This window comes from Dermacentor silvarum, chromosome 3, assembly GCF_013339745.2.
Source record: "Dermacentor silvarum isolate Dsil-2018 chromosome 3, BIME_Dsil_1.4, whole genome shotgun sequence".
NCBI classification, from domain to species: Eukaryota; Metazoa; Arthropoda; class Arachnida; order Ixodida; family Ixodidae; genus Dermacentor; species Dermacentor silvarum.
In genome coordinates this window covers 78,836,516-78,908,604 of record NC_051156.1, presented here as the reverse complement: position 1 = coordinate 78,908,604, position 72,089 = coordinate 78,836,516, and the positions used below count along the sequence as shown (strand labels likewise).

The 72,089-nt window shown below is 45.9% G+C and overlaps 1 protein-coding gene and 1 long non-coding RNA gene across 4 annotated transcripts in view; one reads left to right on the top strand and one right to left on the bottom strand.

Moving 5' to 3' along the window:
• The first annotated feature begins 20,318 nt into the window (after positions 1–20,318).
• LOC119445532 (monocarboxylate transporter 7-like) lies at positions 20,319–58,693 on the top strand. Of its 3 annotated transcripts, none has more exons than XM_037709799.2 (5): positions 20,319–20,453; positions 43,794–44,082; positions 49,449–49,592; positions 50,422–51,885; positions 57,654–58,693. In XM_037709799.2, the coding sequence occupies exons 1-5, from the start codon at positions 20,439–20,441 to the stop codon at positions 57,812–57,814; spliced, it is 2,073 nt and encodes a 690-aa protein (XP_037565727.2). In that variant the 5' UTR covers positions 20,319–20,438; the 3' UTR covers positions 57,815–58,693. The 3 variants fall into 3 exon arrangements, with proteins under 3 accessions (XP_037565727.2, XP_049519332.1, XP_049519333.1); XM_049663375.1 differs by lacking the exon at positions 20,319–20,453 and adding an exon at positions 36,263–36,337; XM_049663376.1 differs by lacking the exons at positions 20,319–20,453; positions 50,422–51,885 and adding an exon at positions 36,280–36,337.
• A 12,095-nt stretch (positions 58,694–70,788) lies between these two features.
• The window catches only part of LOC125944498 (uncharacterized), a 4,198-nt gene continuing 2,897 nt past the window's right edge, over positions 70,789–72,089 (bottom strand). The window contains exon 3 of the long non-coding RNA XR_007466240.1: positions 70,789–70,854. This is a non-coding gene — a long non-coding RNA (uncharacterized LOC125944498). The remainder of the gene's footprint in view (positions 70,855–72,089) is intronic.

Here is a 72,089-nt window from a genome sequence, read left to right as displayed (position 1 = left end):
CGATGTGGTCAGAGGCTGACCGTCCTCCATGTCCTCTTGGAGTGCCGGGAAGCCGAAACAGAGAGAAGGAAACACTTTCCTCTTGCATACCGCTACCATATCCCTCTCCATCCCAGTATGTTTCTTGGCAAAGAACCACTTTTTAATACCAAAGCAGTCCTAGGTTTTTTGAATGACGTGGTACTACATGTGATTAGCCCTAGATATTCGTAGCACATCCTCCCACCAGAGGATGCTGTTGCGATAGTGCTCAGTATAGCGCATGCCTCCAGGCCTTTATGTTCAAGGGCTCTGTTGAGGCAATAGTGCTTCATGCCAATTTTCGCATCAGACTTACTTTGCAAATAGTAACATTTATTTGCAATGCATATTTCATGCTCATAGCACACGCCATCAGTCATTTCCATAATCTTATTACCTGTAGATTTTATGCACTTTACAGCGACTATTTTTAGGCCCCCTTACAGCCACGTCATATCCACCACTCGTAATTCATCGCATCAATTCAAACTCATTAACACTGGCCTGGCGCTCTTTGGCCATTATTGGCCCTTGCGCCATTAAACCCCATATATCATCATCATCACCATCCGGTACACTGCGGCAGGGTACAACGACAATACATGCGAGTGCTTGGGGCGGCAAACGAACAAACTCGGCACAAGAGAGCTGACTCTGTACTGCGTCAGGAACGTCGGATTAAGCGGGGAAGTCAAGTTCAACGACACCGGCGGAGCAGTCAATTACAGCGGAGTGGTCAGTCAAGAAATCGAGTCCAAGGATTACGTCATGAGGGCAGTGGCGAAGAACATGAAACAACACGGACGCGTGGCGGCCAGCGACGGTCACGCGTGCGGTGCACATTCCAAGCACGGCCGGAGTTCCGCCGTCAGCGACACGCACAACGCGGGACTCTGGAGGTGTTAGAACTTTGTGTAAGCGTTCACGGAGATCAGAGCTCATGATACAAATATGTGCACCGGTTCGATAAGGGCAGTAACGGGTAGGCCATCCACTTATACGGGAAGTTGGTTCTCGTGTGTGGTCCCATGCAGCGTCACCTCCGGGATCTGCATTGCTCACTTTTCCTGGGAACAGCGGCCAGAGGGGTGCGGCGATGAATAGCGGCGGGGCAGAGGTGACCGGGAACGACGATCGTGCGGGGAAGCTGAACGGCTGGAGCTACGGGTTGGTGCAGGAGCGTCTCGGAGCGGTGAGTTGTTACGAGCGGAAAACTACAGGGGCAGATTGTAGTCGCGGCGAACGTCAAAAAATGATCGAGGGGAGGAAGGTTGGCGATACCGGCAGTGACGGGAAATATGTCCAACGCCGTGGCAATAAAAACATGTGGGCTTATCGTCCTTGGTTGTCCACTGGGCCGGATCAAGATACCGGCGCAACGTTGCTGTATTACTGTAAGACGTAAGAACAGAACTGACGCGAGGGTGAGGAAGAGAGGCAACAGGCTGAAGTCCTAAGTTAGCCAGCTCTTCCCTCAGGACGGCTTAGATTAAAGAAACTGTCGGTCCGGAATTGACGGAAGGGAGTGCGAAATAGCAAGGTGGTGACGCCGCCTCAATTTCACGACGCACGCGGACAAGGCTATCGGTGGTCGTGGTAGGTTGCTGATTGGGCGGCTCAACGTCCGCTCAGGACGATATAGCGGCCGTGTTTGGAAGCCGCATGAATTGTTGGGCGATGCGGCGACTCTTCAGTGCTTCAAAATGCCGGCATTCCTTGATGATGTCTCCAACGGTCGAGCAGTCCTTAAAGACAAGCAAGTTGAGAGCATCATCAGAAACGCCTTTCAGGACTTGACTTACTTTGTGCGCCTCGGTCATGGTGGCATCAACTCGGCGGCAAAGGGCGATAACGTCAAGGATGTACGACAAGTAAGACTCCGTGGGAGATTGGGCGCGACCGGAGAGATCTTTCGAAGCGGCGCTCTGGCGGCCAATTGGTTTGCCAAATAGGTCACGAAGCTTCTGCTTACATAGATCCCGGCTGGTCAGCTCTGTTTTGTGAGTGTTAAACCAGAAGTGCGCTGTCCCACTGAGGTAGAAACCGACATTGGCGAGTGTCACTGTCGGGTCCCGCCGATTGTTCGTTGCGACGCGCTCGTAATTCCTAAGCCAGTCATCGGCGACGTTGTCGGTGCCGCAACAAGAGCTAGGGTCGCGCGGTTGGATCAAGATCACTGGCTGGGGTGCCGGTGTTGCGGTTGACGCAATATCCCTGCCTGTTGACATGGTGGAACTTGCCAGGACACGTCCGCTGCAGAGTTTCATCTTGAGTAGTACCCAGGACATCCACCAAAATGCCACGGGGAACGGTATAAATGAAAATATTGCTGCATGCATATTGTGTGTTTCTTCTGGACGATGCGCGCGGGCGCCTAGACGAAGACGACGAACTGCTCTGGGCTCTCGAGCTATCGGCTGATCTGGCCAGCGCTGCAGCTATCCTTTGTAAATATACTTGTAAATAGTCTCCAGTACTTAATCCTTTGTTCGCGTAACAATATATTTACAAGTTATTTACAGCGAGCTGTAGCACTGCCAAGATGGCGAAAAAGCAATCTTTTCAATCGTCGTCTTTAACTTAACCCCAGTGGTCAACGTCACCTTTGTCCCATTGCGCGCACTCTCGTGGCAATATTACCCTGCTTATCATTCAGTGCATAAATCTAGCCTTATCCTATGCCAAGTTTTCTTCCAACTCATTTCATGCTGCGTCCATATTTTACTGCTTCCTCAATCTGTTCCACGTTTAAATTATGGATATACCATACTTTCTTCTTGTTCAGTTTCGACAGGTCATCTAATCTCTCGAGTTTGACACTTTCATGTTTTGATGTTTCTTTATTAGGTCCTTTGTTACTTGGGAGAGCTTACCTATTGGTTGCCTTTATGCCTTACCTCCCACTTCAATTGCTGCTTCCGAGATCAACCTATTTACGGTTTGATTCATTACCTCTATGTTGTCTTCATCTTCTTGTTCGAAAGCTGCATATTTATTTGCGAGCACCAGCCTGAATTGGTCTGCTATTACCCTTACTGCGTCTAGGTTGGCCTTTTTCTTCGTGACTAATTTTATTATTTCTCTCTTCAAATTGAGAGAAATCCTACACCTCACTATAACCTATGGTCACTGCACTTTACCCTACCTAGCACTTCTACATCCTGCACTATGCTGGGACTGGCAGAGATTATGAAATCTATTTAATTCCTTCTTTCTCCAATAGGGCTTTTCCAGGTCCACTCCCTGTTGCTGCGCTTCCTGAAGAAGGTATTCATTATTCGAAGCGTATTTCTTTCCGCGAATCCCACCGTCATTTCTCCTCTAGTGTTCCCAAAATCGATGCCGTAGTTGCTAACTGTTTGCTCATCAGCCTGCCTTTTCCCCACTTTTGCATTGAAGTCGCCCATGACTACAGTACACCGAGTTTGCACCTTTCTCATTGCTATTTCAACATTTTCACCAAACAGTTCTATTTCTTCATCCTCGTGACTAGAGGTTGGGGCGTAGGCTTGCATTACCTTCATTTTGTACCTCCTATTCAGCTTGATTACGATGACTGCTGCCCTCTCATTAATGCTGTAGAATTCATCAGTTTTGCCCGTTATGTCCTTACGGACTACAAATGCCAATCCGAATTGTCTCTTACCTGGAAGACCTCTGTAGCAAAGGACGTGGCCGTTAGTCAGTACTCACCAGTTCTTCTAACCTGACTACTAAGGCCAATAATATCCCAAGCAATACCTGATAATTCTTCCAATAGCCCTGCTAAGCTAGCCTCACTCGATAGGGTGCGCATGTTGAAAGTTGCCAGGTTCACTTTCCAGTGGCGGCCTGTCCGTACCCACATATTCTTAGCACCCTCTGCCGCGTCGCAGGTCTGACCGCCGCCTTGGTCAGCTGCTCCGCAGCCGTTGGGGACTGAGGGCCATGGGTTAATTGTAGGAGTCATGAGGGAGGTAGTGGCCGAATACTGCACGAGGGAGGCCAATTCGATACTGTTCTGGTGAGGGAGTGACTTTGTTGAAGCTTAGCCTTCCTAATCTGGTTGCACCTGGACTAGTATAGACCCACTAGCTCTTGATGATATGTATATTTTTTGTCGGCGTCAGGTGCCGCTCCATGCCTGAAAATGTAGTGGACAGGAGGAGGATTCGAACTTACGACCTTCAGATTAGAGGCCCGGTGTTCTACCTCTGCTCCACGCCACCACCCTCTCCTATTTAATTCCTATATCTGTGAGTTTTTCTGGCACTAATCAGTCAAGCAATGTGGAGATATGGGGCCCGGGTACAGCTCATATTATGTACTGTAGACGTACTCGAAAGGTAATATTTCCTAAGGCTCCACTGCTTCGCTTTGCATCTGAGCGCGGATTTGCAGCTATCTTCAGTGTATTCTTCGCTAGCCGGGTAGATGTCCATGTTGTCGCTGGCAGTATCAAACAGTCTACTTTTGAGCTTCGGCGATGGTACCGCTAAAATCTGTCAACATAGGATTAAATGCGGGAGTGTAATTACGTTACTGAATTACATTAAGTCATCTTAATTACATTGCTCAATTACTGCCAGCGGGGGAACGAAGTGCTGCAGCTAGACGCGGAAAAGTTGGAAAAACTGCAGTAAATTGGAACGCAACATTCTACTAACGACAGGCCTGGATGCAAGATGGCGCGCACTGACGGTACGGACATGTGGCGCCTCACCGCATGCAGATGGCGCACCGATTTAGTTTGTCAGATTTTGCGTTGATCCGCGCACTTGTGCCGAATCGCCTACATCGAGTGTATATGTTCAGAAATCAAGTTTGACAATGGCGTGTTTTGCGTATGCTATCTTGGCAAGGAACAAGAAGATACCTTTCTTACTCATTGCAGAGATCCGTGGGCCATGCCAGCTTCGTGTATGACTGCATGCGAAAATTGAGCAAGACGTTGTTCATAGCATATCCGGTAAGTTTCCCGATATTCTGGTTCTAGATTGGCATCATTATGCGTTTGCATAGAATTTGTTGAGCAGGAATATGCTGGCGTTATGACAGCACCTATAAATCTGGCACTCGTGTTTACAAGAAATCACACCCTTCAGAAAAGCCGCATAGCGCTATCAAAGCGCATACTGATGCGTTGTGTCAATCACTACGAAGTGGCGAGCTCTATTCCTGTGTGTGGTGGCCCTTGCTTCGACGTTATTACCACTGACCCGACCTGGGAACACAGTTTGAATACGCCCTCTCCGTTGCTTTCAAGGCCCTCCTAGGCGCCCGCCACATACATAACGCCGTCTACGACCCTTTTGGAAACGGCACGGACGAGAGCCTTCATCGCTGTGTCAAGGCCGTGCTTTCCGCACATGAGCCGAGAAAACGCTTGAATGCCCATTTCCCGATGATTCTCCATAACAGTCGCTACGCCCTAAAAGCGGACCTCAGCTGCTCAGCAGCTGAACTTGTGTACGGCGTTGGCTCGCGGTTTGTCAGGCCAGATTTTCTTTCTATCTTCATCAGATTGCTCAAGAGAGCGTGAAGATTTCTACCCTGATCTTCGGCGCAGTTTTTCTCCACTCCGCCCCGTTCTGCGACGGTGCCAAAACCCTCCCCAGGTTGTCATCAGCCAGGCCATCGCAATATGCGCATGTTTTTGTATGGTGTGACAACGACCTTAGATATCAACGAAAGACACGATGTAGTCGCAGCTGACAAAGTCAAACTGGCGTAGAGCTTGCCAACCTCGCCTAGGCGGCCATACGGACGCTGCTGAGCAGCGCCGCTCGAGAGAACAAATTAAAAACTCGCCAGGCAGCGCGGTCACGTTGGTGTGTTGCGTACGGGCTGCACTGGCTGCGAGGTTGTCTCTTCCTGCGGTTCAGGCCTGCGGTCGAGCGCCACAACAGGCTTGAAAACACGAAGGGCCGACACCCACCCGTGAAATTATACTTATTTCCGGGCAGGGGGATACAAGTGTGCACCACAGCCTGCTGTTGGCAGAGTCAAATAAGTCGCGCTTGTTGACATTCGCATGCCAATTTATTTAACGTTTTCGCGTGTCCAAGTTTTATCTGTCTCACGCAGTGAGTCGAGTGCGCTCTCGCATGTAACTGGAGTCCATTAATAAACACACTGGGGCTCGTAGCCTCCGCTGGATGTCACCGCTTAGCGTATGCAGGAACATAACGCCAATGTTAAGGGCATAGAAAGACAACAGGAATGCAGTCAATGAGGATACGCACGCAATGGACAAATGGACAGAACGTCCCCGCACCGATGTATGCGGACGACATGGTGCTACTAGCGGACAATGCAAGAGATGTACACGCCCTGGGCAATATCTGTGGCAAATCTAGGTCTTAAATTTAGCACAGCGAATTTGGTAATGATGATCTTTAATGAAGACACGAGTAACTACGTGGTGTCGATTTAACAGCAAGTCATACCAATAGTCAAACAATATAAATACCTCGGCGTATACATAAACGACGGAAAGACCTACTCAAGCGCCCACCAACATAATCTGAGAATAAAGCGGTAAGGGGAATGCAGAAATAATAAACCATAGGACACTATGGGGCCATAATAAATATGAGGGAGTGCGTGGATTCTGGAAAGGTGTAATTGTGCCAGCGCTGACGTTCCCTAATGTCATTCTGTGCCTAAAATCGAATATGTTGTCGGGGTTGGAAGTTAACCGAAGATCAGTGCGCCGGTTGGCTTTGGGACCCCGCGGTAAAACCACAAATAAGGCAGTTCAAGGGGACATGGGTTGGGCGTCGTTTGAAGTCTGAGAAATGTAGATGAAAATCAGTTTTGAAGAATGACTCAGAAACAAGAATCAAAATAAATGGATGGATAAAGTGTACAACGATCTCTATCTGATAGGCGTGTACACAGAATGGAGAAAGAGGCTAGGAAAGTCCGCGCCCAAGTGAAGGCTAATTGAAAGTGTATATAGACAACCAGGAGTAATCATAAAGACAGAGAAACACGGACAGCGAATTGCTTGCAAAGAATGGAAACGGAAAGGACCAAGGATATATACAAGAATGACAAAAAAGAAATTAGAAGGGAAAGTTTGTTACGAGAGCACGAAGGGAAGTGCCTAGATATTTGAGGCTCGTGCTGGTTGCCAAAGGACAAAAACAAACCGGAGCAAATATTTGCAGTGAGATGATGCATGTGTACGCTGCAGCAAAAAACAGGAGACCACTCGGCACATCCTTATGGAATGCGAAGGGATTCGTCTAGTGAGACCAGCACGTAACGTTTAAGTTCCAGAAGCGCTGGGACACAAAAGTAGACGGACGTACCAACCGCTCAGCAGTCAAGATAAGCAAGAGACGTTTAGAGTACTGGTGGCAAAAAGAATTGCGTAGCTTGCACTGGACGCACAATGCTAAAGAGACATCGCAGCTGATGGGTACCAATACAAGAATTCTAGAAGGAAAAGCACTGATAGCATATCTGAGTAACTCAGGCAAGATAGGTAACGATTTGTCCCTGCCCCGTCTCAAAGGGGATGCCAATAAATTATCATCATCAGGAGCCGCACTTTCGCTCAGATGCAGCGAGTGGGGGGATTTGATGCGATATCACTGTATGTAAAAATGAAAATGAAGAACGAGGCAAACGATTCGTCAAAGAATAAAAAAGCCTGAAGAATCTCGCGTCGTAAGCCGCCTTACAAGTACCAAGGGAGACGATTTTATCATCGTGTCGCGCGTCACAGCGATTATGACGTCCCTGAGGTGTGGAAACTATTCTATATTTATACCCCTGTCTAATTGGGAAGATTGGAGTGCGGTAGAATCCAATCTGAATCGGGCGCTGCTACACAGGTCCGTTTTATCACAATTTTGCACAATCTGTATCCAGATCGCGATCTTAGGCTGTCGTATGCGCCATAATGCTGAGTTAGCTCCACCAGCTCGATCGGAATTGCTGGACGGTGCAACAGCTACCATTCGTGACCACAGCCGAAATAAATGTATCCATATCGGGCATCCATATGTTTGATCAAGATCGAAAGTGTCCGTGTTGGAGCGGTATCAAAGAACGAACGAGAGCCAAAGCGATTCAAACCGCCGCTGCCCTCCTCCCGGAACCCACCTTGCTTAGTCATGATGTGAGGCAGCACGGTCCGCATTCTTTTGACAAATGGGCTGCCTTTTCATACGCCGGTGCGAAAGCACTTAACTGCGTGCAGCTTGCTACTACAGAAATGTCACCGATCAAACGGGCGCTGTTAAACACTAGACAGCACAACACCAGTAGAACGCGCAAATCAGCCGACGCTCAATGCGTCGTTCAAATCACGTCGAAGTTGAGCTGCAGCGATAATCTCGTCCTCACGAGTAAACTGGCGTGACTGAGCTGCAAGGCGAAGCAACAACGCTGCCGCGTATAACAAGCATTAACTAAAACAGCAAGCTTTCTCGTTCTGACTTGATTTTTCGGACGGCGGTTATCCATACCTCCCTGCGTTCTTTTTCATACCATTTACTCGGCAAATTGTTTACTTGACAAGCGGCTGCAGGCACCTGGCCTTTTTGTCACAGTTGTGGGCAATTTACCACGCAACAATGCTGGGCTCTTTGGCTACCCGACCGCCGAACCATCGCGGAAGAACCAAGGTCGATCCACATAGGTCGCGAAGCTTCGGGCGAAAAGCGGTTCAGAACCAATTTTCACCGAGATCAGCAAGGGTGGTTATGGGAGCAGCGATTGAAGCGCGACTATGTTTGGAGGGAATAAACACTGGGAAAGAAAAAACCGTTTTTAATTTAAAGCGAGACGCAGTTAGATTCATTCAACTAAAATAAAATTCCTAATCCATTTTATATACGCATGGCGAGAATAGAAGATACCACTCTGTTTTACTTGATCATTATCAATAATTACATTGTTTCACCGCCCATCGTGAGAGCGCCCATCGATAGCGGCGGGCGTTGACGCCACTATCAGTTGCAATGCAATGCAGCTCTTGGAGTGCGTGGAAAGGCGCGCTCGTAGAGTTCACTTGTTACAATACGCCCCCCTCACATGTTGTGTTGTTTTGCATGTCGACGTTTGTCTGAATTAGGTGACGCGGGTAGTTTTATTGTTTCTTAACCTCTGCAGTCAAAAGTAGTGAGTTTGCGGCCGTCAGATACTTGGCCGCCAGATGTATTTACCTTGGAACAACAACGACGCGTATATCAATTTGGCCAAGATCTTGGGCATCGCGAGCGCCTCACAACGCCTGGCGACCTGATGCATGGTGACACCGCTGTCCGCTAGGGGAAGGAGTGGCGCTAGCGTCTGTCTGCAAACTTGAAGTTGGGAGCCCTATATTGCTGGTGTACAGGCCGCTGCTAATACAGGAATGCTCGTACAGCGCCGAATGTCATGCAGTGATAATGAAATACATGTGCAATTGAAAGACGGCGCGTCGCGACGCCTTTGAATTCGGGTGCCGACAAGGGAATAGCTATTAAAACGTATCGAACAGTTTTGGTTTCTCTGAATATAATTGCTGTTGTGAATAAAATTTCACTTGCCTTTTTTTTCTTATGAAGGATTTCGGGCAGAAGTACAACATCGATCCACTGAAAGGCTTGGATTTAATGCAGGTAAGTTGCGACATATAGAGAACATCGCTCCCCGAGTGCCAAGAAAAGATGCCAGTACGCATAGATATCTGCTATTAGTTGTTCTGATTTTGAATTCACTTGGTTCCTGCCGTGTGGATTACGAAATTGGGTCGTGTATAAAACGAATACGTGATATCCACGGAAGAATGGATAAAACAAAATTATTTCTGGATACCTTTGGAAGTATTTTCACGCCATTTCAAATCATCACGTTCGTCTGCTCAATCTAACTTGTGTAACAGCGCGAAAAATAACAAGGAAGGGACGACGATAGAGATAGAGTGAAAAGAGCGCTGACTTCCAACTGTTTATTCTATTGACGATGCTAGGCATATGTACACATACATCAGCATACATACATCAGCAGGAAAGGAAGATCAAGGAAATAAGGAAAGAAACATCAGTCAGCATGAATGGCACAAGGTGATATCAACATGGACCCAATCACCAACCATCTGAAAACCGTAGTTCCTCCTTAGTCAGTGTTAGTGATGGCATGCTCACACATCTTTCCCCCGCACGAGCAATCTTAACCGCCTCAATTATCTCTCTGACGCACTGATCTTTGTGTCGAGATACAATCCCGCTTTTCTTGAACTTAGGCTTGCATGGCTTGGTACGACGACGCGTGGTCTTATCACCACATTTACGGCAGTGTAATCCAAGCTGGCCCTGATTACCGTCACTTACATTCTTGCTGTGCTCTCTTAGTCTGGTGTTTATGCATCTTCCAGTCTGTCCAATGTATTCGCGTCCGCAAGCCAACGGCACGCGATATACGACACCCTCGTCACAAGAGACAAAACGATCATGGTGTTGAATCTTGCATGTTTTCTTCTCTTTAATATTGCACGGGTTTGTTTTCTTGCAAAGGATTGAAAGTTTTAGCGGAGCTGAAAACACATCAACGCCTACGCGTTTTCCAATCTTCTTTAGATTGTGGGAAGTTTGGTGGATGTATGGAATAACAGCTATTTTCCTGCGCATGTCCGAACCTGCCACATCTTTCTTCTCAGATTGCCGAACTGCTCTCATTTTTTGTAACAGGCCCTCAGCCACGGAGACCACCAGGGGTTCCGGGTATCCCGCGTCAGACAGCCGTCTATTTTGAAGTGCTAGGCTTTCTTGGAGCATATGTTCACAAGACTTTGTTAGAGCATTAGTAAAGCAGTACTTAACAATGCTACGCTTCACGAGCTTTGAGTGAGCAGATACAGCCGGCAATAAAGCTTTTTTTGCCCTCGGTTCATAACACCAACATACGTGATCCTTAAAAAACTTTAGTCGTAGCTCTAAAAACCTAATCGAATTCTTCTCAGGCAGTTCATGAGTCAAAATTAAGGGGGTTAAGTTTCGCTTGAAAATGTAAAGCACGTTTCCAACTGAGTCGTAAAAATCCGCATTAGCGTTGTCAATGATGATAGAAAGTCGTCCACAAATCTAAAAACTTTGATCACACTAGTGCCATCGAGACATGTGTTGATCTTCCTGTCGTGCATAGCTAAAACAGGTCGCTGAGGACAGGGGCTATACATGACCCAATGCAAATTCCGCGTTTTTTGAGGTAAATACCTTTGTCCCAAGTGGCAAAGGTAGATCTCAGATACACCTCAACCAATTCCAAAAACCTCCATGAACTGCCTGAGAAGAATTCGATTAGGTTATATAGGATATATATATATATATATATATATATATATATATATATATATATATATAATTAACTTAGTAACCGAAGTTAGGCCGAGCCGGATTCACTCGAAATCAGAATCAATAGCAGTCATGCGCAGCAGAGCTTCTACTAGGACTCAGAAAAAAAAGAGGCTGCAGTTTTGCCGGAAAGGCGACGCAGTATTCATGATAGCGAAGCTTAAGACAATTACACGAAAAAGATTCTTCCCGTATAAATCCGTGTAAGAGCCGCACCCCCAACTTGAAAGCAAATATCTTTATTTTTAAATCCAACCGAGAAGCAATCGCGTTCAGCGCAATTCCGATCGCGCAGCACTGCGAATTTTCCCGCGCAGCGTACTTTCGCGCGTCGCAACTTAGGCTATGCGACTTGCAACACTTGGGGCGCGGGAAAACAGCCTAAGAAGGAAGACAGCGCTCATGAAGTTCGCAGCCATCCCTGCTCGCCCTTGATCGTTGCACCCCTTAATGATTACCAACAATTGGATACATATGGGCCGCGTAAGCGTCAACCGCACACAGTAATTCGGAGCTGCGGCAGGGCTAGTTGAGAAGATGCGTGCTCTCCTCCCTATGGGCGCATTTGATAACGTGACCTCCAACTAACCCGTGGGACGCGGGTTGACCGCGTGGGAAGATGACGTCGAACAAGCCGCCATCCTTTTCGGCTCAGTGTTACGGGGTTTTTTTTTTCGCACCCACAGTGTATGGGTTGCTCACTCATATGACTTTTGGACTTTATACGAAATGTCACGGTGACGACGACAGCAAAAGTTTGCCTGGGGTGTCGACACAATTGCTGTCGCAATAAAATGAGAAATAGAAAACAGGCGTCAAGCCCGCTTCTACCGCGGCTGCGGACGTTGCAATGTGCACCGGCTACAAACACAGCATGAGCACCAAAGACAAAACCAATAGGGGCACCTCGCTTATCGGTACTTCGCCAGAGCCCCTCTGACGCTGAAAAGGAAGCGTTCCGCCGTATAAGCACCAGCGGAACCATAACACCAGGCGTGCGAGGAGACAGCGCACGCGAAGGGACCAGCCATCTCGGATGGCCGAAGCTTGAACTCGGCGCAGATTAACTCCAAAATGAAGCGCGTGACCCACATATATGTATGGCAGAGGAAGGAAAAGTAGAAGTTGAGGACCCGAGTGCTCTAGCCGCTAGGCGAAAGAAGACTCCACACCGCTATCAAGAAGGTTTCTCAGCTCACATGTTTCCATCAGCGAGTGACATGTACCGCCGCAGGTTCTATGAAGTACTTGACACAGTGCTGTCTTCGTTAAACAACAGGTATCCACCTGATATATGGCAGCATAAGTCCCACATTGAGAAGCTTTCCATAGGGAAGGAAGACGAAGCATATATAACATAGTTCTACGGTGACGACCTTGAACCAGGACGCCTGATTTTGTACAGAGATATGCTGATTGACATTTTAGGCCAGCAAATGTCGGCATCATTGCGCACATTTGGGGACGCCGTGCACATGTTTACGGGGGGCAAGGGCAAACACCTGAGAAAGCTTTTGCCTGAAATGGCCAAGCTAAAAAAAATGCGTTGGCTATACCGGTCTCGTCGACCACATCCAAGAGCTCCTTGTCTTGCCTTCGGTGACTGAAAATGTACTTGCGGTCGGCGACTGGACAAATCCGTTTGAACCATCTGGCAATTTTTCACGCCCACAAAGAACTCTTCCGCAAAATCAATTTGATTAAGATTGCCGACGACTTCATCTCCAAATCAAATGCCCGAACGAACACTTTTTCAATGATGGGGAAATCATCGCATCAGACAACGAACTGATGAGAGAGAAAGGCACCAACTTACCAGTCAAAGCAAACCACCTGACTTAGAATTCTAACGCAAAAAGTTATACAAAGGAACGAAAATGTGGTCCATAACACCGCAAGCAGAGTGAGGGTATTTGGGTAAGAAAAGATGCGTGGTTGCACTATTTGTAAAACTCCCTAGTCAATCTGTGCATTTTCCTTATTAATTTTTATTCGTCGTATGCTGAATTTGCCTCTCAATAACACAATCCACGTTGTTCCTATATTTGCTATCGAGTCCTTTCGCGCTTTTGAGATATCGCTGTCTTATTTATTTATTTGTTAATATGTTTATTTATTTGGGCACCTGATAATTTTAACTGAATAATCCTTTGTTCTGCCTCCGGAAAATAAACGAAACAAGTGGCACAGGCATGCTTTGACATGTAATGAAACTATGGCGTTATGAAATCACATTATACTTATGCTATTAATATAGTCATAAGTGGTGTTCAGAAATTCTTACATATCGTTTAATATTTATAAATGTTATGTCTTAACTTCTCAATAAGTGACCTTTCGTGAGGGAAAGTTTTCTTGATTGCATTTTTTGTATTACATCTTTTACAAGGCGTTACGTTGCTTGTCATAGATGTGTACTTGTGCGACTGAAGATGCACAAAACACGTGTATCCCCCAAACGTGTTTAACTGAAGCGCATTGTCGCATGGCTCAACCAAGAGACGGCGCTCTCTTGGCGGTGCGAGGGGACTCAGGCTGTAAAACTGAATTGTTTCCTACTCTGAGGTCTTGCAAACACTCATATAAGCTCGTCACTGCAGTGAACAATCTTTCGAGGTCACACGGAGTTTCCAGTGTAACTGTTAATCAAGGGTATATATATATATATATATATATATATATATATATGCATACCTGTGTGGGGTTCGGAAAGCTGGTCTGGCCGCAGCCCCCCCCCCCCCCCCCCCGGAGAAATGAAAACTTTGGCCTATGCGGCTACCGACGGTAGAAGACCGGCTCGCCTGTGCGCGCATCGCAGTCGACGGCGCCACTAATATCAGCGTATTTTTCTTCTTTGTGTACAATTATGGCGAAGAGCGATAACAATGTTAAGAAAATATTGCGGCTCGTGAGCGTCGATAATACATTTCGAAGCGCCGTCCGTTTTAGCTTTGAAGGGAACTGGAAAAGGCCTAGCGACGATATCGGCGCCGTCGAGCGATCAGCGGTGGTGAGGCTGCCGCACAAATGAGCCCAGGTCTCATCCTCTCTACGTACGGCAAGGAAATGTCGCCGCCCGGGAGAAAAACTGCTGTCGAACGGCGGCCCGCGAATGACAAACGGCGTGCGGCGAGTTACCGTGCCGGTAACGTGGACGGGCCTTAGCCGCGACTCAGCGCTTCTCTGCTACCCGCTGTTGCTTCTGTGCCGGCCCGTGCTTATGCGAAGCGTGCCGCTATGGACCCTTTGTTACGCACATCTGCTGACATCGTGATGATGCAGGGGATATCGGAAAGGTGGGGAGCGGAGGACGGCATTTCTTTTTTTGGCGCGCCCGCGGCGCGTATAGCGCTGTAGCGTTTGGTATCGTTGATCCTGACGGAATTCTGAACTCGATGCACGTGTTTACTTGAAATGTTCAAAAAATATATGAGGTGGTTTAGGGGCCCTTTAAATCACGAGCACTTTAAATCACATATGGAATAGTGAACTGAGTGTACCAAAATTGTTTTAGTAAAGCAGTTTCTAATAACAGAGCGTTCAAGTTTGGAAGCATTAGTATTCTTAAAATATCACTGCCACTGCCAATGAATAGGTCGTAGGCAATATTATTTAGAATGGAACGCAGAAGTGAATTCACCCTCTGTTACCAACGCACCGTACAGTGGCCATTACCAGTGATACAACATCTAGGCACACTACGCTAGAGCGTGTACAATGCATTTTCGGACGGGAAAAGGCATAAAATATCTAGTGTTATATAGCCACAAGATACGGCACAAAGTCTTTGACACACAAATGAAAGGTGCGAGTTCCAAGAATGATTACTGTCAAAGATCAGGTCGAGCTATTTAGCTGATTGCGCAAAATTAACTGGTTCACAGTTGCACTGAAAACTGTCAGAAGTACGTAAGTAAAGAGGGAAACCCAATTCAACTCGTTTTAATGAGTTATGAAAGCACATAATCTGCGTTTTAGACGTATTAGCATTCCTGAGGTTAGATTTTAAGCATTCCATGGCTTTTATAGCGGCCTTCTGTAATACTGTAAGTACATCTATGTATTTGGTTGCGCGTGAAACAATAACAGTGTCGTCTGCTTATTTGAAAAGTGAAAGGGCCATATTTATAGGAAGATAATTAACGTACAAGTTAAATAACAAAGTACTCAATATAGAACCTTGCCGGACACCACATTTAATTACCGTAAAATTGCTATGAAAAGCTGGAATCGACACAGTGACGTCTATCATGAAAACATTTACTAAGCAATTGCAAAAATGAACCGCCACATCCTAGAGCTCAAGGTTATCACGCAAAAGAATGTCGCAGATGCTATCAAATGACTTCCTTACCTTAAGAAAAAGTGAGCACACGATTTTGTTATAAAAAGCTGAATTTAGCATATAGAAGAATTCTTCAAGAATGACTGTTGTTCCTCTGCCTTTTATGAAGATGCACTGGCAAGGTGAAAGTATGCTGCGAATATTTAGAACAATTTGCCATAGTAAGTAGTAAATGCTTTCCGAAAATTTGGCCAATGCATGGCAGGATTGAGATTGGTCTATAATTCGTCATAACGTTTCTGGTGCCTTCCTTATAGAAAGGTATAACTTTAGCCGTTTTCATTGAAGTTGGTATTATACCCCTAGAGATTATACTGTTCAAAATATCTAGGAGGACATTATCGATTCAAAGTTTCCGCACAAGTCTGAAACCATGATGCCATTATGGCCGGCAGATTTGCTCCGCTTACGAATAAGAAGAATAAACCTTAGATCACTTTCGCTTACATCATGGAGGAAAGCAGATTCCATCATACTGGGAGGCATAGGACAGCCGGAAGGTGGAGTCTGACACAACCTTCCAGACTTGACCAGACACAAGAGAAAACAGGTTGTTAAAATTGTTTGCTATCTTCGGTCCATCTTTACGAAAATGTTAGTTAAAATGGCTATCATTATAAATAGCAGCATTAGTTCCAGAATTAGTTCCACGTACTAGTTGACTCATAGCCCCTATGAGTGGTCTGATTATGAGAAAGAAATATACAGAAGAATAAAATTGGGTTGGAGTGCATACGGCAGGCATTACCAAATCCTGACTGGGAGCTTACCACTGACGTTGAAAAGAAAAGTGTACAATCATTGCATTCTACCGGTGCTAACATATGGAGCAGAAACTTGGAGGTTAACAAAGAAGCTCGATAACAAGTTAAAGACCGCACAAAGAGCGATGGAATGAAAAATATTAAGCCTAACGTTAAGAGACAGGAAGAGAGCGGTGTGGATCAGAGATCAAGCGGGGATAGCCGATATTCTAATTGACATTAAGAGAAGAAAATGGAGCTGGGCAGACCATGCTTAATGCTTAGGATGGATAACCGTAGTGGACAATAAAAGTTACAGAATGCATACCAAGAGGAGGGAAGCGCAGTCGATCGAGGATAGCAGAAATCTAGGTGGGGTGATAAAGTGAGGAAATTTGAAGGTGGAAATTGGAATCAACTAGCGCAAGACAGGAGTAATTGGAGATCGCAGGGGGAGCCCTTAAAAATAGGCTGATCATGATAGAAACGTACTCAGAGCTGTGCCACTGCACTGTTCCCAAGAATGCCGCGCATGTGACATGAGACACTGATACGACTGTCTTCGTGTTTTCCTTTGTTTGCAGAACTGCACTGGTAATAAGCTGCCCAGAGACGGCCGTTACGTGTTACAAGCACTTGCCTACTTCAAGTATTTCATGAGTGGATGAAGATTTATGAAACCTGTAAACCAGGATTGGGAAGTTCTAGGAAGCACTTGCAATAAAGTTCAGAAAACTGTGTAGCAAATTGATGTTGACAGCCATTTGAAGTGAAAACGCCGGTGAACCGAGACTTCCCGTCGACTTCCAGTCTGGACGTTTTGTGACACGACATCCCGTTTGTCTCGACTCACGGTATTGATATTCATACGTTTACGGTATTCAATGTCCAGCTTTTCTGGACATCAGTGTTTAGTTCGCGTGGGTGCCACCACGTGGCGTGTTGCCCTTAAACTTTTCGAGTGAAGCGCCAAGGGAACGGATGTGCCGCGGGGAGAAGCCTTCGCAGCACAGCAGGAGCAGCGTGCCAAAGCGATAACTGTTTTCATTTGATATTTCTCTCATTTGTTTTTTTATAGGTGTTAGGTTAGCCTAGCAGTCTTTATAAATTATTTTTCATGCTTTTCAGTTTCTTGGTATTTTTTACTTAGATATATGTAGGTAAAGAATAATTATATTTTTTACAAAATAGGCTTACTTTTCACTGCGCCTTGTTAGTGCAATAAGCGGGTTGGTACTAGGGGGACAAACAAGTGCGTTGTTCTGAGTGCGAGCGTTCTTACGGGTTGGAGGAAGCGCGGTTTGAGTGGGTACGCGAAGCCAACGATTTTACCTGTAGGATGTGTGTGCTCTATAGGCTCTCGCGGCTAGACAGCCTAGAGCAGGATAAGGAAATGCTAGCTAAGCGGGTTGGAAAGCAAGAAAAGTAACTTAAGAGCGAACAGAAGCAAATGAAGTAGGTAGAAGAGAAGCTAGCCAACGTAGAAATAAAGCTGAGGGCCACCATTCCCCTAGGCAATGGTGAACGCTTCGATGCGAGCACCGCAAACGGAGCTGGCTCCGATGCGGGAACAGCTAAGGAAGCCGAAACAACCACGCCGGAAAGCCGTGTCGGAAACGTCAGTAGTAGTGAGGACGGGCTACCCCTTACATACCGGCCAGGAAAGACAACAAAGCGAAAGGTGGCGACAAGGCAGAAGGGGAGGGCGTCGCGGCCCCACGTGCAGCTGTCGGTGACGAGCAGCAGGAAAAGCGTCTAGCTGTCTGTGTTGGGGATTCCAACATTCGTAAACTAGATAACAGTGCCGGCTAACTCGTCCAGGTTACCGCGCTTGTGAGAAAACCGATTAGAGAGGTGATAGGCGAAAGCCAAGGAACACACGTGGGACACAATGCAGGAGAGGCACCTAGTGGCGATAATGGGCGGAGTGATGGACGTACTGCACGGACAAGGGGCAGGGACCATGAGGCAAATAGCCAAAGGGGTCACCGACCTGCTGGAATGTTTCATTTTTTATTTTCATTTATTTTTTTATTTTCAAATACGCGGTTAGCCCTTCCGGGCTGTTAGAGGGTGGGAAGGGTACATTCAATCAATACAGCAGAGTTCTAACTCTTTTTCAAAAGTTTCTAATGAACAAGTGTTATCACATACGCGTCGGTCCAGGTTATTCCATTCTATAATTGTTTTAGGCAGAAACGAATATTTATACACGTCAACTCTTGGCATGTAGGACATAACTCCAAAGCGATGGTTAGTACGTGATAATTGTACGCGATGAACGTTAACAAATCATGATATATGAATAAGATAACTCCGTAAGAGATTTACAATTGACGAGTCAACACCAAATTCCATAAACTTGATGAGAAGCAGTGAGTGGCTGACCAGATCAAAAGCTTTGCTGAGGTCGCAATAAATGGTGTCTACTTGCCCCCGTTGAAGTACCGGCGCGGAGATTTGTGTCACGAAGCTTGCGAGATTTGTGATAGTGGAGCGGCCGGTGAGCAATCCATGCTGATTCGGAATCAATGTGTTCTTCACAGTAAAATACAATATGTTGTGAAGAGCAAGCTCAAAAACTTTAGACATGGCACAGAGAAGAGAAATCGGGCTATAATTCGAGACATCGGTTTTACAGCCTCACTTAAATACAGGAAGAACACGAGCAGTTTTCCACATGTGAGGGAAAACTGAAGTATTCAAAGAGTTATTAAATATAGATGTCAATACTGGGCTAAATATACTGCCGTAAGCTTTTAAAATTGCGGAGGGGATGCCATCACGGCCGTGGGATAGGGAAGGCTTCAAGCGCTTAAGGCATTCGCTGACGAGCTTTTCATCAAATACAGGACTAGATATAGAAGCCGTTGTGTGCTGCGGACTGACACCAGCGTTGAAACCCGAAGCTTTATATAAGGATGAGAAATGGGTAGCAAAGCAATCCGTGACTGTTTGGACTTGTACTCCTTTATAGAGTCGAGCAAGCGAAAACACTCTTCGCAGTTATTATAGCACTTGCGGATATACTTCCAAAATTCCGCCGGCCGGTCGGAGGCACCCTTCTTCGAGAATGCAGTATATGAGTCATGATCTCGCTTATAGAGGCCTTTGCAGAGAGTCCAAAAAAGCAGAATTTTCCTCTCCACTCATTAGGCACAGAACTTCTGCATTTACGGTGCGGGCGATCTTTATACTTTAGGGCAGTTGTAAGTTCAGATGAGAACCAGTGGGGATATATACGACTACTCGCAAACGCCTCGCTTCTCGTGGCTTCCGGCATGTGTGTTGGATGTGCTTAATGTTTTCTTCTCTATGGATTACGAACCTGTCCAGCGTTAATTGCATCGAAGCGCTCGCGCCCGCAGCGTGAAATAGCGAATAATACCGCTTTTATTTTACCGGTATCCCAAATGTAGCTGCAACGTGGCTATCAGTGTAAGCGGGTGCCGTCGTTTTTTTTTTAGCTTTCTTTCTTGTTTTTTTTTTTGTTTTGGCGCCGGGAGTGGTCTGTCAAGGAAAACATCTTCAGATACACACGCAATTATACGAGTCCGTCGCGCTGTACATTCGATGGAATTCTGACGCGGCAATTAGGGGCTTTGCCAAATGGATACAAATGCCATCACACTCCCATTGCGTATCAACACCATTAGAACTTTCATGTTGGCTTTTTCCGCTATACGCTGTTGAGAACGCTGCAAAACATAACAAAAATCACTCCCTGCCCAACAAAAACCAAGAAAAGTCGAAATTGTTACTCTCCCTCCATTTTTTTCGAGTGCTGCGAATGTCCTTGAAAGTTCCAGAACCCGCGCATGCTGCAAGAAAGCTTAGCTGGCTCGCGTCTTCTCGTAGCTTATCTGGCAGGCAGGCCTCGCTGCGGAAGCACGCTAGCAGTAACGCGATATACTCGTGGTCCGCAACGGCCGGAACGGGAATAAACCGTGCCGGAGCACGCGGCCTTGGTGTAACCAGGTGGAAAATTTGTGGACGGTCATGTCCAGAGTATGGGTGAGTGCCAATGTTTTTTGTATAGGGTTTTACACATTAGGATATTAGCAAACGGAATTTTGGGGCTACTGTCTTTGTATGACATGCCCATGGCGGTTAAGGCAGCAGTGAATGATGAACGGTGCAATATTTTGTATAAATTTCATGCTCTTCACTGCAAACACCCTATTACAATACTAACCTTCATTTTGTTATACGAAAATAGTTAGCCTTGTTTTAGCCCAGATGCTGCGACTGGACAGCATTTTGAACGCAGCAAATAAAACAAAAGGCGCCAGGAATATTTCACACCGGGTGGGAGTCCAGTGATGTATTTGATTATTTGCTGAGAGGGAACTGCGTAACAAAGTGCATCAGTTGCGCAAGTTCACTTGCCTAAAGAACAGTCGCCAGCCAAGCCCACGAAGTCGTTGATTCCCACAAACAAAAAAAGTAAATCTGCAATATTTTTTAAAGACATAGCTGTGTCCAATCGCACTACGAATAATTTCCATGGTCCTGGCACAATTGCAGCACCGCAATTTTCAGTAAGAAATTGTATGGTTTGCCGGCAATGAGTTATTCGGAAGGCTGGTGGCTCTGCTGCGCCCGTATTAGCTCGATGTTACCGGACTTGGCAGCGCGCACTAAGGCTCAGAACGCGTTCGTAATTTGGGCACATCTTTGGATTAGTCGGTATGCTCGGCAGGGAGAGGGTGTATGAGCGGGGAAGGCTTTGTCCGGGCTAGGTAACACTTATGTTTCGAGGTTCCTGGTAAAAAATTCCTTCGCAATGGTCATGGGACTGCATGATACTTACGAATATTCCTCCTGTCCTTTGATTGCCCAGTGTACTTGCTGCACGTGCGCTCGACGTATGGAGATGAATGTCCAGGCTTCATCTGCTATGTAGTGGCGTCACATCACAGATATGGCTTTTATCTTATGATCAACTTGCGCACCCATATGCAATATCAGTTAAAAAATGCCGCTTACAGGCGCCGTGCGTTTTGTCACTAATTGCATATTGTTACGCGAAGGACGAGTCAGTAAGACTACCAACTATTTACAGGTTGTATTTACAACAGTGGTTGCAGCGCTGACCGGTTTGATTCACAGCGCGAGCCCAGCTCCTTCTTCCTCTTCTTTTCTCGAGTGATGGCGCCCGCGCGCCGCGTTCAAACAACCAAATACCACACGCGTGTAGCAATATTATTATCAGTGAGCAGCACTAGACAGATGTAAAGTCCATCTTGACAGCGACATTGCACGTTTAAGCAACCGGATTCACATGCCAATTATGCTAGAGCATGTTTGCTTATATGACGCCCACTTTTTGCTCAGTTAACAAGTCCAATGCAATTTCATCAGCAATGCATAAGACATCAGGATTCGTTTTGACCTTGGTCGCCGTTAGCCGTAGCTATTGAAAATGAACCATTCAACTTGAGAAAGAGCGTGGAATTCAATGGCTAAGTTGTGTCCGTGAAGAAGCAAAGTCACTGTGTGGCACTTCATGGCGGAAAATGCAGTGTTATTTTTCGCCTATCTCCAAAAATTATTTTGTAGGTCGATACAATCTCACCCAAGGTGCAGTATATTGAGCAGGAGGTGCGACTAGGGAAGCTGCTTGGTCATATTTATAGCTTACATCAAAATGCAGTGCTCACGTCATGTGTTCATGGACAGCGAAATTGAACATACATGGAAATAAAATTATCTCATCAGTCACATCTTTATGGAAGGAAGGGACACGTATGTAAAAACTCGCGCTATGAGTTTTAACCGTGCAACACTGTTGGTGGCGCTTACTGATTCAAACGCTATTTTGAGGTTGTTGAAAAAAAAGTGTGTAGCTTCTATATGCATCCTTAATGTTGAACTCTCAAATATCCTCGCGTCATACTCACTGCATGGGCTGGAGTTCTATTTGAAACTGAATGCAGCAAGCGACATAAAATGTTTCTGGTACTATTAATGGGGAAACACCTGCAGGAGAAAGAAAAATAAAAGTAGTGAAGCCGCCTGATATGTAAAGAGGCATAGAGAGGCTTTAAAATGTATAGCGCACTATGCTTTTAAGACATGAATGGTTAACTGGGCTTTAGCCGAGATTTCTGGATAGAGCAACGAAAAACGTAGAGAGCACATGCGTAATGTCACCACGAAATTTCATATACAAGCGGCGTATGTCCACCGCCAACAACGCACTAGTGGAACTGAGATACCTTACGGCGTATAACCACCAAGATATGAAACACTAGACACTCTTAGCAGAGCGTCGCTTCCGCTTCGCTCAGATTTCACGCGCTAAGGCACTGCAGGAAAACCGTTTATTTCGCATTTTGATAAGCACATCTCCTCGAGACGCGAGTGACGTGCTATCAGTTTGGCTGTGAAACGACCCAGAAGCCTAGTGAAGACACTTTCACGCTCCGCTCAATTGGCTCTTTGCCTAGTCCAGCGAGGAAAGCGGACTACGTTCCGCTGCCAGCATGAGCGTTGCGCACAGGCGCACTAGCGTTCACGCTAAGCGGCTTAGGCCCGGATTCTTAAACACTCCTTTCCTTACTAAGGACGTCTTACACGCTGTAAGGCGACCTGGCGTCAATTCTGGAACCTCCCTTACTAAGGGGCACTAAGTTAGGGCCTCCTTGGTGCTTCTTCGCGCTTAGGGAGCAGGCACGCTACCTTCATGCTTCCTAACCGCGCTCCTCTACCTGAACGCATGCTTCTCCGCAGGATATTGCACGCGGTACGCTCGGCTTGGATAGGTGCCGTGCGCAGCCAACGCCGCGGTAGCCAGCCGCCGTGTATTGACGTTAAGTTTGGTTCCGCAGACTGCGCTTTGTGCCATTTCTTTTGTGATTCTGTTTTTCTGTGAACAGCGAGCGGCGAGAATGACGACCTTGCGATATTTATCCGAAGACGATAGCTTCGGAAGCTATGCAAGGTTTCTTCGACGTGCAAGTGAACTTCTTTACGGGACTGTGTACAAGCCTCCGCCGTTGACTCCAGTCCGGCATGTGATTGACAGGTAGTATCCACTGGAACACACAACGAAGTGGAGTTTCTAGCTCGGTATCGTTTTTCCAAGCGAGCTGTTACAGCCATACTGGCAGAGCTGCAATTGCATTGTAACACTGACAACAGAGGAGCGCCGCTACCTGCTCTGTTGAAGGTCCTCATCGCACTGCGTTTTTACGGACCGGGTGCCATGCAAACTGTTGTGGCGACCTTAGTGTGTGTACAGCGTATCCCAACCCTCTATATGCCGATGCATTTGAGATAAGACACAGCTGATATGCCTACGTCTGTATCCCAAGTACGTTCGGCTGCCAAACACCAGTGAAGCGAGGGCAGTCATGACTATAGGTTCTATGCCATTGGAGGATTCCCCGGGGTTACTGGGTGCATGATTGTACTCATATACCCATTAAAAGCCCCGGTGTAGACGACGCAGAAGAGACGGAGGAAGAACGCGCCGCACGCCTCGAGGAGCGTCGTAAGTACGAAGCGGCCAGGCGAGTGGATTCAGATGAGGATAGCACCCGAAACGTGTTCAAGTCACTGGACGACAACCCCTTATCCTCCCGCCTCAACGACCCTCGGGCCGTCTTTGTGGCAATTGAGAAACAAGATAAATACGTTACACTTTAAAAATGTCTAGTCTTTAATGTAACCATAACTTAACGAGAGGTAACAACCAAACCTAAACATTCAGACGTACGAAGATAAACGATAAAGATGTAACCGTAGAGAGAACCAAGCTAAACAATAAGATTAACCGTACTTCTCGCTACTCACACCCAGGCATAACTGAGTTAATCGACAGCAAATTTTTCTTCGTCCGTGAAATAAGTTTTGCCCGGCATAGCAAATACACATGCACAAACGCACAAAACAAAACGCGGGCAAAAAAAAAAGAAAAAGAAAGCGACGCCTGACCAACCGAACTGTCATATGCTGGCAAAGTTGCGAGACTGAGCTTGCTTTCCAGCCATGTGCATCATTTTTGAGCTATTTTTACGTCACTAACGAAAGAAATGGAATTTATGCCCTGGTAGAGTAGTAGAAATGCAATTCTAACAGTGCCGAAAGTTTACTTTGGCAATTCATTACAAATATTTAGCATTTTTCGTAAGTAATCTCGAAACTAGAAGCCTGTAACGTTCCACTGATTTGATGAGGCGCTCCTTCCGCAGGGAAGGTGAAAGGAAGCTTTTAGAATTCGCGATGGCCTTCTGAGGGCGCCTAACGTTTAAGTAGCATGAAGGAGTCCTTGCGTAACGTAGGGAAACGGTCTAAGGTTAGGAGCATTTGTGAATCCGGGTCTTTGTGCTCATTTCTGAGATGCACCGCTCTGAGCGTAGCGAGCCGCAAACGCTAAGATAGTGTTCAAGGTTATTTCAGAATACCGCCACTTGCGAAATCTCGTGTAAACCCGATATGTTCGTATAAACCCGCGGCTTCAGTCCCTCTTTCAAAACAATCAACTCCGCCTGTTCAGTCACCGCTACTTGGGCGCTGCATTGGGCGGTCTGTTCTATTTCGAACTGAACTTTCACGAGCGCCACTGCAGCGTCCAAAATGTCACAAATTCTGTGCGACCGCAAGACTCGCTCGCGGCTCTGCATATGTTTTGCCTGCGCCCTGTCCAGCGGCTTTAGCTTCAGCGTGTTTCGCCCAGCTACTGTTTTTTCGAAACTTCCCTTCTTCCTCTGAAAGCAGGTGATCAGTCCGCGCTGTCAGCCTATCAGTCAACCCGCACTGGACTAGAACTGTCCGCCTTGTGTCAGCTAATAATCTACAATCGCGGGTGCCACTGGAAGCTTACCATTCACGTGTTCCCCGAAAGTATAGGTTGGACTGATTCATGCTGCTCCAGATTCTTGTGTGGAACAATATTCTTCTTCAACCACAGGTCGGCAAATCAAACGGAACTCACTGATACAAACTCACAAAATATATTTTTTGCTTATTGCTCACTCGGACTCAGTCTTGCCGGAGTTCTACTCTGCCGGGCTCATTCGGGCTCACTCGCCAGAATCAGAATCAGGCAGGTCCACTTGGTCTACAGACTTACAAACTCGAGCTTTCACGTGAATTGAACGCATCACTGATGAAATTCGCTTCATACCAGGCTAATATATCACACATGCAGTGCATTATAAATGCTATTCATTTAGAAACAAGTATGCATAAAATTGTAGCGGTGGTGGCTTGGCAGCACGTGGGGTTTGAATGGAATGCTTAGCTGGAAATTGTTCTGCCTGAACTTCTCATACGTTTAAATATACGAGCAAGTTACTTATTTCCCGTACTGCGTGACATCATTGAGCGCCAGGCAAAAACAACCACGCAGCATTCCGGCGGGGTCCTCCGCTTTGTCTGGTTTTGCGAAACCCGTGAAATCCCGTGTAACCAAGACAGCAGGCGACGATTGTTTAAACGTAGGTGAGGCAACTGATTCAACGCCCACCATCCATGGCCTCGCGGCGCTACCCTTTACACTCGCATAGTGCTCATAGCATCGTAGTCAGTGATTCCCGAATATATATATATATATATATATATATATATATATATATATATATATATGTAACACACTATTTCATAGGCACCTCGGCAAACCGCAAAAGCAAGGTTTTTTTGTCAATTTTGCGAGGCTCTTGCTAGTGGGCACCTGCGGTTAGTTGCGTTGATAATGTCAACCAACAGCGACTGCGCTGTAGTACTCTGGGGCTTTCCCCGTAGCAGATTCATGGCCTTGCAACCGTCGTAGAGTAACGCGAAATAATTTGTACCATCTGGTGTTGCTTAACGTCCTAAAGCGAGTAGACGGGAGACGTGGAGCAAGCAAAACATCAAGGCACACTACCCATTTTCGAGCACGTGCCTTACTGACGTGGAGCTATAGATTACGGTTACACGTGTAAAGTAAAAGAGCTAATCTTCAAAACAATCGTATCTTGTCATTCTTTCTTCAAGGTACATTTGCATAAAATGGCAGGCGCACTTGCGGTGTATGTAGGGTAATAATAAGTGAATTCTGCAGAAAGGCTGAGAACTTGACGTGTCTGCTTGCGTCCTGCTTGTAAGCAAAACAGTGCGCGAAAGGACGCGAGGTCAAAGCTGGTAATGAGCAAGAGAGGTGCTGAAGGCAAAACAGGCGCTGGAATGGTTGGGCTACAGATGTAAGGGCAGGGAAAATTAGCCGGATTGATTGGGGCTAAAATGCTAGATGTTAGATTGCACAACATTTTGAGGTGACACATAGAAGAAAAAAAAAACACACAACGGAGCGTCCCATCAAAATGTGTCCTGTCAAAATGATGCGTAGTCCAACGTCTAGTATGCTACACCAACACAGCCAGTCTTGAACATTGGGGGAAAAAGGTTTTCTTTTTGTTATTTTCAGCGCAGAGAATGGGAAACATGCATAAACATTTTCAAGTGCAGTAATACTTTCTATTCATTCTCTGCGGTGCAGCACACGATTCTAATATGACTACGACGACAAGAACACGGCAGCACAGTTTCAAAGCGTCTTTATTACATGTTTGGCGCCCACCGACGCCGCAGCGCGGAGCGCTTTGATCGGCGCTCTCAGGCGGTGCCTTTGCGCCGGCTGTCAAAGAAGGAGAAAATAAAGATGCGCAGCGCGTGCTCAAGGCACAATCTCGGCACGCGCAGTGTCGTTCTAGAAAGCTTGCCACACTGGTCGTCGCAGCCGCCGCTCGGCTCGCCGCCTTCGCCCTTCTGAGTAGGGAACGACGGCACGGCTCGTACGGCCACCGCCACGTTCCTCCTACATGGGTGACCCCGGAGAACGCGCCTTCCACCGAGCGACACGCTGCCATGGCCTCCTGGCCGGAGCCCCAGTTCGACCCGCTACTGCCGCCATTTTCGTCCAGCTACGTCGACGCATGGTTCGCCCAGTTCGAGGTGGCTCTGGAGCTTAACCACATCTGGATCCAGGAGTTCAAGCACGCGGTACTCCTCGACGTCCTGCCGCTTGCGTTCCAGCTCCACCTTGGCGTTCCGTCGCCTGGCCCGCGCCCGTGCGACGAACTGCGGCAGTCTGTCCTCAACTTCTACGGCGCGGCCTGCCGCCCTCTTCCAGAGGTTGACCACAAGATACGCGACCCATTTCCGTTCACACCCTCATGGCCAGCACCAAGCGCGTCTGCTTCTGCGCCCGTATGCAATCGTCCTCAGGCCACCTCATTGCCTTTATCGCCACCGACGATGACACGTGGCAGCGGAGACATCGTCGACCCACCACCGGCTCCCGTGCCCCACGCCGTCGGGTCTGGCGGCAACGACGTCGCTCCTGCCATTCGGCCTCCTACCAACACCTTCACATCCTGCCACTGGGTCCCCGACTGACCCTCTACCCGATCAGTCCACGGGGTCCACAGAGATGGCCTCCGAGACGGCACGCGAGCTCTGCAACGTGCCTACTCCGCTGCCTCCGACTTTGCCGGCTATAACCACAGCGGACACGAGCCACGCCCTTCTGTGACCCCCACTGCATCCCACGTCAGGCGTCCTCAACGAACCACCGGACGCTCCTGTGGCCCCTGACCCCACTTTACCTGGCCGGCCAGTGGCTTCCTCACGATGCGCATCATCGCCGGCTGCGGCGGATCATTGTTGGCCTCCCGACAAGGTATGCCACATCCCCGTGCAATGCACGCGTCGTGGCCCGTCCAACACTTCATCGCTCGTGCGCGTTACACGCCATGTAACGGTGCGGTCCGTGATGCGCCGCCGGCAACGCTCGCGCAGGTAACGTCGACGTACCATTCGCCTTACAGGCCTCCCCCTTTCTACTTCCTCAGGACGCATGTTTCGAGCATTATATCGCCGACTGGACGCGCCCCTCCCAACAGCGTCCGTTCAGCGAGTCCCTCGACCCTTGCGGAGCTCCAAGTGCCGCCCGCCTGAGTGATGGCGGTGACCCGATGCCTTCACGTTGACGACTCGGACTGGCCACGGACACTTTTCAACCACGACTCAACTGGCTCGCCATTTGGACGTTCCGTTTGGGCGGGGGGTCCCTGCAGCGCCCAGCGACGCCGCAGCGCGGAGCGCTTTGATCGGCGCTCTCAGAGGGTGCCTTTGCGCCGGCTGTCAAAGAAGGAGAAAATAAAGATGCGCAGCAGCGTGCTCGAGGCGCAAGCTCGGCACGCGCAGTGTCGTTCTGGAAGCCACGCTGGTCGTGGCAGCCACCGCTCGGCTCGCCGGCTTCGCCCTTCAGAGTAGTAAACGACGGCACGGCTCGTACGGCCGCCGTCACGTCCTTCTACACATGCTTTCAGTTTCGTTTTGAAAACGGAGCGTAGCTTTCAAGCATTCCTGAATACAAGACGGCCTATGGAGTTTGGTCCAGGACTGTGAGGTTTGGTCCAGGGCTGGCGTCCTTTCAAGCATTCCTGAATACAAGACGCCCAATGGAGTTTGGTCCAGGACTATGGGGTTTGGTCCAGGGCTTGCGTCTTGGACTCCGCGAAGCACGTGAATCCGGGCCTGAAACGTGAAACGTGAAAGCGGCGGAGAAACGCGACACAACGCTGCAGTGTACTAGAATATATACACTGTAATCACGCCTACCACCTACCACAGCCCATCACACCACAGAGCTCTCGCGCGACAGCACGTGCGTCTGAATGAGCCGGTTAGCAGTCGGCGGTGAATGGTGATGAACGCGTCCTCCAACCCGGTTGCGAGAGATCAAGTGCCCTAAGCGGAGAAAGGTGAGGGTACGAAAATTGTGATAGAGCCAATGAAAACTAGTATTGGCTTCAAAACGGAAGAGAGGGTTAAATAAACCAATTCGGTTTATTAAAGGAAAGATGAGTTTGACGACGTATATTTGTTGCAGTGAGAATGATTGGGTAGCATGTGCTGCTTTCTTGCCGAGTAAGGCAGAGGAAAGAGCCATTACTGGCGTTGCGTTGCTAAGCAAGAGGTCGCGAGATCAAATCCCAGCCACGGCGGCCGCATTTCGATGGAGCCGAAATGCGAGAACAACGGTGTACTTAGATTTCGGTGGAGATTAAAGAACCCCAGATGGTCCAAATTATTCCAGAGTCCCCCACTACCGCGGGCCTCATAATCAAATCGGGGTTTTGGCAGGTAAAACCCCAAAAGAGCAAAAGAGCCAGTGCAGTGGTAGAACAGATATGCATAAGCCGACGCTTTATGTGCATCCTGGGCTGTGTTGAGCCACGTCGGGCGATGACGTAATTTCCTTGAAACGAAATTCTAGGGGAGACCGAGAAACGCTACTTCTGCGGTAAAAAATCAGCTGTGACCTTGGCCTATGGGGGCCACCCATCCTCGCCGTGACGCCGCGATTGCCGACGGCCACTCAAGGGTGATTGCGAAGGCTGAGGCGCAGTGCCTATCTTGCGTTCGTGCCATAGCGCTTAACGACGACGACTAAGGGTTATCAAGCCCTACTAAGCGTACGTGGAGGTGAGAAAGCGGCGAAAAGATAACGGAGCTCTTGCAGGCTGCGTTGGGCTCGCGCTGCTAGGGGTGCACTCCAGCAGATGCCCGATCAGCACAGCCGATGGTGGCATTTGTTCTCGTGTCGCTTAGAAGCGTTGCTTTACCACCATGGCATGAGTATTAAAAAGGGGGGGCATTTCGAAGGCAGTTTTAGAGTAGGCGTACTTGGAAAAGTTTCGTAGAGATGGCATACCTGAACATTTCTTGGTTAGAATGGAAGGTTTAATTACAATCTTAGTGTGCGCTCATTCGTGACATGTGTCGCGCAAGCAAGGGTTGTGCTTTCAGAGTTCATGGGTCAGCACATTTAATAAGCGTCTATCGGTCTATATCTTTCGATAAAAATCACGTTATTTCTAATCGCATAACTTTTTAATTTCTCTCAGTTGTGTTCATTTTCGAGTAAATATTTGGGCACGATATTTCGAATATGTGCATGCATCGTTACATGTACTATTACGCATGCACTTATACAGTGGTCGTTCGCATCATGCGTTTCTCTTCTTTTCTTTCTGTTGACGATTTGTGATTGTATCCATTGAGATGTGCTTTACCTTGTATTCGGCGAACAAAGCATTGTTGCGCGTCAACGCAACCCCTATCGATACACTGTTCTTCAACCCTGCTTGTGCATTTCGTCTCTAGAAAATATTTAAGGCCAAGGCTATACCTTAATGAACAAAAGTAAGTACACTGTAAAACCACATCAAAAGGGAAAACCAAACGCGAAAGTGAATATCACATTTAACAAAGACGAACTAACTATAAAGAGATTCATAGTGAAAGAAAACTACAATAGCCTGCTGAACTAGGGCTTTTAACGATCTGTATTCTATTACCATCTGCGTAAGAAAACTAACATTTGATCCTGGCTTGCGTACTTGTAGAACTAATAATCAATGGGGTCGCGGATATCAAATAAAAATTACGGACAAGAAATGCTGCCCGCGGTTCTAACTGTAAATATTTTGATAATATTAGTTTGTGTGCGCAGATGTATGTGCTCCCTTGTCCGAACATAGGAACATTCTTTCCTTTATCGATATCCTTCTCCGTCAAGCATTACTTTAAATAAGACGCAATAATGCTTTCAGTAAAAATTTACATTTGTCTATGAAACCAGATTATGCCCTACTTCTGCCCAATACTCGCAACGAAAGAAAACGCACAGCTTCGGGTAAATTGAACCCCCTGTGTACTCAGTGCGGCTACATAATACCTCAATGTGCTTTCATTTACTTAATATGTGGTCAATCTCGTTTTTTCCTCCCTGAGCAGTTTTTTTAGATTCCCAACCGAAAACGTGCTCTCGTTTTCTTTGTATCTTAATTTTTTTTCTTTTCGTGCGTTCGAATAGCACACCTTATTTCCTGTTTTGCAAAAACATGCACCTGCCACATGGAAGCGCCTGCTTGCACGTGTGTATCCGTTTTCCAATTTTGTCAGCCCTGCTTTAAACCAATAGCAAAATCCTGTTGCCTCCCTTTAACACCCAAATGCCGCACCCCCTCTCCATTTTTTCTCCTCCGCCAGCCGTTCTAACTGTATAGATAGAACTAAATAACTGTATATATATATATATATATATATATATATATATATATATATATATATATATTTGAACAATTTGATTTCCGCTTACTCGGAGCATAGCTTATTCTGCTCCTGCTTCCCCATCAAGGGTAGACATTCTTAAACGCTGCTAAGAAGAGGAGTTGCTGCCCTGACGAGGGAAGTTCCTTTGTCGAAACGTTGAGTTCACCGGCATCTCTTCAAGAAGGATAGTGGAAAATATTTATTTGAGATTCTGCGGGTGTGGTGAAAACACCGTCAGTGCACGGAGTAAGCTAAACAGCCGCCTGATAAGGCGTTCTAACTTGCGTCCTGGATAGCCAGCTGCTTTGTGCGCCGCTCACAGATGGCTCGCACCCCGTGCCAAGGTATATGTAAACTGGTAGCGTAGCTCCCATAGAAGCCCACATGTCAAGAAAATGGCGGCTAGTTGCAACCGTCGCTATCTGCGTATCGGGGGGACAACTAACAGCAGGCAAAAAAAAAAAAAAAGTGACGGCACAACCGGAAATGGCAGTGACATGAAGAACTTATGCTGTCTGGCGCGAATGTTTGAATTTCTTCAGCGTCCGGCATTTGGACCGCTACGCCAGCAGCTATTTTTCTCTTGAGGCTGAGGCGAGCTTGCGAATCGCCTCAGCTGAAGCGCCAACGTGTCATTAAACTATAGGAGTGGCGTATGCCTTAATGTGATCCTAATTAGGGTGTTATTGACGGCAATTGCTCCAGTAGGTTGCCTAGGAAGGTCAGCGAATAGGATAGGCAAAAATGACAGTGGCACAGAGGTTTCAAAAGCAACTTCACTTTTATTCGTCTAGAATACTGCAACCAATATAATTGACCAAACTAAACATGTTTCAATGTATGAAAAGTACTTTGGCCAGCACACAGTCGTAAGGTATAGCAACATATGCGAAAGGTTTTCGCTGAATCATTCGCAAATCTGGGTGACATATCATGTATTCATATCCAACAGTTACCAGACAAGACAACATTGCACCAGATTATCATTTAAAAAACATTTCACTTACGAATTTTGCTTCCCGTCGGGCACAAGAGCCTCCGTTACGGCGAGTGAAAGAACGTAGCGTGACGCTCCTTGCCGGATCCTTCCGTATTTATCGCCACGACGAGACAGCGCGTCGGATGCCGCAACGTGAACTTGCACAATAACAAAGAACTCGCACTCACACCTTTCGCCAATGAATGCCGTGCGCTAGGCCACGCAAAACTTGAAGTGAAGCGCACGCCACATTTTGACCAAACACGCAAGGAAAACAGAAACTCGGATGAAACCGCCGCGTTCAAGTGAGCAACGCCATTCCGCACGACATAATAGTTGGTTTGCACAGTCTTGCGAAGTCTTGCGCCAGAATCACTGGTTGGTAGGGGTCACCAAGAACGAAATCATAAATTGTGAAATAGAAACAAAATTAGCATTTGTTGTTTTAGTACAGCCAAAATATTTGAAAAGGAATATTTACTCGTATGACAATATCCTGATTAAAAATTTCCGGACATTTTTTTCACATAGGTTTCCTAGTTCAGTGTTTGTCCCCGCGTCACCTTGTCGCGCTTCAATCGTGCGCCACTAACTGATATCGCTGGCAATAGGTTTTGGCACGCTTTTCGATCCAAGCTTCGCGATCGATTTAGATGGACCTTGCCCATGCTGATCCGAGTGCAACGGCCCAAGCGCGGTGTTGCGTGTAGCGAAGCTTTCTGTTGGTTGATTGATTCCTGTATTGCAGAGCTATGCGCTCATTTTCGCTGTTGCCCGCTGGATGCTGCGTGATGGCTGTGTGCGGGCGCAGGCTAGCCAGCACCGCTTGCCACCCGCCGAAGTTCGCGGGATATTTAGTTGCTTGTTAAGGCATAAAAAATGTACTACTGTAAGTGACTGTGTCATGGAAGCGGCTCTTAAACAATTCGATTTATCACGTCGGTAGGCTTTTACTGAAGGTTTACTAATAAACTGAAACGTGAAGCTCTAAACTCCCTCGATCACTTGTGCGTATTTTGATTTCTTGTCAGTGGCCTGAACTTCAATTTACGGCAGGTTTCGGCCTGTGTCGTGGCTTGCTTCAGCTGGCATGCCATTCATCACAAACGAGTCCTGCGACCTGCCTAACATCCCCAGCTTCAGTAAAAGCGGTCGCTTGTCTTTACCATACACTACGCCACTTAGTTCAGCCAGTGGCGGCCGTATGCACTGGAATACTGAGAGGGGGGAGGGGTCCCTGAGAATGGCAGTACTTTAGTGCTCACACTACTAAGCATGGTGCAGTGAGCACCCCCCCCCCCCCCCCCCCTCTTTTTCAGTTGAAGATCCATTGTAACTGCGCCTGGTCGGAGTGCCCGAAAATTAGTGAGGGCTTACTGCAGGCCCTCAAGAACCTCGGCTACCTTTTGTTTTATGCTGAAGTTTTGCGTAAAACAACTACAAGTTTATTCAAGTGACAGTCGTGAATGTAGCAGGCTGGTACACCATGGGGGGCACGAAGCATTTCATATTGTTTTCCACTTGGATTAACTTAGTGACCAACAGCCCCATCACAAGCCAACATGCCGATACTGCTCCACACAAACAGCGGGCCGTTATCGTCTTTGTCTCCGCTAGTGTAACTACGATGGGTAACTTCGGTTACACAATACTTCCTCACTCTTAGGCGAACGCAGGCAGAGACCACGGTGAAATACTGGGCGCCTTTTACCGCTGGCAGAATATAGTTGACTTGCCCTCCTGTATATCTCAATCAATGGTTCAGAGCATCGCCTACGGCATTCTTCAGTGCAACACAGATAAGCGCCTCAAGGTACCGTTGGTCGTCAGCGGTGGTGGCTTGTGTCCGCTACCCGGCTTTGGGCTTAGGGAAAATTTTTGTGGGATGATTTTTTCATGGAATGCCGATGAATAAATGTAGCTTCAAACAATACAAAAAAGTAGTAGAAAATAAGAGTAGTTAGAAAGCGCGCGCCTTTGTGTTGCTCCTTTTCTTCGTCCTTGTTTGTTTGCGCGCAAGAAGTTTTTTCAAAGAATAGGTTTAAAGTGAAGCCTTCTATGGCAATTTATTTGGGCTTTGCCGTGGGTCGTGAGTTTCTCGCCCGAGAAGTACTGTTGCCACACTTTAGGACCGGCATTGTCATGCCAGTGAGTTAGTTTTTGTATTGCGTAATAAAACGAGAAGTCATAATACCTGTACGTAACATTTCTACCCATAGGAATCTCTAAACGCACAGACCTCTTAATGGAATAGCGCATGATATTAAACAGCCTCTTTGATAATAATAAATTTCTCACGGCCTACTGTTATTTCTTATGGCTACTTAATTGCTAAATTCTGTAGCAATTGAGTATGGCCGTATTATACGGCCAATATCGCACTCAGTTTTTACAAAGAAAGTAGGGCCGCTGATATGCAGCTCCGGTGCACCGTGTCATGCATCACAACCTAAAATATGTACTTATTATGCGCGCTTAGTGGTATCTCTAAAGCATAGAAACCTCTTAGTAGAATAGCATATAGTGTCCAGCAGCTTCTAATATTTTGATAATTTTGTTATATTTAGACTCCTGCCTTCTTGACCCATTCGGCATACGCTACTGATAACAAGGCCATTCTTAGAGAAAGGATATAGAAGGCCTAAATATATCTAGATATTTCTCTCACTTTTATGGGCATATAGCGGGCGTCCCAACTCCCATAAACCGAGATTTATAAACAGAAAGTGCCATGTAGCTGGACAAAACCAAGGTAACGTTGTTTGCCGTCGCTTGAAGATACTCAGATTATTTTTCATATTCGGCCTTTTTACATAATTAGTCTTAATAAATAATCTACTTCTCAAATATTATAACTATATATGAAAAGTGTCAATGAGAAAATTGTAGAGCAACATCAAAAACTCCCAATACAGCTTTCTGCTGCTGAATACGTGCTACATAAAAGGGTTTTTGCGAGCGTTAATTAAAGAAGCCCGCGGATACACGGAAAGTGCCTCGAGCGGCCAGTCGCGCGGAAATTTTGCGTGTATCCGCGGGCTTCTTTAACGCTCGGAAAAGCACTTTCATGTAGCACGTATTGAGCAACAGAAAGGTGTATCGGAAGTTTTTGATGTTGCTGTACAATTTTCTCATCGACACTTCTTAGTGTATTATTTGAGAAGTAGATGAAATAATTAAGACTAATTATGTAAAAAGGCGGAATGCCAAAAAACAATCTGCGTATCTCCAAGCAACAGCAAACTACATTATCTTGGCTCTATGCAGCTGCGTGGCATTTGCATATTTTCAAATCTCGGTGCATGACAGTTGGGACGCCCGGTATATGCACTTCTCAGCGCAATTCTCCCCTCGACAGGCATCGTAGATCAGTTTCATCGTCGTGACCTCGCATCCGCCTGACTTCGTATTTGAATTTCGGCATACATTGTGAGCGCGGTAGTGCATAATCGTAAACATTGCTAGACATTGCAGGTTGCGTAGTATACTAAACGCAGTTCTATACGCATAGCATCTAGATGTGTAGTATTTATTTCAACAGCCTCACTAAAGCTTCTCTTCGCCCAGATTCCAACGCGTACGTGTGACGTGTGTTGGATCGCGGCATAATATTTTACCTCTGGCAGCTACAGAATCCACTGCAGCACAAAGCGCTCAAAGCGGCTCGACGTCGCCTCTCACAGCCGACCAGCTGTTAAACGCGAGTGCTTGCTGCTCGACATACAGTCGCTTTCCTGTGTGGAATGTCATTGTGCACATGCTGGCCGCAAACATCAGCAGCGCTACGCTTGCGGGCAACATTTCGCAGGTAACAAGAACCCTTCATCTTTAACTTTCCCAATGCCGCTAACGTACAACAGTAAGTTGTACTGAATTATTCTTTTTGTCATGCGTAAATAGAGAGTTTCGTGGTTTTGTTTTCTGAATTTGCGGTTTCTTTGTTTTTGGTTTATTGTCACGTCACGGCGTTTCTTTTCCTCCGTGTACATAAATCGGGCCAATAAACAAAAGCCGATAGGTGCAAGTTAGCGCTTGTGGCCGTGTGTCTCTTTCATTGTGTATATGTTTTAGTTCGTGCTGCTATGACCGCATGATGCAAAACCAACTGGCCCAACCTTTCACCTTACTATGGTAAAACCCGCACTCTCGAGTGGCCGGCTAAAGAAAAATGAAGCATCGGAAATTAACAAAATATTCGTCTAGCACAAGATTACGATGCGTGTTGCAAAGCTGTCGCAGTTGGTTTGGATTTAGGCATGCCAATCCAATCGGTGCGGTCACTGCATGTTTATTTGTATTTATGGTCTCCTTCAGGTATTGCACACAGACAGGCTACAGAGGCGAAATGGTCAAGTGTAGAGAAGGAAGCCGCGCGCTAATGGCAATTTTCGTTCTGTCCTGAAATGGTAGGAGTCGGGAGTGCGCGCACGTACGGGGCGTATAAATCGCTGCACGGATTCTCGCAGACAGCGGTCGTCTTCTTTTTTGTGCGCTTATACTAGCTGCCATTCGTCTTATACTATACAAAATATTGAGCACTGGCGATAGGCTCGACAAGGCCAAAGTGTGAAGTTGCGAGAGCTTCAATACAGGGATCATTACAAGCTGCCGAGCAACAGTAGACGAAAGAACGTTGCACCCGATTAAAGTATGGTCAGTCCGTGGATTCACATCATCATGTTGGGCTGTGGTGTCCATTGACAAGAAGTATTTAATGGTGCAAAAGCCAGAAATGGCTAACTAGCGTTGTGCCACTTGACATGTTGCGAACAATCATTATTAGGCATTGCTATGGGCAATGTAAAATGGCTAAAAGACAGAATGCTGTTGCCCAGGGGATGCGTTCTTTTTATACAGGTGTAGTTGATCTTTGACGCAGTGAGATTGGGTAGAATGTTTAGGTGGGTGCTTGAAATTCCCATTTTGTCCCAACTCCGTTGCTCATATATTTTTCTTGGTCGTAAATCATCAAGAGAATAATTAACGTTTACATGGACTTTGTGCCGGTGATCAAATTCATTTTTTATTTAAAGATAACGCAAACATGTCTGACTGTATAGGTGATACTAAATACGCACACAGTATGACCATACCGCTTTGACTTTCTTTCAATAGACTCGGCAGCACCTAGCAATAAAATTACGGAACTTTGACACATATATCTACACTCCATCATAATTTGCAACCAAAACGGATGAACGAACCCTGCCAAAGGTCACTTCGTACGTTAAGGATTCGTGCAAAAATAAACGAGTGCTAGATGAGCTTCCGAAGGCAAGCGATATATATATTAAAAATATACAGAATGAATAGACCTGGCCGTAATACTTTCGATGTCAGTATAGTTTTCTGCAGCTGGAAACATTCAGGCGTGGGGTTGACGCATGGGCGGCACTCATACAGTGGCGCCGATTGTAGCGGTAGCCAGCGAAATTGAGAGAGACTGCCGTCACTTCCGGCAAGTTGCTTGCTTCAAAGCCCTGTGCTTGAGAACATCTATCATAAAGTGATCGCATTAAAAGTGCCTGGGTGCATAGAACATATTTCAATCTTGTTGATCTCGTCTGCACCAATGTGTAGCTTGAACAAGTGCGTACGCGACTGAAAACTGGCGAAAGGGAGCGCCTAAAATTTCAAACGTCTCTTATTCTTGGCGCTTAGAAAACTGTCACGGCTGGAAACGAGGTAAGGAGGTCACGCTGTTGGACTCGGAATCAGGCACTCATCCGAACCCATGGATATCTGCTAGAAAAGAAAGACCCTGTGTATTTCATCATTGTTCTGATTGTCTCACCATTCTTCGCGTTTTAATCTCGCGTATGCCACAAGAAACTTAAGATAAGGGCACTTCAAAAATATTTATTTCCATGCCATTCAATTACATCCAGTACCTATACTTCGCAACGAACCGATCTTTAAATATAACCCGATTTTCAGATTGCTAGCATCCCTGGGCGTTTTAGTTTTGCTTTAAATCCTCTTGTATTTATCGTTATGAAAGATAAACATCATCATTTAACACCTTATTTGGTTCAAATTAATAGTTTTATTAAATATATATGTTTTATATCATGATGAGGAAATTTACAGCAGATTAAAAATAGATTAGTGTGCATACGGGAGACTGTACCAAATTATCACCGAGAGCTGGCCGCTACTTTTGAAAAGTGTACGATCATTGCAATCTACCTGTACTAACACTTTAGGCATATACTTGGTGTTTAAAAACCAAACTTGATAGCAACTTAAGGACCGCGCAACGAGCAATGGAACGAAAAATGTTAAGCTAACGTTAAGAAATAGGAAGAGAGTGGTATGGATCGGAGAGCAAACGGGGGTAGCTTATATTCTAGTTCATAATAAGAGAAAAATATGGACGTGCGCTAAACATATATTGTATAGGGTAGATAACCAGTGGTCCATTAAAATTACAGAATAGGTAACAAGCGAATGGAAGCGCAGTCGGCTAGGTGGGGCGATGAAATTAGACTTTCTAGGCGCAACTTGGAAACAGCTAGCGCAAGACAGGGGTAAATGGAGATCGCTGGGAGAACCCTTCGTCCTGCAGTGGACATAAGAATAGGCTGATGATTTGTTTTAGACATCTGTACAGCCACCCTTTTTGAGCCTCTTACTTGAGCCACAGTACATCAATCATCGGACATCTTTCAGCAACATACGAAACTTAAGTGAAACCGTGATGACAACCACAGATGTCGTCACATAGTGTGGTGGTGGTGGTGAAACTTTATTTCCGAAAACGGTCCTGAAGGACACCCGACTGTTCGTCAAGGTGTAGAGGGCACCTCCCACGTCGGGACAGGGAGCCCGACGTGGGATCTCTGCGGCTTAGCGGGCCTTCTGGACAGCCCAGAGTTGGTCTTGTAGCTCGCTGCTCTGAAGAGCGTCGTCCCACTTATTCTTGTCCTCCAGATAGGAGGCCTGCGTCGCGCATTACCGCAAGATGTGTCCCAAGTTCACATGTCCACCACACTGTGCCAATTGAATGATCCGTTGTAGTCTGGGTTGATTCGGCTCATACGCCAAGGATTGGGGTACGAGTTCGTCTGTAGCAAGCGGAGAGTGACTGACTGCGCCCTGTTAAGACCCTTGTTTGGAAGGAAGAATTCTCGACGTCCTAAATAAAAGTGCTTGGTGAGCTAATTATATGTCTGAAGTTGATCTTTAAAGACCTTAGGAGGAGACGAGGGGGCTGCACGGGAGTGCGGCTGGGAAGACCTCGCGCGGCGCTATGAGCGGATTTGTTAAGGTTCCGCTCTCCTCCCACGAAATCGCCCATATGGGCTGGGAACCAGACTATAGAGTGCAGACTAATGCATCTACCTGCGAGTAACTTGAAGGCTTGATGGATTGTGGTATCAAGGCGTTTCTCTTCTGTTTTTTTTTCACTCAAGCATAGCCACCAGATAAGTAATATGACAAAGGACGAAAGCGTCAATGAACCTAATGGCACAGTCCTCGCTCATACCTTTATTTCTACTGACAATGCGTCGAAACATTCGTAGAGCATTCGCCACTTGGCCAGTTATCTTTCGTATCATCAAGCCGTTGTATCCGTTACCCTCAATAGTCAGTCCTAGGACTCTGATCGACCCTACTTCAGGAATGCGGTTGCCATTCTTGTCAAAGAGCACGATATGACGCCGACTATCTTGCTCCCAGCCCTTGGGTTTTCGTCCTGCCTTGGGAGGATGGTAAAAAGCAATTCTGATTTCCTCGACGAGCATTTGAGGCCCGCTGGAGATAGACCGAGTTCTGTGGCCCTAATAGCCTCCTGTATTCGAGCCTCCAACTCTCCGTCGCTGCCTCCAGTGCTTCATAGAGTAACATCATCGACATAAATGGTGTGTTCAACACCCTCAATGTCTAACAATGTTTTGGCCACCTTGGCCATGGCCAGATTGAACTGGAAGGAAGACAATGCCGAGCCATGTGGAGTGACCCTGTCACCGAGCTCATAGAGTTCTGATTTTAAATCACCAATGTGCAAGGAAGCGGCTCTGCCGCTCAGAAAAGATTGAATATAGCGGAAAAAGCGTTCACCAAGATTAAGGTCCGAAATGGCCTCGAGTATTGCCGTGTGGCGTACCTGCAGTGTCGAAAGCGTTCTCTATATCAAGACCGAGTATGACCCTTGTATCGCGAGTGACCCTTTCTGTGAGCCTCTTCTTAATTCTAAGCATATCATCGTGGGTCGAAAGTTCTGTCCTGAATCCGATCATGGTGTACGGAAAAAGCTCGTTGTCTTCCGCATGGCTCGAGAGCCGGTTGAGCACCACATGTTTCGCTACCTTACCGAGGCATGACGTCAGAAAGATCGGTCTGAGGTTTTCAAGCCCAAGAGGTTCGCCCAGCTGGGGAATCAGTGCAGTACGTGCGCGTTTCCATTCTTTCGGAACGCGGCCGCTTTCCATATTCTATTGATTTGCCTGGTTAGGTAACTGACATAATTACCTTCGAGGTTGCGCAGAACTTTGTTGGAGATCCCATCGGGGCCTGCGGCAGATTTACTGTTAAGTTCCTGAATAGCAAGGCGAATCTCACGCTCCGAGAAATCTCCGTCAAGGGCGTGATTGGGAGACCCCTAGTATCCGACCGAAAGGGGGGTGAACGGTTGCGGCCTCTTGATTGAGTGCGAGGTACTGTCTAGCTAGGTCATCCGCCATTTCTTTTCTCGCCTTGTGAATAATTTTGCATAGTAGCCACCGTTGAGCGGGTTTGGACTTGGAGCCGCTCTCATCCAAGATATGTTTGAGGAGGCCCCAGCCACCGCTTTCGCGGAAAATGCCATCCAGAGAGTGCACCTCCCAGTGCACCTCCCTGCAAAAGGAGGTGCCGCATCTAGTTAGATTTTCTGGGCCTGTCATAAGAGTTAGACTAAGATCCGATGCGTGCGTCCACAGCCTCTACCCCTTGCCGGAGGAGCATGGGTATCTCCACGGTTGATGAGGTGCATTGAAGTCCCCCCCCCCCTCAACAAGCAGAGGAGCCTCCCTAGAAAGTTTAGTGATTTTGGTTAGTATGGCTTCGAAGCACTGTCTGGAATCTAGGACTGCTGTACAGATTGAGGAGAAATATGCTGCTGCCATTCCCTACGTAACTGGTGGGAACAATCTGAACCGAAATGAATTCAACATTACTGTGTATCGTGCGGAGCTCATCTCAGACATAAGGAATCTTCCTGTTTATCAGAATGGCGACACCCCTGCCTCTATTTCCTTGAAAAGATTCCACCTTGTAGCCCGCGAAGGAAAGATCGATCGCCAGTGTGTCTTGGAGCATAATTGTGGGTGGTTTCTCAGCCTTCGATCTAATTACCTGCAGGAGGGCAGCCGTTGTTGGACTGATTCCCCAGCAGTTCCTTTGCGAACTTCTGAATTTCCTATTTGGCGGCGCCATCCTAATTATTTCGAGATATTTTATCCAATTGGGGGTCACTGAGAGACCTGCCCAGCATTAGTAGCATTTTGGGACAGATGTTCTCCATGGCGGGAACTACCGTCTCATTAAGATAAATGTTCTGCAGTCTGATTCCCGATTCATCCTTGATACACTCAATACGACTAAGTGGGTCCTTACCTGCCGCGGTAGCTCAGTCAGCTAAGGCGTTGCGCTGCTAAGCACGAGATCGCGGGATTGAATCCCGACCGCGGCGGCCGCATTTAGATGGAGGCGGAATGCAAAAACGCCCGTGTGCTTGCGTTGTAGTGCATGTTAAAGAACCCCAGGTGGTCAAAATTAATCCGGAGCCCTCCACTACGGCGTGCCTCATAATCAGAACTGGTTTTGGCACGTAAAACCCCAGAAAGAAGACGTCGGTCCTTGATTAGTCTGATGCTATCGTTAATGGCAGAGAGAGGCTCGTTAATCTTAGACTTTGCCTTGATTTGTAACTGGTTCAACTTTTCGAGGGCCCTCTTTTTGGGAGCCGGACATTCGTGGACCCCTCCTTCTGGCGTTACCACCTCCACAGACTTCGGAACCTCATTAACCGACGGACCGTCAGATGAAGCGGACTTGTGACTAGTGATTTCTTTGCCAAGCTCAACTAGCTCTAGCGTAAACCTATCGAACGCCGCCCTGAGGCTGGTATTATCATTTTCTAACGATATAATTCTATCTCCCTCTGGGCTGTGAATTTGACTTTCCGACAGCTGGGCCGCGCCCTTCTCTTTGCCTTTGACCTTGTCAGCCCAGGAGTCAGCGCCTCCACCAGACAAGAAGCGTACCTGCGGCCCCCTGGAGCTGGAGCGACTCCTGCTTCTGCTTGATTCTCGTCTTAATGACGCACGTTGCCGGGAGCAGGAGCGGTTGCGCGAGCGTGCGAGAGCACCCGCTGGATGTGGGGCGCTGCGGCTCCTCTTTAGCCACCTGTGCCATTGTGCGCTCTTCTCTCGCGCGCTCCTGACGTCTCACGCGTACCACGTATGGAATTAAGTACCGATGTTTGCACACCTTGCCGGCTGTTTTATGCAAGCCACCACATAACTTGCATTTCGGCTGAGACACATGCGGTGCGCTTGGATTACGCCAGGCGAGCACTCAAGATCAGCCTCGGAGTGGTCGCCCTCGGTCAGCTGCGACTGAAGCCATCAAGTTAAGCCGTTGATTCACGCAAGAAAGTAGAGTAAAAATGAACGCAGTAGAATGTTTAAATAGGACAAAGTCTAATTCAGGAGATCAATGAGAACTTATGTTGCCTGGAAATAAATGCTGCTCGAAACGGACCGCCGACTCCTGTGGCTCGTAAAGTACTTTTCCGGTGGAGTCACTTCCAGTGTGGATTGACATGCGCAGTACTGCGCGCAGTCACAGCCGTGAGATGGTTCTAATTTCCCATCATGCGTGTGTCCTTTGCTTGCGTCCTTTTTCTTCTTGACATTCTGTTTTGTGGTAAACGCTAAATGTGCGCGTTTTTTGTTTCCTGAAAGAGAAACGTGCATAATACTAAGCGTACGATCGGGATCAACTGGCGTATTACGAACAGCAATCGCGCTATCACCGAAGTAATTATCACACAGTTCCACTGTGCCAACAGCACTTGGCCATCGTGTTGGAGTGTGTGAGTGCACAGTTAGAGCACTGTCCCGCTCTTATCGCTAGAGTCCACACTGCTGTCTATCTTGCCGCGTGTCGCGCATGCAGATAACGCTCCCGGACATTGCGCGAGAAACATCTTGAGGCGCTCTTCTACTGACTGCTAGAGAGCAACAGTGTGCATGCTACTCCAATGCTCCTCGCAGGAATCTTGCGACGAGCCGTTGCAGCTCACTGCCTGGTGCGATGATGCGGAAGAGAAAGAAGTAGCTGCGATGCCGCCGTCCGTCCAGCCGTCAAGCGCCGGTAAAGTCGGGCCCGACGGTTGTCGGAGCTGGTTCATCGCCTCACTCTGCTTCCTGGTGAACCTCCTATTCTCCTCGTTTTTCCGCTGCGGTGGACTTTTCTTCACTTCTATGATGAGCACGTACCAAGCGACGAGGGCACAAGCCGCCATGCCGCTGGGTGCCTACTGCGGTTTCGTCAATCTTTCGGGTGAGGATCTTGTGCAGGGATAGCTGGCGTCAATGACTTACGCCCTTTCTCCCATTTGTGTTGTTTACCTGACATTGCTTTTTTCCTAGTTTTATTATCACATGTCTGCTCTGTGAAGCCTAGTGCAGGGACTGCTATGGCATTTTGCCGTAAGTCAGTTTTTTGTTTTGTTTAATGCGGAGCACCTTGATAAGATTTCAAAAGGCGCTACTGCTATTCTATACAGCCTGGAATGGCGTCAGTAAGAGCATCAGTGTATTATTATTATTATTATTATTATTATTATTATTATTATTATTATTATTATTATTATTATTATTATCCAGCCTCTTGGACTTTCTGTCATTTTGTTCACTTCAGGAGCATACATTGATTGCCAATAGCTGTGGTATAGTCTTCGACCTTTGCCTCTCGAATGCTCCAGTTATAGGTGCCTCGTTCTGACATTTGATTTGTGCGTCCCGATACGTTTCACCCGTCACTAAAGATAAATACATCTGTGTCAGCACTGAGGTAGAGCTCCTCCAGTGGCATTAATGATTCCTCTCGCTTTACTTTCAAACGTGGTGATTGTCCACCATCGATTGGTCACAGACAAAACGAATGTTGATGACCAACTAGATCAATTTACAAAGCTTGTTTTGAGTAGTATGCGCAAATACCTTCCCCAGTAAATTCCTAATCGCTCCAAATATCCCCACTGGTTCTAATCTGAACTTATCACTACCCTAAAGTGTAAAGATCGCTCGCATCGTAAATCCAGAAGTCCTGTGCCTTATGAGTGGAGAGACGATTTCCGCTTTTATCAAACTGGCTCTATAAGCCTGATCACGAGTCATATATTGCATTCTTCGAAAAGAGCGCCTCCGACTGGCCGGCGGGATTACTGGTTGCAAGCATTACTAGAAAGGAAAAAAAAATATTTCGCAATTGCTACAGAACGTCCCACGTCACACCTCTCGTCAAACACTGTAGTGCTTCCTCCAAAGCGATCTTCAGTAGCGATAGATTTCTCTCAGAAGTAAAACGAAGGTACTTGAGGTACGCATAACGTTCAATTTACCCTAAGGTTAATGCTTGCGGTCCATTACTTGCCATAACTGCACAAAAATGACAAATAGAAGTCGCGTCCACAAACCTGTACACCGTGAATGAAGGGGTTAGGAACACTTGAACTTGCTCCTCTCGTAGCTATAAGTGTGCGCATCGCACAATATTTCGGAGCGTCCCGAAATAGCGTGCAAAAAAATAAAAAATAAAAAAGCTAGTGAGGCGTTGCCGGGTGGCCGCAGCCCTGTTTCTGTGAATGGTAGTCATATGCAACTTTCTTTTTTCGCGGTTATGTGTATTTAAATGCGGCTGATTCATGGGTATGAAAAACACAGGATACGAACGCAGCCCCCTCCCGTGCAGCCTTGTTCCAATTGCCGTAACGGAACAATTGCTGCTGCGGAAGGATCGGAGTGGACACGCGCACCCGATCGCTTTCGGCCCACGCTTGCCTCGTATCAAAAGCGCGGTGTACGGGCGCTTTGCGTTCGGAACGAGAACCGAGCAGACCCAAAATAAGGACGCCGAGCGGCCATAAACGGCACTGCTACACCAAGCTCGCAGCATAAGAAGGCAGTACGCACGCTAGGGCGTTGTTTACGGCAGTAAAACGAATACCCATCCGAGCAAAATGCTGGGCACGAATTATTTTTCGTTTTCGAATGGCGTTTTCCCGGTCCCTCGGAAAACTCGCACAACGAATGTTGATTACACAAACTCAAACTTCCCGTGTATCCGTGTATAGATGGTTAGGCTATTGTATGTGCTGCATCCTCTTTCGCTGGTTGCTGGTGCAGCAAGCACGAGCTCGAAGGATCAAATCCCCGCTGCGGCGGCCCCATTTCGATGGGGGGCGGGGAAATGCAAAAACGCCCGTGATCCGTGCATTGGGGGAACGTCAAAGATCGCTTGGGCACAGGATCCGACCCTTATCAACTCTTATCGGTCCTTATCAACGTTATCGAACTTGATTGGACGCTTATCAATCCTTGTTCGTGCTTATTAACCTTATCAGAATTGCTGCGATCAATATAACCTCTTATCGCTCTTTAGAACTTTATCCTACAAAACAAATATCAGAAGAGAACGGTTTCTGTGAAGGCTTTGTTGAACGATTTGGTTGATGGTGGAATAAAAGCCATCTCTAAGACCACAAGCAGAACTTACTTAAAGAATTGTAGACATTAGTAAAATTACGATTTTGCGGAAATTGAACAGGCCCCATCTCTGATGCGTTTTTGTGGTCGCGGGATGCGCCTGCCATTGGGGCTATCCTTCAACGACCGAAATGCAACCTATCATTCAGGGTTCATTCGCTTCATGTCGCGCAACAAACACAAATAAGCAGCCAACGAGTTGATAAGGAGTCATGAGCGGTTATATGGCCTTTATCACGGTTGATAATGGTTCGACGCGCACTGCCGGTACAACACATTCATATGCTTCAGATATATTCGCCTTCTGCAAGCGTGGATGTTTAGCCCCTATTAAAGGAACAACCGACAACACTTCACACGAAGTTTAACTAAGTTTAACACGGCTGGTGTACCTCTCATTTATGACGAATCGCGGATAACAATTGTTTGCAGTACCATGTTACTACCGTTTAGTTGTTTAAGCAAGTTCAAATTGCTTAAGTTTAAGGTTGCATGCAGCCATTCCAACTTCAAAGGTGGAGCAATGAAGTGACGGCGCACGTAAGCCTGCAAAACAGCTTGACCACGTGAGAAGCCATGTGATGCGCTTCGTGCACAAATGCGTCGTGTAACTATACTAGACATCTCTGGCACCACAGGCAAACTAGTCTCGGCTCTCATGTAGCAAATAGGAAGGATTACATTATCACGTGCTTGTCTGACTTTTTTGAATGCGTTTTCGGTGACCTTAAATTTCGGTAGCGCTTTGCTTTTCTTGTTTTGGTGAAAACTATGCTTCCATGTAATAAAGAAGAAAGTATGTGTTTTCAATAAATAAATAAAACAGAAAGTATGTGTTTTGCCCAGTGGATAAGACACTCGGCTTCTGAGCGTGGAGTCGTTGGTTCGAAACTCGCCGCCACCGAAGTCTTTCCTTTCGAATTCGTTTGTTTTATGCATAATTTCTTTATAGCAGCTCGTCTTACGGGACGGACGGACGGACTGCCTTTCTCGTTGGGTAGACATACAAATTATTATGCATTTAAAAACACCACAGCAATTGAACATGCACCGCAAGTAAAGCCATTTACTCCCGTCTCCCTCAGCATAGAGTTTCCTAGTATTCTACGAAACTCTGTTCCCCACAGTTGGCGCCAGGAGGCAGCACCTGGTGTTTGAGAGTATCGGCTCGGCTAAAACTCGCGCCTCGAGGCTATAAAAATGTGGTCGGTGTGAAGTGACCTTTTTTTCGTTTTCAATGTGAATAGCACTGCCTCATCTAATTGACAGACGAGAGGTGAGGAGAGCGCATAAGAGAGGAATATTTTTGTGGGGCCCATCTTGGGCAGTGAAAGTAGAGAAATGGGTTAGAAGAGTGGTGCCGGCTTCTCGGATTTGTCTGCTTCCCCTTGAATTAACGTGCGGCGGCGTGCGGCGGGATGTGAAATCTGCCGTGGTTGAACGCGACTAAATCAAGTTTGTCGAGCGATAGCACGGTTTTGCATGCTTTGGAAACGACGCAGACGCTGTTCGGCGCCGTCGGCAACTACCGCATTTACAATTGCGCCATAAGACAACACACAGACGCTGCTTTGCGGGACAGCAGCAGCGAGCGAATCGACCTTGATGGTGCGTCTCGCTTCAACGCGAACCAAGCGTCGTAAGTACAGCGCATAGATAGCCACCAACACTCGCCGCACATTGTACACATCGCAGATCGCTTTGCTGATGAGGCCTGTGCGACCATGCATTTAGTCCACATAGAAGATCACTTTCAAGATATGGGCGCCGACGCGGCGTACGCAGCAGCCGCCGGTAGTGGAAGGCTAAGTCCTAGTTTGACCTTGGCTGAGCTTGAAGGTCAGATTCGCAGAACCAGACGTTCTTTGGGTTTGTACGTGGAGTAGTAGAGCAATCGCTCTAAATTGCCGTCAGCACTGATGGACAGTGCCATCGTTTGAACACGCACCGTCAGAGCGAAGTCGTTTGAAAACGCATTTGTCAGAGCGAAGTCGTATACGTCCCGAAATAATTGACAATGTTATACTGCCAAGTGAAAATGTTTAATATACGAAAAGAAACCAATTCTGCCCATCAGCTCGAAGCACGCAGCGCCGGAGCGATCAGTAGACAGCTATCTTCTATTCCTTTCGTAATGCCTTCCCCCTCTGTCTCCGGCTATTCCAAAAAAGTTTAGTTTTGTTCAACAAAATAATGTATATTTTGTGCCTACAAATCACTTTGACCTAGAGTTTCATCAGTTTTGTGACGTGGCGTCACAGACACATGAACTAGGCGCGGCCGGAAAACATTTTCACCAATCGCGGAAGTCTGGTAGTGACAAATGCACCAATCAGAAAGAATTACTTTTTTGCCCATTCACGGCGTGATGACTGTGTACACATCATCTTCAGATGGGTAGTTTTCGCGGTTTTCATGACGTCTCCTGACAGATAGGTGAATTGGGCGTCGCCCCAAAGATGTTTTACCAATAGTGGAGATCTAACGAAGGAAATGGAATAGAAACAAATTGGAATAGCTTTAGCTCATAGCGTTCATCCTTAAATTTCTTGTCCCTTGATTAAAATCTCACCGTTTTTATACTATGTTATATTAGCGATAACTTTCCGCGCAGTTTCCATTCCTCCATCGAACCTATTTCTAATGATGATGTGGGAGCTCCAGCAGTTACAGACGCGAGCAGAAGACATAGAAACACACAGTACAACGCTGGACTTACAACTGAAGTTTATTGGGAAAAGCCCACTGCAGAGCGGAGGAGCTACCAACGCTCGCGTGCTCTTTCGATTAAAGTTTATTCTCTCTCTTTATTGTAAGTCCAGCGTTATGCTGGGCGTTTCTATTTCTTGTGCTCGTGTCTGCACCTGCTGGAACCCCCACACTGTCATCATGCACCAACTGGCCCCGCTAGCCACACTACTAAACTATTTCTAATGAGCTCGTGGCCTAGCTACTATAGCACGGGTAGACCAACTAATAGCGTGAATCTCCTGTCCACTTGAATATTTTTTGCTTAGTGCAATTGCACTATGCCCTGAGCAAAAGCCTGCTTGTCGATAATTGCAGATATCCTAATTGACGTCTGATTATTCGAATAAAAACCAGATCAACTGGATTTATCTTAATAGATTATATTTCCTGTTACCGTCATTTTTGTAGGTCTGGTTGCTGGCGCTCTGATTCATTCATTCGGCATGAGAATCAGCGTCTTACTCGGTGGACTGCTTATGTCAGCAGGCTGTCTTGCGTCAGCGTTCGCTACTGGAATACCATTCCTGGTTGTATCCATCGGCGTAATCACAGGTAAGATTTAATTCATCCTTCAAAACTATGAGAACGGAGCTAGATATTCTTTCGCTTGCAAGGACACGCTCTTTGCGTCCACTGAAAGCACGAATTGATAAAAGAGTGCTAAATCCTGGTGACAGTGGTTGACACACCCCTTATATGCTCTAGACACTTCTCATAATGCGCGCCTATGAGGAAATAACGTGCGCCTATGGGCAAATAATGTGCTCCTATGGGCAGATTGCGCTGCCATATATTCTTCAGTGAATTTGTTATGCTACTGATCTTAGTGCCATGAAATGCTAGTCGCCATATTCTCGAAAACGCAACTGAGCCTGTATAAGGTGCCTCTACTTTACGTAACGTGAATCACCGCAGTAGTAAAAACATCCATAGTCACATAGGAACTGAAAAATGACACCCAAGTAAAACGTCTTTCATCCTCCAGTCTGTGCGCTGTTGGCGCTGTTTGAACTAACGCCACGTGTCATAAGTTTTTCCTGGCTCCTTCTTTAAACAATATTATTAGGGTGGTTCCCCTGATACGCATAGGCGAAAATCAAAACATTGTGCACCTTTGAACATCAACAGAAGAGCTTTTTCATTTCACCCTATCTGACCTCATAAGTAACTCTCTTAGAGAACTCTATTAGGTAGTACACGTAGTATCTTAACTACTTGAATGGAATTGCTCATTTATATAATGTTTTCAAGACTAACATGGCTCGCACGTACTCACATGGCGCAAAACGCATGTAGGCATCCTAAATGTTTTCTTTATTCAGGTAGTTAAGAGACTTTATCAGAGGTACAATTTTCACTTGCACTTCGGCGCAAACCGCAGGCTCTGGGCACGGAATCCTTCTCTCCTGTGTCATCGTGGCTGTGAACGAGTACTTTGATAGGAGACGTGGCACGGCTCTTGGCATCAACATGGCTGGTGCACCTGCAGCCTCCTTCATGTTTCCGAAAGTTTTCGATTTCTGTCTGGCCGAGTACGGCTTGCAAGGAACTTTCGCGCTCGTGGGAGCACTGTTGTTGAACATTGGGCCAATCAGCGTGCTTTTTCGTAAGCCGCCCTGGATGCGGGAAAAGTACTCGAAAAGACATAAAGTCCCCACGAACAGAGCAAGTGAAGCGGACGAGCAGCGGGAGAAGAACGCAGCTCTTTCTGCCAGCTGCTTAAAATCAGGTTTGCAACCTCTAGTCGGCAGCAGCGACGAACTCGGATACTGTGAACCGGATACCGACGACATAATCATTACTTCTATAAAGCAATCGACAAGCTTCAGACTGGCAAACTTTCCGCTTTCGATTAGCCTTAATGCTGAGAAGCGTTTTCTGATGAATAGACATTGGACAGGGGACATGCTTGAGACCTTGGATTCAAGTGATGCGGACGCCGAAAAGCGAAAAACGCTGTCTTGGAAGAAGGGCGAACAAAGCAACGCCCGCATTACCGACGCGCGAAAAGGTCACGAAGCTTGGTGTGCCTGTGTGACCGGCGTATGTAACGGTGAATGCTTTCACCGAGCTTCGCAACATCCTCTAAACTCGTCAAAGTTGCTTCAAGTACCCAGAACTGTCGCGTTGGAAAATGGGTCGACGAGGTATACGGAGTGCACCAGAACCAGTGAAGTGAGCACTAGCTTTGAAACAATATCAATAAAAGACAGTATGCTTGCTCCTACGGACGCTCTTGTACCAGGGGAAAGCCAGGGGCAAGATGAGACAAATTCTGTGGAGAACAGTTATTGCGGTGTTGCGTTCCTATCAACAGAGGAAGTGTCATTTGATTTTCGGCATGCAGCGAAGGAACGTCGCAAGCGATCTGTTTTGGACAGCGCTAAGGATGTTCTGTCTATGCCGCGGTTTTACGCGCACCTGATGAGCTACTTCTCTTTCTGCTTCTTTTTGGATACGTTTCTGGCTGTCGCGGTTGACTGTGCAGTGGACACTGGAATTAGCAGAGTAGATGCTGCTCATGTTCTGACTTTCTTCTCCGTTACCGACACAGCGGGACGACTCCTGATACCTCAACTAACCGATCACAACATTGCATCTCCACTTAGCGTCATGACACTTTCTTACTTCCTCATGGCCGTTATTGGCTCTACGATGCCTCATGCCCAATCTACTGTTGTGTTTTGGATTCTTGTTGTAACACTGGGACTTCCGGTTGGCTACGTAATGGTCGCCATGTCCCAAACTATTGCAAGTGACGTCGGTGTACACAACCTTCCCATGGCTTACGGCTTCGTAGCAGCAGCGACAGCTGTGGGAGCATTCATGAGGCCGCTGGTAATAGGTGAGTACTCTAAATCACCTGCAGACCACGATGTTAAGAAACTATTCTTCACAGTGACAAGTTCATTGAATGACCGATTGACGGAGTAATTGATTGGGCTTAACGCCCCGAAGCAGCAAAAGGAGTGTGAGAGACGATGTAGTATAAGGCTGCGTATTAATTTTTGGCCACTTTGAGTAAACAACGTGAGCGCGATGGTTAGTGAACAAGAGTTCTTGCATTTGACCCTCTTCTGACTGTGGCCGCACATTGAGAGATCGATTTCGCAATCTCCTGCTCAGCAGCAGGCTTTTGCATATCCTTAGTCACCACTGTGGGTGCCATATGTTAATATGACAGTAATGTGAGACAAATGGATGAAGAAGTGTGGGAGTGAGTGCGGGAGTGAGTGAGTGAGTGAGTGAGTGAGTGAGTGAGTGAGTGAGTGAGTGAGTGAATGAGTGAGTGAGTGTGGGAGTGAGTGAGTGAGTGAGCGAGCGAGTGAGTGAGTGACTGAGTGAGTGAGTCAATGAGTGAGTGAGTGAGTGAGTAAGTGAGTGAACTTTCTTCGGTCCACAATAGACACGAGTAAACTCGACGTCACCTGGCTAGTGCGGGAGGAAAAAATTTGGGGAGGTCGGCAATGAGTCTGCACTGATGTGTACGAAGGATGTTGCAGCGAGGCAGCGTTCATAACATAACAAATTTTTAATCACCTTAACGACGAACTTTCCTTTTTGGAGTCCTAGGGACCTTTTAATGACTGTTTAGTGACATTAATAGCCAGTAAGTTGCCCTGGTAGAATTCCTCAGGGCAGTATTGCTAAGTTCCATGCCTCGCACCCATAATAACCAAAGGGAGATGTATGCGCCTCCATTTCTCGCTACGCATAAAGAGCGACAGTAAGGGAAGCCTTTTATTGGAAGGCACAGCACTATGTGCATAGGGACAGAGAAGGGGATTAAAGTGCACAGAGTAGGATGAAATATATGATAAAAATAGAATGAGCGGCAAACTTGATAAATATACTACAGGCCGTACGATGGTGAACAATTCAGGCGTCTCTATATCATGCTGGTCACCATTTTTAAACCTTACCGAAGAGGACAACTTCTGAAAGGTATCGGGAGAATAAAAGTAAGGCCCGCCATTGCTTCGCAGGGCAGAGCATAAGATGCAAGATACCACATATCAAAAAGCTGATTTCATAGGCAGAGCACTATCTCGACATTCTGATGCCGCTTAAGAAAACCGGGAGTTCTTGTTCTTTTTCACATTCCGACCGTTGACTCGCTGCCGCTGCAGATAATTTAAAGCTGTGGTTTAAATAATAATACGGGAAATGTCTAGGAACATTTGAAACATTATAAAGGGATAATTCAGCAAGTCGTCATAGTGTCACAATTATTGTGATTTACCGCCCATTCGCTTCAAGTGGAGAGCTGTGGGCCACGACTTGGTAACTTTGTCATAAACAGATTACAAACAATGCACTGAGGCAGTCAAAATTTATGTAGCTAGGACGTTCAAAATAAATGAACCATTTCGATGACGTCACTGGAGTTGTTTAGTAGACGTCATGGAAGTGCGAAGATGCAGTTGTTACGATCAATTAACGCGCTTGTTTCATCATCACACCTGCGTTGTCAAATTATAGTGACACGTCTAAGTTACGGAATGATTGCAACCACCATGGTTTGATCTAGAACTTTTATTGACAAAGCATAAATATTAGTTGGGAACACAACGACAGAATGAAATGTTTTGTGCCTAAAGACGAAGTAATCACTGATAAACGTTCAATTTCTTCTGTAAAAACAAAGTTTCCTTTATACTTTCGGCCAAGTTTCAACTGCCTGCAAAGTGCTTCGCCATGTCGGCGTCCTGAATGTTAGTCAAAACGCCAATTTGCATCATTTATGAGTATATCGGTTATTGAACTTTGATTTGTTACCTGTTGCTGAAAGGTTTATTTTTGGGAAAATGTCTGCTTTTTGTAACGTAAATGAAGTTGACTGAATTTCTTTCATCTTTTTAACAACACACTTGTGAGGCCGCTGGTAATAGGTGAGTACTCTAAATCACGTATTAATAAATGTAAGCTTAACTTGAGATCCCAAATTCAGCAAAGTAATCATTATTTAATGTTTTCCCGGGGAAAGAAAGCTGGGAAGAGATCGGTAGAATGGGAGTCATTGCAGGCACAGCTAACTGTACAATATCGAGATGAAGCTCGTAATGAATAACGAAACATCAAGGAGAGATTCACAAAATCGTAGACTGCGATAGCTACATTAAAACCTGATTAGGTCAAACACGCTCGGTAACATTATGGCCGCCCCCATTCAAAGGGAATGCTAATAAAAATAGGAACCATCGTCATCATCATCATTATCATAATGCCGCTGCGATTATCATCTTGCCGCGCTCGGCAGTGACTGTGACCGCCTTCAATATGCTTACGGCGTGGTAGCATAGCAGACGACCAAGCTAGCCGGGACGAGTGTCATAACGTCGCGTTATTCTCTTCTTATGTGACCTGCTTCACAGAGGACAACGCGGACGCTGCGACGTTGGCAGGAGCTTAGCTTGGCACAGGAAATGTTGTAACCGATTTACTCATAACTAGAGACCGGATTTTAGGCAAATGCCTTTTTTGTTCCTTGCGCTCCCATCGCCCCATTTTGATATATTAGCATGAATTAGAGGTTAAGAAGGGCTTTTATAGTGTTTGTTAGTGCCTAGAAATGCCTACTTTGGCGTTTGTGCCTAAATGTCTATAAAGGCCTATTTTCAAAATTGGCGCCTATATGAACACTATTTACCCTCAAGTTTCGCTTTCGAGCGCAGTTAGAGACCGTTATTCGTGTCACCGGGCAACATTGACTGTTCTATGTGGTTTAACCTAGTCCTCTAGTTCAACCAACTCCAGGAAAACAACCGCTAGCAGCAGAGAAATGGGAGGCGCCGGCCAGCATACGCCGTCGCGCTGACATGGCGCGAGCGGTTGGCGAATGCGAAACCGCGAAGCGCCGTCAGGGGAAAGGAGAATGAAGAGCAAAAGAAGGAAGAAAAATGTGATGCGCATGCGGCTTTTGTTTTGTTTGCAATTTACTTTTTAAGGTGTTCACCGCTGTCAAGCGTTCCTTCTCAGCGTACAAGATCATTCTCAGTGATAAGAGGCACAATTTTGAATCCAAAAATCTGGAGATAGTCGTAGTTTGCTATTGGTTCCACAATCTTCACAATGATTCTTGGACTACGTTTCGCGTGCCCTCTAAACAGATTTCTTCAAACATGTGCACTTCAAATGGGCGGAAGTGTATTTGGCAGTGTGGGAACGTTTTGCCTGTACAATTCGGATAATGTCATTGTATATGAGAAAATTGCCATCTAACAGTCCTCAAGTAAGAACACTGTTAATTTCTTAATAAATCGTAGTCTCTCTCGCATTTATTATTTTTTTTTGTGTCTTAATTTAATTGCGTCAGGCAGACATAAAGTAGCGTTTTCTTAAATCAGTATTCCCAACTTTCAAGTATTCTTTTTCATGCCTGTTTCACTATATGCGACGCTCGAGTACAGTGGTCGTTGAACATGAATATGAGCAGTGTGCTTGTTGAATTAAGCGAATTGATCGTCATTAGTACAGCAGTGTTATGGGGCAATTGCACGTCTATGTTCAACTGTTGGCGCCTTTGTGCCACCATACACAATAACATTTCTTCTTTTTTTAATTTTTTTGTCGTAGACACAGGTCGCGCACGTCTTCGTTTGAATTAATTTGTATTTATGTAAAGCTTTATTGTGCCTATATTTACGATGTTGGAGGCCTAAAACGGTGTTTTGCCTGCCTATATTTGGCGCCTAAAACGCGCTTTTTTAATGCCTAAAGATCCGGCCTCTACTCATAACATCGACTACTTGAAGACTAGCGCTGTCGACAACACCATTTTTTACAATTAAAGCAAGGCACTGTCAAATGTGTCGAACATGACGCGCAAGTAGATTTGTGCCCAAATAAACACAGAGCTTCCGTTGGTGACAGTCTTTTGTCCATCATGTTCATGTTTTCTGTCTTTCGGTAGTTGGGCATTATTAAAAAGCGACTAACGCGCTAACAAACGATCTCGAAAATTGCACTGTTTTCAGCATGAGCTTCGTTATTGTCCATAGCCTAAGCCATGGCGTCGCTTGCAAGGGCTGATCGTCATGACCTGCTCGTCGTAGCACATAAACCGTACTTTGAATCTCAACACCTGTGATAAAACTTCGCTGCTATAAATGCTATCTAATTTGTCGATGTTTTTTCTTATTCTAACGGTGGCTGCCGTTTTTTAGCCTGAGCGCCTCTAGAGCTTAATAGTTGGCGCTTGTCTTTCACCTGTGGCCTTTTTAGCCACAAGCAAGTGTTGAAGTAGCATTTTCTCTTTCCATCTTTTCGGTGTGCCAATATACCCGATAAAACAGGTGCCGCTTCTACGCCACCTTCATTATAAATTACTCTCACATAGGGTACTGCTCGGCACGAAAATGAAGGATATTAAGTTCTATTAAACCATCAAGGACCAGTTTTCTTCCTTGAACATTTACCGGCTCTGCTGAAACACTACCACCAGAAATGAGATATATCTACCCATATAAAAGGGTGACTAAAATTAAAACCCTAATTGAATAGTATGAGTGAAATTTAGAAGTACAGTTTCAATATACCATTTACCGTTTTTCGACGTAGTCCCCTTCACGTGCAATGTACCTATTTTAGCACTTCAGAAGTTTACGGATCTCTCGTAACAATTATTTGGGTTTTGACTAGCAACTCGCGCACAGAGGTTTTCACTTATTTACCTCTCTGAAAATGCTTGCTTCCCATCGGTTTTCTGAGCCTTCCGACTACATGAATGTTCCTGGGTGTAAACCCAGGTGAGTGTTTCAGACATTCAAATTTGATATCTTGGAAGGTCGCCACCACTGAACGGGAAGCATGGAGAGTGGCGTTGTCACAAGCACTCATTGTTTATTACTTACTGCTTGGCGAAATCTATTGTTTTTAGCAAATCTGCATAACAAATGCCGGTCACTCCTTATACCATGTAATGTTTCAAAGTAGCATCACAAGATACGGTCAACATAACTATTACTGCTGCCAATTTCAGTGAATTGTTTTCGTCGATTACTGCGTGATGTGCGTGGCCTTGTCACGGGGTGTTCTGAACGGAAGTTGCGCAACTTTAAAATTTTCTATTACACTGTTAGGCTTGCCGCACTGACACATGCGAAATACTGCCACATTCAATCTGCCGTGAGTGTGAACAAGTTTAGCAGCTGCGCTACTCAGAAAGCGCAGCACACATTCCTGCCCTGACGCTGCACATTTCGACAATGGAGCGGCCATCTATGCACTTCCTTATACTCTCTTGCACCAACGTGCTATCATTTAATGGTAATTCATCAAACGACAATTATAACTTCTCCCTAATAGACAATCAATCGAATAATTATTCAAAATGTTATAACTATTTTAAAGTTTTCACTTGAATCACTCGTACATTTTGTAAAGTACTCACAATCGCTTGAACGCCACAAAATTGGCAAGAGTGCACACTTTCTCGAATTGTTCCTACGTGGTCACGCTGGGCTGTCGTAGTTCAAGCGAGATTTAGACCGACCTTTTGCTTCTAGAGGATTGAAACTCCTTGTGAGAAAACTCGCGTAGAATCATCGTAAAAATTATTCTTGAAAATATGGAACCTTAATAAATTGGATTTTCCGGTTCTCTTCTGTGCAGGACACTTTCGGGACGCAAATGGATCATACAGCGGGCTCTTCCACTTCATGGGCGGAATGGTTTTCACATCTGTTCTTCTCACTGGCTGGCTATGGGTTTCGAGTACAAGAAAAAATAAACTGAAGCACAACGCTTTGCGGGTCAAAGCAATGGCGGACTAAATGAATGATAGCCGAGTGCGTGGTCGCGCTTCAGTTTTTTATTAACTTTTCTGACTTTCATGAGAATGCAAGCTAGTTCAATTAGGCTTCAGTCCATTCCAAGAATTAGACACACCATGCTAGTGTGAGAGAGCAAATGGCAGTTCCAAATCGGAACAAAAACAGCAATAGCCTGAACAGTGGGTTTTAAATGTTATAGGCTACTTAATGTTATGCGGTTGAGTTGCGCGTAAGCACAACAATTTGGCAATTAAAGAGCCTAAACAGTGAGAAATCATCCATGGTATGAGAATCCATGTTATTCAAATTATGTTGCAGGTTGCTGGCTATCCAGCATCGTTTTGGCTTCCGCAAAGTGTTACCAGGTGGACCATCGTGTTTGTGCACGGCGAGCAGTTGTGTCTGTGGCATGAGCGTATCTGTGCAGGAAGCAGCAAGACGACCACGGCAGTGACGACGATCGTACGAGGACGACGGCATAATTTCTACTCAGGATGTTCGACTCAAGTTTGCGACACGCAGGCTGTTGGGTTTACATAGGTACTTCACTGCCGTAAGCGAGAGAAGCAGGGATTGCTGCACCATCTGCGACTAAGTGTTGTGCTATTGTACCAGATGACCTGACTTTTCATGTGGTCTATGCGAAACATCGATGGCGTTCGTACTCGATCGAAGATATATTGAAACCTGTTCGGCTTATGCCGATTATGAAGGTAGTACAATGTCGCACAGATTTAGGCAGCGTTAGCTGCAACGAGGAAAGTCCTTAGGAGAGTGGGCCGATCCCGAAAGCCGGGGGTGCAGTCTAAGAAAGCGTCTAAGAGCTAACTGTCACGATGGAACAATGGGAGAAACTGGCACGTGATTCACGAACCAAGTCTCAAGTCTCGAGGAGGTAGTTAGCTTGGGACGAGAGAATCATGCGTATTGGAGAAAAGACTTTTGATGTCACCATCCGAAACGCACTATGGTATTGAAAACGCCCGAAACGAGACTAGATACGAACCTACCTACCGAAAAGTTTCTAGAATCATGCAAATAAGACTTCGCAATTAATATTCATAATATTAGGCTACGTCTTTCTAATCCATTTAGAACACCTTTATCCTGTTGCATCAAAACGCTCGAGGTTGCGTGTCTAACGTCGCTGTTGAAGGGTACCTTGTTCTGTACATAATTACTGTTTTCCTTTGTCACTTTTGTAGAGCTGGTAACTCGGATTATGGCGAATTCCATTGGGAGACGAGGAGCATGGCGTCGCGCAGTGAGGAGTCGGGTGACAGCGCAGTGAGAGCAGGGACACTCGACCCGCCACTGGAATACGACGTGCATTCGGAGAGCAGGTGGGAGGGGGACATGTGCGGAGAAATGTACCATGTGACTAAAGCAATCGACGTCGGACCATTCTCTGTAGGAGAGCGGCAAAACACGCGTGATCGTCTTGTAATTTGTCGGGCGTAAGGCTGTCACCGTTTGCGGCCACGTACTACATACTTTTGTGCAGCGCCGACGCATCCCACAACGTTTCCGCCTGCGAAGATCATCTGAAATTGCAACTTGAATCTGAAGTTGAGCTCCAGCAGCTTTCGGTGCTGTCATGTCGAGCATCTGAAGCACTTCAGCAAGGCGAAAACACTTCGCTGCCGCTGTCCCCCGCGCACTAAAAATGCCAGGATCTGTCGCTAAATCGCTGCGAAGCTCGCTCGTATCACCGACGTCAAAATCAGCGGTGCCAAAACACCAACTACGCTTGGCTGCCACCATTGCCGCCGCGCGCGCCGGCTGAAGCAAAATAAAAAGAAATGAGGATGATATGGCGGTTTAAGTCACATGACTTCCTCCGTACTCCGCTTTTCAGGCGAGAGCAGTCCGGACTGCTCCCGGCTGCTCTCGTTCTACCACTGCTCCTGTTCTACCACTGGATGACGGCTCTCCCACTCCTGTTCGACCATTGAAAGACGTCGCCTCTGGAACAAGCACTTTCAGCGTGCTTTTGAGTGCTCCTGTTCTCCCAATGGAATTCGCCATTAGACTCGAAGCTTTATTTAACATTTTCCTTAGTTTAGAGAGTGCGGTTAGATTCATATGAAGGGGGAAAACGGTATAAAGGTATGTGGAACGTTACAACGCCGCTTGCTGTGCAAGCGGCGTTGGTTAACAAGCTAATTACAATCAGCTCTGTATACATTTCTCCTAACTATCGACTTCACAAAACCGAATTTCAAAATTACATAGATGAACTTCCCGAGCCATACATTGTTGTCGGAGACCTAAATGCACATCACACTCTATGGGGAGACTCCCGTTGCGAGGCAAGAGGGCGCTTAATAGAAAACTTCCTCTATTCATCTGGTGCACGCCTGCTCAATAAGAACGAGCCGACGTACTATAACGTTGCACACAACACCTACTCCTCAATTGACTTAAGCATAGTATCCAGTACTCTCCTGCCGTACCTCGAATGGAGCGTTATTAAAAACCCTTATGGAAGTGACCACTTCGCGATAGTTCTAAATCTTACAACACAGGATGAATGCGCCCCACATCTTTCTCGATGGAAGGTTGACTCTGCGAACTGGGAACTATTCAAAGAACTTACACGTTTAGACAGGCACATTTCTGGTATCAATATTGACAATGGCGTGGCTTACTTAACAAGTTTTATAATAGACGCTGCCACAAAATGAATCCCACAAACAAATGGACTGTCTAATAAACGCCGCATTCCATGGTGGAATGCTGATTGTCAAAACGCAAGGAAAAAAGAAAACAAAGCTTGGGGGCTGCTACGTGACTGCCCAACAGCCGAAAATCTCATTAATTTTAAACAAGCAAAGTCGCAGGGCAGAAGAACACGTCGACGAGCTAAGAGAGATAGTTAGGAGAAGTATATATCCAGCATTAATTGGTACACTGATGAGAGAAAGGTCTGGAACCGGGTAAATAGACTAAAAGGCCGACAGTCTCACCATCTACCCCTAGTAAATACTCAAGGAGACAGCCTGGAAAATCAGGCAGACTTTCTAGGTGAGCACTTTGAACAAATCTCGAGTGCATCAAACTACACACGAACTTTCCTGCGATTCAAAGAGCATGCAGAGCGTCAACACCTTGAACGCAAATGTGGAAGAAATGGAGCGTAAAATCGCCCTTTCAGTTTAGCTGAACTTCACGCATCTTTGAATTGTTGCAACAACTCGGCGCCAGGTGGCGATCGCATCATCTATGAAATGATCAAACACTTACACTCATAAACACTTAATACGCTTCTATCCCTTTTCAATGTTATATAGGCAGCTGGATATATTCCATCTGCTTGGAAAGAAGCTATTGTTATCCCCATAGTTAAACAAGGCAAGGATCCGTCTCTAGCCAGTAGTTACAGACCAATAGCTCTAACAAGCTGTCTGTGCAAGCTCTTTGAAAAAATGATAAACCGACGCCTAATCTGTTTCCTGGAAAATAACAAAATTCTAGACCCCTTCCAGTGTGGTTTCCGAGAAGGTAGATCGACGACAGACCACCTCGTTCGCATCGAGGCCAACATCAGGGATGCCTTTATACATAAACAGTTCCTTCTTTCAGTATTTCTTGACCTAGAGAAGGCATACGATACGACATGGCGTTTAGGTATCCTTCGGGACCTTTCCGCAATGGGTGTCCGTGGCAACATGCTGAACACAATCGAAAGCTATCTCTCTGACCGCACGTTTCGTGTAAGAGTGGGCAACAGCTTGTCTAGAACATTCACCCAAGAGACCGGTGTGCCACAGGAAGGCGTGCTTAGTTGCACACTCTTTGTCGTAAAAATGAATTCACTCCATACAGTCATACCACGCACCATATTTTACTCTGTATACGTCGACAATGTGCAGATAGGTTTTAAATCCTGCAATCTTGCTATGTGCGAACGCCAGGTCCAGCTTGGCTTAAACAAGTTATCTAGATGGGCGGATGAAAACGGGTTTAAAGTGAACACGCAGAAAAGTACTTGCATGCTTTTCTCCAAGAAGAGAGGCGCAACGCCAATCCCTAGTATTTTTATTAATGGAGATGAACTCACTGTCAGCAGTGAACATAAATTCTTAGGAATCATCTTGGATTCAAAACTAACGTTTATACCCCACATCAAATACCTCAGGACGAAATGCATGAAAACCATGAACCTCCTTAAGCTTCTGTCCCACACCACATGGGGTAGCGACAGGAAGTGCCTATTAGACCTGTACAAAAGTCTTGTACGTACACGTTTAGACTATGATGCCGTTGTGTACCACTCTGCCGCACCGTGCGCGTTGAAGATGCTAGATCCAATTCATCATTTAGGTATCCGCCTGGCCACAGGTGCTTTTAGGACAAGTCCTGTACAAAGCCTATATGCAGAATCAAACGAGTGGTCACTTACCTTGCAGAGGTCATACTCTAGCTTTGCATATTTTCTGAAGGTACACGCAAACCCTGAACATCCGTGTTACGCTACCATAAATGATGTGACTTGCACCACACTGTTTCGTAACCGACCCACAGCAAAGGAGCCCTTCTCACTGTGTGTGAGGAAGCTCAGTGATGAAATGGGTGTCCCACTTTTAGAACCTTGTCTAAAAGCCCCAGCAAAGCTCTTACCACCGTGGGAGTGGCAGCTAATTAAGTGTGATACATCGTTTGTTCATGTTACAAAGCATGCTCCAGAGGAACATATCCGAATGCACTTCCTCGAACTGCAGCTAAAGTACTCATGCCCAGAATTTTATACTGACGCATCGAAGTCCCATGCTGGCGTGTGTTATGCAGCCGTTGGTCCGTCTTTCTAGGAATCTGACGTCTTGCACCCGGAAACAAGTATCTTTTCCACGGAGGCATACGAAGTAATGTCGGCTGTTAGATGCATCAGGAATACCAATCTACCCAATGCCATCATATTCACTGACCCTTTGAGTGTAGTAAGGTCCTTAATGTCACTCCGCAAACACAATAACCCTGTACCCAACGAGCTTTACCCACTTCTGTGCACTGCGTACTTATCTAACCAGCTTATTGTGATCTGCTGGGTACCTGGCCACAGAGGCACCGAAGGGAACATGCTGGCAGACCAGATGGCCACATCTCTTACAGCGAAAGCTAGCAAGACTTTCATATCTGTCCCTGTGACAGACTTGACGCCTTTTCTCCACAGGAAAATTAGGACATACTGGCAACAAATGTGGGACACTGAAGCATCGAATAAGCTGCATTTAATTAAACTTCAGTTGGGTAATTGGCGACCAACAACAAAAATACGGGCTACTGCTGAATCAAGAGAGGCTACTGCTGCGATACTAGCATTTGTATGGCACGTGCCTCCAAAGCCTTGCACACAAGGTTCTTGATGAGGCAGCAGTGCCACTGGCACTTACAAATTTTAGAAAATCATCCTCTTAAAGCATGTTTTACGTCTCACAGGACACTTTAAAGCCATTGCCATAATTTTAATACATTTATGTTTTACGCACTGTACAGCGACTCTGCTTTTAGGCCCATATACAGCCGTGTTCAATCCTTTCCACTTCACTGTTCCATTAAACATTCATAATCACTTGCATGGCGCTCTTTGGCCAGACCTGGCCCTTGCGCCACTAAACATCACATATCATCATCGTCTGTTTAGCGACAAAGCTTTTTATTTAGCGACTGGATAATTTTTCAGGGACTTCGACATTGTAGCAATTTTGTAGTTATGAAAGTAGCTTCGAAAATGGCTTTCAAGAGCGCAGTTTATTATGGAAAACCTTCATGTAAGTGGCAGAAACTCGCTGCACGACGCATGAGCTCCGTGACTGCGATGGAGCAATAAATGCGTCTAGCTGGGTAATTAGTAGCCTTCACATTGTGGTTGTGCTTTGCAGCATATAGTTCATGATGAGCAGTACATACCTAGTGGCACATACGCATTTACCCAAGTACGTATCAAATAGGTTCATGATGAGCAATACAGACCTAGTTGCACATACACAGTACGTCAAGTCATCGTGAAAGAGATTACTTAACAAGTGGTACATACCCATGTCAAATGCACAGTCCCACAACCCCAGTAACCCGACGCACTGCGCATTGGACCATACAATATACAGAAACACAGGTTTGCGAGAAACGGTTAGATACATAGGTAGATAGATATATCCGCGGAAAGTAGGGAATTACCGTAAGAATGATATTCGCATTCCTCCGACTCGACAGTGTTCTTCAAAGAACTGTTCCTTCGAGCGGCAGGTACGGTGACATTCGAGGTATCCGCCTCGTCGTATAAGAAGGTGGCATAGCCGTGCAACATAACCACAAGAAACTGCTGTTCACGAAGTAAAATGCTGGCTGATGAAAGTCACGTTCATCGGGGCTCGGTGACTGCTCATTTGCAGAACTCGTCCTTATCTGCGTACCGCCGAGGTGGCTGGCCGGTCTCCTTTCAGTGGCATGGAATTGCGTACGCAGCTACATCTTCTGGTTACAAGCGATTTTTGGAACACATCGGGTAGGAACCGCAGGTGTGGGTCCATGAAGGCAGCTCTGTTTGTGACCTTCGGGCCACTGGAAAGCCTTGGCGGCTTGAACACTGCCTGCGCTGCCGCATCCACGTTGGATGCTCCAGTAAGTAAGCTTGTGGTCGCCATCGAGGCACCGTCCCTTCACTCGAGGGCACCACGCGGGCTCCATAACCTTTCCGGAGGAAGAGGCTGTGTAGGAATTGCCGCCGTGATCTGCACTAGAGGACACACTCAGTGACATCGCGTTTATTGGGAGCGGAAGACGGAGGGATGCTTCGGCCGTGGCTGTGGGCATGCTGGCCAGGACACCGGGGCCGATCTTTCGCTGTAATCCACAAGAAAGGAGGCAATAGGAAATCGACAAAAAGTCATACTCCGACCAGCTGGTTTCAGTGTTTTGTACAAAACATTTACTGTTATCACTTTGAGTATAATTTGGACAAAAGTTGACATTATTAGCCCCGAGAACAAGTTCGATCTAAAAAGCCATATTCAGCCATGCGTCGCATATATGCGAATAATAAAGTCAGTACCATGTGTTCTAAACTAAATACCAAATATCAGGTGTTTAATTATCATATCAGAATTTTTGAAATTGCGGGACAGCGCAGTGTTACTTTTGGAGCTGCAATACTCGAAGGGGTAAATATTCTATGCACTAATAATCAAAATGCATAGTTGACTATTGATTGACATTTCAGTACTTAACATTGGAAGAAATCATTGCGGGGCGCGTATTACAATCTACAAATTGGCGCCTGCCAGTTATTGAGGCATATTCAATAAAAATGGATCCTGAAGCTGGCACTTATTTCGAAGATAAGTGTTCCCATACTGTGCGACGAAACGCGTTGTATTTGCAGCTAATGAAACACAAGAAAGACACGTAATTTTAGATAAATTATTGCGGCTTAGCATGAGAAGGTGCTTTGGGAAATAAGAGTTTGATAAGAGGACCAAGAGTGGATTCTGCGGCTAGTGTGATGACGCTTTTCTGAAAACTAACAGTTTCGATATTTTTCTCAAGTGGACGTGCCTTGGCAAGTCACTAGTTGTATTTCATCAGTCGCAGTAGGTCACATAAAGTGATTAGATTGAAAATAATTACTGATGTTGCATTATCTATCTAAACATTTACTGTAACTTGTCATGGCAATTTTTGTGGATTGCGTGCCTGGTCTAAATCCCATCTGGTGGTCTGCACCTGCGCGCCCGCACAAAGTAGCACCATGGCGGTACCCTTGCGGTTACCGAATGTGAAGATATCTGCCCAGCGGTCGATTTAGGCTCCTCTGGCCTCTTTGAAGCCCTGGGTTCAGCGAGAGCAGAGGGAAAGTAAACATCCCTGCAATAAGTATTATTAGTAATAGGTGATTGTAAGTTCGATGGAAGAAAAGTAGGGAGACGACAAATAATGGAGGCGTACAAAAAAATGTTCCCAATAGGTGTCCTGAAAGTTCGGTGGTCGGAATTCTTAGCATTCTTTTCGTTATTTTATTGAGGTAGGACATTGGGCAAGACAATGAAGAGTGCTTGCTAGCGCAACCCACCGCCCTTTCCAAAGCGGACGCTCATAGCATTCATTCATCCATTACACTGCATGGACGTTTTTTTAATTCAAAATACCCCCAAAGGCCCTCATTATGAGGGTATTACATGGGGGGGGGGAGGGTCACAGGCACACAGGCACTGGTCATAGATTATACATCATATTAAAAACAAGACAATATAACAAAAGTAATAATAGAGTGAAACATAGGTAATATACAAAGTAAGTCACAATTATTTCGGAGAAAACATTAGTACACATTAGGAGAAACATAAGGGAACTGCAATGAAGAGCAAAACAGCAACAAACATCGAAAACACTGTAAAAGTCCCAAGATAATAATAATAATAATAATAATAATAATAATAATAATAATAATAATAATAATAATAATAATAATAATAATAAGATTAGTTGACAAGTCGTGAGCGAATTAAATCTTGAAACTTTGTGAAGTCAGGTTGAGTGGCAATGTCTGATGGTAAGGCGTTCCACTCAGTTATTGTGCGCGGTAAGAATGAATATGCATAATGGGATGACTGGCAGTTAATGCGTTTGGCTTTGTATGGATGGTCACGACGTGGAAAGATAACTGGTGGTGACTGAAAGAAATCATCATGAAGTGATGGATGATGATAAAGCTTATGGAAAAGTGATAGGCGAGAAATTTTACGGCGAAGTGCTAAGGTGTCCAACTCAGCTTTATTATTTAACGAGGTGACGCTGGTGTAACGTGAATAATCAGAAAAAATGAATCGCCCAGCACGGTTTTGCAAGGCTTCGATGTTACTGATGGTATAAGTTTGTTCGGGATCCCAAATGGCAGACGCGTATTCTAATTGAGGACGGATTAGTGTTGTGTACGCTAGGTTTTTAACATGCATTGGGGCTTCTTTTAAGTTATGTTTAATAAGTCCGAGAGTACGGTTAGAAGAGGCAAGGGTAAGATTAATATGATTATTCCATGATAAGTTTGGCTGAAGATTGATTCCAAGGTACTTGTAAGTTGTGGCGAGTTCCACAGCGTTGTTATCAAGGGAGTAGGTGGTTGGAATTCGTGGCCTATTGGTGAAAGACGAGAGTTTCTTAGTTTTGGAAATATTTAATGGCATTAGCCAATTAGAACATCATGCACTTATTGACTCCAGGTGAGTTTGTAGTAAGTGATTATCAGTGTTACTTGTTACCTATCGACAAAGTACACAATCATCTGCAAATAGTGTGATTTTGGATAACAAGCAACTGTGTAAATCATTAATATAGATTAGAAAGAGTAAAGGTCCAAGTACGTTGCCTTGTGGAACTCCAGACGTAACATCAGCATAAGATGAGTTAGAATTGTTAACTGATGTAAACTGAATTCTAGATGAGAGAAAATCGGTGATCCATGCAATTATAGTAGGGTGAATGTTAAGCTGTGAAAGTTTAAGTAACAACCTATGGTGTGGAACACGATCAAATGCCTTGGAAAAATCTAAAAGTATTGCGTCAACTTGAAACCCAGCGTCTATCAGGGCGTGTATGTCGTTAATACATCCGGCTAGTTGGGTTTCGCATGAGTAGCCCTTACGAAAACCGTGCTGATACTTGAAAATAATATTATGGTCTTCAACGAAGTTGATGACTTGAGTGTGTATTATATGTTCAAGTAATTTACAAATAGTACTGGTTAAGGAGATGGGACGATAATTGAACGGACAAGCACGGTCACCTGATTTGAAAATGGGTATTATTTTAGCAATGCGCCAGTCATTGGAATACAGCCAGTTGATAGTGACTGGGAAAATAGAGCGGTTAACATAGAACAAATACTATGCGATGTATTCTTTAAAAAATTATTATTGAAGCCTAGATGGTCGGCGCTAGATGACGTTTTAAGATTGCTTAGCAGAGCTAAAACACCAGACTCACTGATGACTACCTCGCGCATTGCGATTCCTACTAATGCCTTTAAAGTTGGCAATGAGTTACCGTTTTCATGAGTGAAAATTGTTACAAACGTATCACTAAGAAGTTGAGCACAATCTGAATCGGGGATAGGAACTCCATGAGAATCAGTAAGACTGATGTCAGCGCGAGTTACAGGATTCACAACACGCCAAAAGCGACGAGTATTATTTTTTAGCATGGATGGTAAATCATGAGAAAAAAAAGTTATGGCGAGTAGATTTTAGCAATGCCTTATAAGCCTTTTCGCACGCTTTGTGTTTGTCATGGGCACTCGCGAGACCAGTCAGTTTTGCCTCCCTGTACAGTCGCTTCTTTTTGTTATTAAGCCGCCGAAGCTTGTTGGTAAATCAAGGAGAACTGTTTTTGCAGGAAATGGCTAACATAGGAATGAACGTGTCAGTGAGAGAAATGAGGTTGGATTTAAAGAGGCCCAGTTCTGTTCAATGGAGCGTGAATGAAAATCATGCAGAAATTGATCTGAAAATGTGGTTATTCATTAATTGCGTCGAAATTGGCTTTACCGTAACATCTTATTTTCTTTTTGGTAATTGTTCTTTTGCTCCAGTTATAATAGTAATAGTAATTGTTAATGCATCCAGTTATAACATCAGTGATCTGCGATGCCTTCTACATGAGTTATGTCGGAAATTATATCAGGATTGTTAGTTAAAACTAGGTCTAGTATACTGGCAGAAGTTTCAGTGGATCGTGTTGGCTGACTAATAAGTTGGGTTAATGAAAAGTCAAGACAAGTGCTCAGAAAAGAATGTGCGGCCGCATCCGTGGCCGATACGGAGAGTGACGACCAGTTGATATTTGGAAAATTGAAATCACCAAATATGATAATTACCGACCTCGGAAAAAGCGCGAACACCTCGCTTAGCACCCGATGATACTCATCGGGTGCTTTTATGGGGAGCTTTCCTCTAGAGGAAAATGATCTTGTCGGCGATCTCCGGTTTCGAGGTATATACGAGGTTTTGCTCCCTTACTGGAAGCATGGTGATGACTTCCGCTTAGGCCGGACCAAGATAGGCGATTAAAACCCGGCCGACTCCTTGCTCTTGAAATACTTCACTGAGGGATACCCATGTCTTCGGTTTCACGATGACAACAACGTCCTCTGGAGCCGGTTTGGACAGGGGTAGTAGTTTCCAGGCCACGGAATGCTTCCCATTGTTCCCCGCTGCGCGCGAAACGTGGAGCGGCGGCTTGTCATGGCTTAGTCTTTCCCCCTCAGGTAATAGGACCCCCCCCCCCCCCCCAAAAAAAAAAAGATAACATGTGGGGGAAGCCCGCACCACCCGAAGGTATAACAGGCGTAAAACCAATGAAAATATAAATGAAATGGGGCTATCATCGCCGGCAACCCAAAATAAATTTATATAAAAAGCCAATTGGGTGAAAGAAAATATAGTGGAGGCCAAGCCATCACTGTAAATTAGGATTGATGAGTGTCGAGAATAGAGAAGGTATGATGAAAAGATTTAAAAGGCAGCGCGAAGTGATCGAATCCCAAGCTCCATTTAATTAGGGTGTTTTCTTTCGGCAGAGAACCGCAGTTATCGCGAGGAAGTGGCACCGGCAGGGTGGCACCGATGTGAAAGGACCCGGGGAGACCGGAGGCAGGCTTGCTACGCACCCAGTGCACCGCCAACCTGAAGAGCGAGGGCGGCGCGCGGTTAGTCAGCGAGGTTGCGCCGTAGAAAACAAACGAAATAGTAGAGGTGAGGGAGAAAGAAGGGGTGAGGAAAGGAAAGAATGAGGCATGCAGTTACTGCCGTAGATACGCACGGGGCAGGCCCCGCCCCGCAGATGTCGAGGAACATAACATGCAGGAATAACGTGAAAATTATGGCAAGAGAAAGACGAAGTAGATGAAAAGAAGGCAGTTAAAAGAGGAATGGGGTGAAATCTAGTGAGCCTGAGGGAGAGGAGAAAGTCGCGGAGTGGCCGGCACACATGCAATTATTGCGTGCGCCAGCTGCAACAGTAAGGCTCGGACGCGTCGAAATTCTAGGAGCCTGGGGAACGTGGCCGGAGCCACGTCAGTAACTCCGCATACCGTTCGCAGCTGGGTCGCAATGCGCGCGGTGCGCGGGCACGAGGTAAGGTAATGTATCACCCCCTCGCACACCGCGGCACATGCGCACAGGTTCGACCACACTAAAAAAAATTCGTCAGTTAACGGAGAAACCTGCTGGCAATGCGTTGCCGGAAAGTTTTCCGTATTTAAAAGACGGAAGACCTGTGATACACGGAGAGACCGTACCACGGGCTCCGTAAAGCTAGTACGAAAAGTTCCGTCTTCTACATAACTAACTTCCGTTAATGAAGTACAGAGAGACCGTACTACGGTCTCCGTAAAGCTCTTATAAAAGGTTCCGTAATCTAAATACAAAGCTTCCGTTAATTGGTTACAGAGACCGTACTTTTACGAAAAGTTCAATCCTTTATACACACAAAATTTCCGTTAATGAAATACGCAAGACCTCTGAAAAACGGACACCGAAGTATGGTTTCCGTGAAATTAGAGCGAAGAGTTCACCTTATATATATGCATAAGGGCTGATAATAAAATATAGAAACATGTTTAAAAAAAAGAAACTAGTGTGGTTGTTGTACAGCTATGCAACATACATTACATATTTATCTCAACAATTTCGTTAAACAAATAGGGAGAACTTTTGTAGTGAGCACAGCATAGTAGATATTTCATAAAGGCACTTACAATGAACAGCTCTCGATGCATTGCAGCCATCAATTTAAGTCTCCGGACCACCACACATTACACATGCATTGAACGGTCTGAAAAGATTCTGTGCACTTTAACGCAACTTTTTTTTTGTTGAGAGTACTTGTTCATCTTTTGTGAAATATGTTTTGGTGTGTAATGTGTCAGGGGCACAGAGGAATGAACTCCTCTTGTGAAGAACTTTTGAAAACAATGCAAGCTTGATCACACAAAAGCAGCTGTATTGACAAAATATACATGTGCTGTCACTCCTTCCCTCTGGGCGTCGCTGTGAAAGAAAGCAAACAGTACAAGTTAGTGAACCGATTTTGAAATTTATCTGAAACACTCACATACTGAAAATATAACTAGCAATCAAGATTGTGTAGAAGATTGAAATTATCCAATACTAGTTTATATTATTTGCATAATGTATCAGCCTAATGAGGTCTGTTTGAAGAACTCTAGGCAGTAATATGTTAGTTTCTTAATGCTTTTGAACAAGTATCTAGCCGTGACTGGCATGATTCAGTAGGTAAATTGGCTTTACTACCAAATGTAGTCTGAAAGTTTCTAGGGATCATCCCAGGCTGAATGCCTTTAATATTTTGCAGCTGTCAAATATGTCAGTTGGTCCTTCAGCAAATCACAAAGAATCACTTACAGGTCTCAAAGAATCACAACTCCATTGTCACATTCATTCTGAGAGAGGAAAGAAATGCACGCTAGAAATGGGAGTATGAGCGCAAGATTTAAAAAATTCCACAATCATGCAAAAGAGTACGTTGCCCCTTCATTCTTCAGGGCAACCCTTCTGTCAGCACCTGACCTACCCTGACAAAGAATCACATACGTAAGTGCCACAACAATCCACAATGTCTGCATTAATATTCTGCAAGTAAAAAGATCTGCAGAACCCATCTCTCGATTAATGTCAACGTTAACGCAACTAGTAAGCAAGCAATGTAACAACACACCGTATTGCCACTGCCAGCATACAGTACTGCCAGGCTTCTCTGTTGCACTTTAATGATGATTTATTGGCATCTGTTCAAACCGCAATGGTTAGACTTAGCCTGCCTAATCTAATTGCGCAAATGCCAGCTGCCTGTATATTGTATAGTTGCCTACTATTGTAGTAGATCTGGTCCTATTGATCTATTCACTTTTTTTTCTCCGCTAATGCTCTAAACGTTCTTGCTTATTTAGACTAGTAACCAGTTAATGTGTCCCTCTCGGCAAAGGCGTAGCCTCCAAGACACAATAGCTAGATCTTTTCTTTGAAGGGCCGCACATAGCCAGTCACCGAAGTTGACGTGAAGCAGGTTAGGTGACGAGAAGCATGCTGTGGTGCAGGTTTGGTTCTGCCCACCGGAAAATTTAGAAGTTTATTTTCTCAAGAAGCTGGGGAAACAGAGACAAATACCTAAAAGTGCATGAAGTACCCAAAGAATTCTATTCACAATAAATGCATGTGAGTGAACACACCTATACCTTGCTCGCATTGTCTTATTCCAAGGGTTG

Bases quoted from the DNA above. Each gene is read 5' to 3' on its own strand.
- LOC119445532 (XM_049663375.1), top strand. From the start codon at position 36,287: ATGCTGGCCGCAAACATCAGCAGCGCTACGCTTGCGGGCAACATTTCG. The intron at 49,593-50,421 runs GTAAGATTTAAT...CGCAAACCGCAG, and splicing joins ATCCATCGGCGTAATCACAG to GCTCTGGGCACGGAATCCTT. The intron at 51,886-57,653 runs GTGAGTACTCTA...TCTTCTGTGCAG, and splicing joins CATGAGGCCGCTGGTAATAG to GACACTTTCGGGACGCAAAT.